This window comes from Lolium perenne, chromosome 6 (assembly GCF_019359855.2).
Source record: "Lolium perenne isolate Kyuss_39 chromosome 6, Kyuss_2.0, whole genome shotgun sequence".
In the NCBI taxonomy this organism is placed as follows: Eukaryota; Viridiplantae; Streptophyta; class Magnoliopsida; order Poales; family Poaceae; genus Lolium; species Lolium perenne.
Window position 1 is genome coordinate 96,013,886 of NC_067249.2, and position 72,089 is coordinate 96,085,974.

Sequence of the window (72,089 nt, forward strand, 5' to 3'; positions counted from 1 at the left end):
CATTCCAAGGTTTTCACCATCATCATTTCATAAACACATGTTCCCATCTAGAGTAGTCATTTTTAATTTAGCACTAGCAACTATGTATGAGGTGTGCTAAGTACTTGCTTTGCTTCTAGGCTAAGGTTGATACTCATGTACTAATCCAAATACTAATCAAGTGAATAATAAATCAAAAATACTTTGATAAACCAAAAGTAATTAAAGCTTGTAAAGTAAAACTGGGAAATAGGATCATAAGCATAAAGTAAATGGGGAAATGCCTTGCTCATGGTGAGCTTTGCACTTTGCAAGAGTATTATCTTGCCTTGGTTGGGGAATTGGTCAAAGTGGTCTTCTTCTCCTTGGAAGTAGACCTCCTCCTCCTCCTGGTACTCCTCGGTACTAGCGTCTAAATTACGAATACGGAGTACACAATCATCACACCAAACTAATTTACTAAACTAAGCACACTCATGAGCTACACACTTTAAACTAGTATCATACACTAATATTGGGTGGATGGATGTGTTCTTTTTATCATTTAAGAAAAATAATTTCCTCTCATACTAAACTTAAATGTTACTTTGAATTATTTAGAGAAATAATTTCCTCTCATTATCTTATTAAGATTTAATTTCTCTTATGCATAATATTTGACCTAGGTTGACCCAAGTCAACCTCTTCACACTTATCATTTTGAGAAAATGATTTAAATGAGGTGAGCACCTCATACTATTTAGTTTTTGCATAACAAGGATTTAATATCACCAACACTTCTTATGAGACCTAATTGACCAGAGTCTCCACTTCATTTGGAATTGGTGGTGACAAGATTTAAATGAGAGAAACTCTCTCATAAGATTTCTTAATAGTTTTGGACAATATCTTTGACTAGAAATAGCCATAAAGTCATTTAAATCAACTAAGCCATGATCATTCAAAGTAAGCATGGCATATTTTTGTAGAAACAATTACTATAAGTGAAATGTGAATTATTGGAGGTGGAATTAACTGAAAAGCATTTATGGTTGATTTTTAAGAATTATTATAAGGCAGAAAAGTCCCTGCCTTGTTTATTTTGTCACTTTAATTCCGCAATAGATCTAGGGTTCTATCCAGTGGCATTGTGTAGATAAAATCCTAAGCTTTCCAACAATATCAAGTTTGTAAAAGTTGGCCGAGTAGATTTGTCCCTATTGAATTTTAAACTTGGCATCAGATTGTATATTTCATTTATTCTGGAAATTTGAATTTGAACAGGTGGGCTCGCGCGGGAAACTAGCTGGGCTGCAGAGAGAAAAAGGATTTGGGCCGGCCCACTTCGCGTTCAGCGCGAGCAGGCCGTCTGACTGCAGGTCCCACGCGTCAGCGGGTCATAACGACCGAAGCGGTACGCGCAGGCCTGCGCCGTGGGATTAGGCGAGGATCGGACGGTTGGGGAGCGTCGTCGTCGACGGCGAGAAGGGAACTCACTGCGACGGTGGTAGGGGGTCGGCGAGCTCGTCGGAGCTCCGGCGGTCGTCGGCGATGTGCGCAGCAACGTTGGAGTGGATGAGGAAGCGCCTGGAAGCAGTTGCGTCTCCAACGGCGGCCTCCTGCTCCGGCGAACTCCGTGTACTGGCGGCGGTGATCTTGCAATTGGAGCAGTGGGGTGGCTAATTGATTCAATTGAGAGGTCGAGGAGAGCTGTGGTGTGGAGAGGAAGGTGTTGGCGTGCTCAGTTCAGTGGGAGGGGCTCCCCTTTTATAGGCGCGGGAGGTGGCCGTGGGGCGGAGCGGCAGTCGTCATCGTCGTCGCCGTTCCAAGGTCGCGAAGGGGCAAGGCGTGGGCGCGTACGGTGGCTGGTGTCCTGGCGAAGCTGACGCACGTGATCGTGGCGCGGCAGGGGCTCTGCAGCGATGGTGAGCTTGACGGGAGCGCGCAGGGCATGGCGGTCGGTCGTGGACGCGGTCGTCGTCTGCGGCGTTCCCGCGGGCTAGTGGGCGTGTCCAGGCGATCCAGGGACTTGTCCTGCGTCGACTGGCGTTGAGAGGAGAGGTCGAGGTGGCGCAGGGGCTCCGGCGTCGTCACGCTCTAGCGCGTCCAGGGCGCTCGCCGTGCGTGCCCTGGCGCGTGCGTGTGCACGTCTGGGCGCGTCTGGCCACGTCGATGCTGGCGCGTGCAGACGTCGTGGTGACCAAGGGGAAGCACGGGCTGGCTCAGGAGAGTACGGAGAACGTCCAGGACATGGTGGTTCGGTCCAGAGATGGCTAGGGGTGAGAGTGGCATGGTGGTGGCATGCCATGCCACGGCATGGCATGGTTTTGACCATGGTGAGCAAGTGGAGGGGTGGCAGGGGTTGGCACTGGTGCTGATGGGTGTGGTGAAGTTCCAGGGGTGCAGAGAGGGTCAGGGTTGGACCAAGTCCAATGTAAAATTTCAGCATGGGCTTCATTTTTCACCCTGCCTGCCAGGTGTTTGTGGTAATGCCCGCAAGAAAATAATTTTCGAATTTTGAGAAAAATTTTGGTGGAGTGTAATCATAGATTAAATGGAGCATTTTGGTGGTGGTGGTGATCAAAATAGAATTGAGATGCAAAATCACATTTTGCATATGATCTTGCATATGTGAGTTTGTTCCAACTTTGCTTGATTCTCATTTGAATTTGATAAGGAATTTGGGGTGGTGGTTTTGGGCAAAGTTGAAGTGCTTGATGTTGTCTTGGATGAGGTGCAAAGAGTTGACAAAGTGTAGAAGTGAAAAGTTAAAAACCAGGGGCTCAAAGTGGGTATCAGGTTAAAAATGGCACATATGACCATAATCATATGTGAGCTCAATTTTGATTCAAAATTGATTTGAATTGAGTTTGTTTGATTCCAAAGGTGTTAATAAGTGTTTAGTATCCATTTACAACTAATGGTGCAAACCAAAATGGCCTAGATCAAAGATTTGTAAAAATGGCATAGGCCATATGTGAGTGTGAAGTTGATTTTTAGAAGTTCTTTTCTATTTTACTTTTATTTGACTTTGGTTGATCAAGTGATCATTGCTAGGGTTTTTAGAATGAGAGTAACACACAAACAAGCATCATGGCAAAAGCACACTCAAATAAATTAATAAGGTGAGCTAATATGCATAGTCCTATATGATGAGAAAAAGTTTTTGTTGGCTCTGATTTTTGGATTCTTGAATTTCTCTCTTGTTTCTTTTATTGAAAACTTGGGATGTTACACATACATATATCATGATGACTACTATGAGATTTAATCAGGGCATTACGACAAAGTACATAGACCGCTATCCAGCATGCATCTCTACCTAAAAAGTCCACCTTCGGGTTAGCATCCGCACCCCTTCCAGTATTGTAAGTTGCAAACAACAGACAATTGCATTAAGTATGGTGCGTAATGTAATCAACACAAATATCCTTAGACAAAGCATTGATGTTTTATCCCTAGTGGCAACAGCACATCCACAACCTTAGAACTTTCTGTCACTGTCACAGATTCAATGGAGGCATGAACCCACTATCGAGCATAAATACTCCCTCTTGGAGTTACAAGTATCAACTTGGTCAGAGCCTCTACTAGCAACGGAGAGCATGCAAGAACATAAACAACACATATATGATAGATTGATAATCAACTTGACATAGTATTCAATATTCATCGGATCCCAACAAACACAACATGTAGCATTACAAATAGACGATCTTGATCATGATAGGAAGCTCACAAGATCTAAACATGATAGCACAAGAGGAGAAGACAACCATGTAGCTACTGCTATGGACCCATAGTCCAAGGATGAACTACTCACGCATCAGTCCGGAGGCGGGCATGGTGATGTAGAGCCCTCCGGTGATGATTCCCCTCTCCGGCAGGTTGCTGGAAGCGATCTCCTAAATCCCCCGAGATGGGATTGGCGGCGGCGGCGTCTCTGGAACTTTTTCCGTATCGTGGCTCTCGGTAATAGGGTTTTCGCGACGGAAGGATTTTATAGGCGAAGGGGCAGCGCAGGGTGGTGCCCGAGGGGCCCACACCATAGGGCGGCGCGGGCCCCTCCTTGGCCGCGCCGCCTTGTGGTGTCGCCACCTCGTGGCCCCATTTCGTATCCTCTTCGGTCTTCTGGAAGCTCCGTGGAAAAATAAGACCCTGGGCTTTCGTTTCGTCCAATTCCGAGAACATTTCCTGTGTAGGATTTCTGAAACCAAAAACAGCACAAAACAGGAACTGGTGCTTCGGCATCTCGTTAATAGGTTAGTGCCGGAAAATGCATATAAATGATGTAAAGTGTGTATAAAACATGTGAGTATTGTCATAAAACTAGCATGGAACATAAGAAATTATGGATACGTCTGAGACGTATCATGGTGCTGCAAAAGAATCCCGATACTACAAAGGTTTGTGATGGCGCTAGAAAGCACCCCTACATTGCTACAAGGGGTGTTCCGCGGTGCTATGAAGGAACCTAGAAGCTTCGTGAGGAATGCGATGCAATGCTGCAACAGAAACGTTGGCGGCGCCATTGATAGAGCTGGTGCAAGCTCTCTATGTGGTGACAACAAAGCTATACCAGGGCATGTGGGAGACAACTTTTCACCTTTTTGTAGAAACCGCGTGGTGTTGTGGACTCCACCTACACGCGGAGGGGAAAGGGAGGTATGCACATGATCGATGAACACATCAACTAACCAGATCCCACGATTCAATGGCGCAAGAGGCAAGGGATCGGGGTTTTTTCGATCACCCTGACTACTCTCAGGAATTGTTAGCCAGAAAACTACAACATACGATTACGCCTAACAATTCTTATCTAGGTATAAATATGGTATCTCAGTTATTTAGGATCTTACGTTCTCATGCCAACCAACTCCTTTTCCACTTCTAATTTTGTTCGACACTTTGTCAAACGGTGAATCCATTCCTCCTAGATGGCCATTTTGGTGCATGTGTTTACTGATCCAACCTTTTTATGTCTTCTCATGTTGAATGAATAAAGAGCATTCCTACGACCCACTATCTGACATTAAAAGATTATAAATTGCTCATTTTTTCAAGTGATTTTCCTCTCCTCCAACCCACAAGACCTAGAAAATGCTACTCCCTTCGATCCATAGTAAATCACTGAAAAGGCTCCTTTTTGGGTGATCATGGGCACGGTCACCACACGACGCATGTCGTTGTGGGGCCCATGACCACCCTCGATCTGTTATCCCCTCCCTTTCTTCGTTCTGTCCCATCTACCGAACCCGACATCTTTCTTCCCCACGAAGCTGTTTCCCCTACACCTCCAACACAACAACGCCACCTCACCGGAGATCGATAGAAGCAGGAGAGGGAAAGGTGGTCTAGCCGGAGCCTGCGTTGCCATGGCTGGCAACGGCAGAGGAGGCAACGACAAGCCATGGTCGAGCTAGAGATGGGGCTGACACAGATCGCCACGGCGGTGCTGACGGAGGCTCAGAAGAAAAACTTAGGGTGGTGGGGGTGCAAGGTCGCCAGACTTAGGGTCACCGGCGCCGGAGAAGGAGAAGGAGGTGGTGGGGGCTTAGAGGGATGGCCTAGGGCGGGGATGGACCGCCGGAGGAGGTGCTTTGGGCACGGTGGAGTGGCAAGGTGGCGCGAGAGCAATGCCGGCCACGGGTGGCGGTGGCCGGCGCCGGGGGAGTTGAAGGTGGTGGCCCTATTCATCGAGATGTGGTGGTGCTTTCCTTTCCCTTCCTCTCTGGCAGTGCGGCGATGGTGCTCCTTTCCCCTTCCTCTTCGGTGGCCACATACTCCTCTCATCCCTCCGTTCCAACAAGAAAACCATCCGTAGGCTGTCGGAAATTTAACTGTGCCCATGGGCCATGGGTGACGATAACCTAGCAGCCCCCGTAATTCACATCGAGTAACCAAACGGGCGCATCAGGTTGCGCATGATGACTCAGGTACTACTGGCCAAAACAATTATTATGTATTTATTTATTTAGGTATCTTGTAGCCAAATCGTGTACTCCTTGCTATTGATTGCTACTAATGCTCGTAAATGGCGCCTGTGGTGACTTCGTCAATTTCAAGATCCAATCCGCCGACTCAGTCTTCCGGAGGTGCTCATAGGGGTAGGGTGTGCGTGTGTGCGTTCATAGGGGTGAGTGTATGCGCGTGTATGTGAGCGTCTGCGCTTGTACTGTGTTTCTCAAAAAAAAAAAACTAATGCTCGTAAATGGTACTATTTGGAAGGAAATAATGCTGATTTTCTGGGGTATAATCGATTAGTAATAAATACTACATAAAATTTGCGAGAACTTGCGCAATAACTACAAAAGATCGCGCGATATCTTGACCCTTTAGGCGCCTATTAAAGGAGGAGTTACGCTCCTTCCTATCGCAAACCATCGCAAGATCGACCGAGAAGTCATTAGCTGATTCTTTGTGTTTTGTGAGCTTCAGTAGTGGTAAACAGACACCTTTCTGAGTGCAATGGCTGTGCGAAGAAGCATGAGCGGCAGCATCGGCGCCGTTGTTCTCGGGCTGATGCTGGCCCTGTGCTTTGCGACGACCCTCGTCTGCGGGGAGAGGGACTGGACCGTCGGCGAGGGCGGCGGCTGGACCTTCGGCGTGGCCGGCTGGGAGAACGGCAAGCCCTTCTCGGCCGGCGATGCGCTCGGTAAGTAGCAACGTCGATATATATGTATAACTGGTAACTATCAGGAGTACTATGGTAATTGATTGATGGTCTCATAACACGATCTTTCTGTGATCGATCGATCCTGCAGTGTTCAAGTATAATCCGAGCATGCACAACGTGGTTGAGGTGGACGAAGCTGGGTACAACTCGTGCACGGCCGGCGCCGGTGCCAGGACCTACACCTCCGGCAACGACAATATCAGGCTCTCCGGTGGCAAGACCTTTTACATCTGCAGCTTTCCTGGCCACTGCCAGGGAGGGATGAAAATCGCCGTCGCGACCCAGTAGACGGTCTATGTGCAAAAGCACTAAGAAACGTCAATAATTGTCGTGTTATAAAGAATTCATATCATTTGCTCTGCATTTCGGTTCGGTGAACTTTACGTCTGAATCAAACTGCAATTGGGATGCTTAATTTGGTCATGTGTACTGCGAATAAAGTATCTGGTTCGAACGTTCGCAGCGCGACAAAATCTGATTCAAAGTGAATTTCAGACCTAATTTCACCGGGTTTGCTGTTTTCAGCCAACTGTGAAATAAATCTTTGTTTCAAACTTGACCAAGATGCATACTGTGACACCTAAGGTTTTACAAGAAAAAACATTATAAAATTTGAGTCATAGCTCTCATTTTCTAAAAGCAAAATTTCACATGATTAGAAAATGGGTACTAATTTCTTTTTTTCAAGAACACGCAATCAAATTGGTTACCTGTCATTACATTAAGGTTGAAGAGAGTCTGTACAAGAGCTTCTTACAATCCTTTCCTGAACACCACACCCCCCACTAGGTACTGCTATTCCTCGCGTCTGCCTACTATTTGTTCGTTTGTTGGTTTTCCTTGATGAATCCCAGTCCTCCAAGTCCTGTAGAGCTCTGACTGCAAGTTGATGAGCTGAAGAGATTTTGTCCCTCAAAGGTGCGGGCATTTCTTTCTATAGCCGTTGATGAACTAGATTCTCCACATCCCTGCTATAGCCGTTGCCGCTCGCTCTTTGTTGTTTCTTTTGAAGCCCTTTGCAACTTTGTGTTGCCACCACTCCCTAAGAGTTTCCTGAGTTGTTGGCATCAGATTATAAACGTGGAGGTGTCGACTTAGCTTGAATCAAATTTCCTTGGCAAAATGGCATTGGACCATTAGGTGATCGATGCTCTCTATCTGCTGATCACAGAGTGCACACACTTCCAGGGCTTGAAGCCCATGTCGCTGCATTGTGTCAGCAGTCCAACACTTTTTTTTTTGAATAGGGCCCAGTTCTTCCAAAGAAATGCTGCGTGAGAAAATTACAAAAAAACACCACATTTCAGGCATGCGTAACAAACAACCAACCCTTTAGGTTAGGGTTTCAAAAAACCACTACTCTACAGTTAATCTACATCTACATCTATCTATGTACATGTACATCTTCTACGCTACTTAAAAATTAGGAACATGTTTTCTATTCTGCCCACCAACTACCACCACAACAAAAGATTTTGTCGTCCTGACCTTCCACCCGCGCCACATTGGCCGCAGCTTCTCCAGTTTCCACGGAGTGCGCGCTCGGCCGGTGGGAAACTTCTAAGCCGAGATCCGCGCGGCCAGCTACCTCCTAATCCTCGGGGTGTTCGAGACCGCACACGAGGCCGCACGTGGCTACGACGCGATGGCGTGGCGGCTCGGCCATCCGCGCCGCAACCTCAACTTCCACGACACCAACTCCGCTGCCAAAGCGGAGATGTTGGCGCCTCCAACGCGCCTTGTGACCAACGAGGAGAGGCAGCGCGACCGCCACCGCCGGCTCGCCATCGCCGCGGCAGACGAGCGTGCCATGGCAGCGTCGCGCGAGAACTTCCTCTAAGACGTCGTTGAAGAGAACGAGTTCTTCAAGCAGCAACGGGCGGAGCGCAAGGCGGCGAGGTAAGCCAAGCGAGCACGCAAGGCGTTCATCCTGGTGCAGATGGAAGGCCGGAGCACCATCGACGATGATGATCCTAGGTGGTTGGATCTTGTTTCATCCACCGTAGCGAATTCGTCGGACTCCGACATCGAGTTCCATGACTAGATTTTTTTTAGTTTAGATTATCATATTTTCTTGGTTTAGTTTAGTTTATCGCATTTGTATCTTCTTTATCTACGTTTGATCGAAATTTGCACCAAAAGTTGTTTGCGACACTCTATTTTAGGGCATCTTGTGAAGCGTTCCTTTCCGCGCGCGATATTTTTAAACGTTTGGTAAAACAGTTCACTGAGCGGCGCGCAGAAAAGAAGAACAGACTCGGTTTTTATCGTCTGTTAAAAGTCCTGCAGGGTGCTCTAATGGTCAAGTTGTGGAGTGCTAGAGATTCGTGAAGTGATCTTGTGCAATGACACGCATATCGATATACGTATGATTTTGATCCAGCGGGAAAATAAGGTCTGAAATATAGGACGCATTTCGTAGGCTGCATGTCTCTTGGCTCGCATCGGGCCAGTAATTTTTGGCTAATTTGATGCTCATGCCAAGCCACGTTCTTGCAGAAATCGGTTCTCAAAGCAGCATCGGGTCAGGCCCTGGAGGAACGTCTAGAATGGCAGTTTCTCCAGGAACAGACCCGTTCTTGCGCCACTTTGACTCCAGCAATGCAACGGCTGCACGAGATGTTGCTTAGGCTCACTCTCGCTTACACTACTCCACACATCCTCTCTCAAATCAACACATTGTATTGAAGTAAGATGTACACGAAAAAGATGTGTGTCGATGATACGAACCAATTCCCACAATTGGTTTCGAGTTTCGCCAGTCGTAAATCATCAATTTCGTGTATGAAGTTTTAAGCGAATTTTGTCAAATTCGTCGCACACGCTCAACCGTTTGAGTTTCTTTCAGGAGTAGGTTCACCTCACCATTCCGCATGACTTTCATGTTGACCGGGTTTTGTTTCGGTATACATACGCTGATACATAATTGACTCACAAGTATACTGCAATATGTACGTATGTGTGACTAAGGTTTGGAGTACTTTTGCTCAACTTCTCGCCTCCCCATTTTTATGGACGGCGACGTGGTGATGATAGGTGAGACGTGAGAGGTGATAATCCATGGTGGTGGCGGCATGGTGATGTTCGTCTTCGTGGTCGGTGATGTGGTGATGCTTATGACCGGCGTCACCGGCGTTGTTATGGTGGTATTCAAGTTCGTGCTCGGCGACATGGTGATGCTTGTGACGGGCAAGAACGGCGGTGCCATGGTGGTGTTCGTCTTCGTGTTCGGTAACGTGGTGATGCATGTGACCGGCAGTGTCATGGTGGTGTTCGACGACATCGTCAGCGACATTGTAATGCTTCTGACGGGCGTAACAGCGGTGTCATGACGTTGTTCGTCGATGTGGTGATGCCTGTGACGGGCGTGACCGGCGATGTCATGGTGGTGATGGTTATGGTATGTGATATGCAGTAATCCATGGCGGTAACCGTATAGGTGTAAGCAGTGGCAGTGTCATGGTGGCAACGTTCTTGTTGTGCTACACCGAAAGCTTCGCCCTATCATATTCAACCCAGTCTTATGCATGCCGCCTTGGCCATCGTCAGCGAGAGTGGCATGGTGGTCTTCCCGCGCACCGGCGTGGTGTCAGGCTTCGTGACAGCGACGTCAAGCTTTGTGATAGGTGAGGAGGTGAGAGGTAAGGTCACCATGGGAATAATTGGTGAGGCTTAAGCTAGGCTCGTATGAAACCAAACAGACTGAGCCATTCGTTTCTGCTGGGCCAAAAAATTCTGCTCAGGCTGCCAAACGAGTGACGCTTCGCGCAAGGGCTCCCATCTCGCTGATGCAGTTATGCAGAAAATTGGCCCAGGCAACCAAACACGCCCATATAACTGGAGTGTTTGTGCGGCTGACAATATCTCAGATTCTTTGCCGGTCTCCACTGGCAGGGATGTGGCGTTCGAGACCACCGAGCGTTGCTGTGACATGCTATAATTGTTGCCCATCAATTTATTTCTTTGCTAAGATTGAAGGGTTCAAATGGCCGGTAGATGTGAAGTACTGCTTAGCATGTGTTGTTTTCACTATTCTAGGCAGAAAACTTACACATGGTTGTTTTTCACTCGCGCAGGCAGTCAGCCAGGCACAAGACTTTGACCAAGAGGAAGTGAATGCAGTATGATACATCACTCTGTCCTCTTTCCGCATGTGGCGGGAGTTAACACTGCGGTATGCTCCAGCTCGTGCAGGTGCTTTGCAGAGAGTGTAGCTAATCAGTGATTGTGATGAAATATTACATCTGCATTGAGATTGAATCTATAGATGGATCAGACGGTATCCAAGTGGGGGGCATTGCCACCGGGTGGCAACAACATATTATGTTTTGTTTTATTGGTCATAGGATAGATAATAAGAATTGCTTCAGTTTTTTATGCACCTTACATGTTTGTGGTATTGCATAAATAGGCATCAATTTTCATACCAAGAGGATGGAAAGCTTTTCTTTCACAGCATGGGAGCACATGTTTTCTATCCAGTGAGGTGGCTATACTCTGCATCATCATCAAATTTTGGGTTCTCCATGTTGCAACTTATTTTACAATCTCGATTTTTTTGTCACAAATAAATGAAGAAAGAACTATAGTTCAAGGGAAAATCAGATATATGTTGTGGGATGAGGCACTGACCCAGTTTTGTTGTTTTCATATTGTTTAGCCACATTTAAGCCCAATTTTTTTATCCATACAACTAATTTTCTCTACACAATTTTTCTATTTAACAATTGTAGATATATGCGGAACAGGTTGTATCCGGACTTGCGCTCATTGAAAGCAGGAAGACTATGGAATTAAAGATTGTTTTGGAGGATAATTTGGAGTTTGTGCCACAACATATAGTGCGGCAGGTAAGGGAGGGGGACGGTCTTCTCACCGGCGGCAAGGAGGTAGCGGAAGACTGACAGTCAAAGTGAAGCTGTAGAGTGGGGACTGGGGGCGATGGTGTGCGTGCGTGTGTGTTTATGGTGTTTATTGGTAGTTTTTTTCGAGAATCTGGTAGGACATGGTGCAATCAATATGGAAAGTTCTCTATGATTTTTTGGATTTATATTAAACTGTCCAAATAAGCTCTTCACTTTTATGTGTATGTTCCATAAATGCACTTCAAACAATTAAAATTTTGTCCCAAGAATACAATTCAAAATGATATTCTTATTATCCCTTCCTAGATAATTCTTTGCGTATCAGTGTTTATATTTTCCAAAAAGTTGTGGGCTCGTAATGGAGCCTTGAGTGTCCGTGCTTCACTTGTGCGTAAGAGTTTCACCTCTTTCAAGCGTAAATTCGCCTACTACTCCATTCTGTGCCATGGCATGAGCATGTGTGGTAAAAAAACAATAACATAGGTCAACGACATAATGTTTGTATTTTAACTATTTCTAATTTGTTTATATGTATTATCGTCCCGTAGCAACGGACGGGCATTTGTACTAGTGTTACAAAAAACACTAGTTCCTCTTTGATGCCGGTTTAATAACCAAACTGACATGTGGGTCCTGATGTCAGGCTGATGTGGCATGTGCATTTTGCAAAGAAGACAATTGAACTTATAAATTCTAATTCTACAGCCTTAAGGTCTTCTTCCCCGTGTGAACGGCCCAGCAGCAATAAGTCTGCTAGGTGCTCGCCGGAGAAGGACGGGGACGGAGGTTAGGGTCAGCCCCGGTGGACTCCCGCGAGTTGATGCGCCGCGATCGCCGGACATATCTCTTTCCCTATCTCTTCTCTCCCCCACATCCCCTTCTTCTCTGTCAACAGGGAGAGCACCTCTGTCCCGATGGCGCGGGAGCAGGGATGGGTCGACGGGCGCGCGAGCGCGGACGAGGTCGACGCCAGCCTGTGGATCCCCGCCGGCATCCGCAACCGAGCTCCTAGAGGTCGGCGCAAGTGAGATCAGCCAGGGCCGGCGCGGGCGAGATCTGCTAGGGGGTGGCACAAGCAGCTCGAGGGCGGCGAGGGCGAGCTCGGCTGTGGCACGACTGAGCGATCTCCGGCCGCGAGCGGGTGTAGGTGAGCATGGGTGCAGGTTGTTCTCTCAGGCCATGGCGTGGCTGGGTGAGCTCTGGCCAGGGGCGGGTGACGTGGGCATTACCCTTCGGGTAACTGGTATTAGCCTATCCCGTGTAACCCAGCTGGAGGCCCATGAAGACAATCGAAGGCAAGGTGAGCCACTAGGTCAGTGCCGAAGAAGATTCCTTGAAAACCAAGACAAAGATTACTTAAACAAGGAAAGTTTAGAGCTAGGTCTCTTGTAAACCTAGTCGTACTCGTGCAGATCTCTTGAGACCTGACCCCTTATATAAGGGCCAGGAGAGGGGCTGTCGAGGGACACAATCAATCTTAGCAACTTTAGCCACCGCAAGTCCAGGGCTAGGTCACCGTAGCACTTAGCCTCTCGACGAGAACACAGCCGAAACCTTCGGCACCCGATTGTAACCCAATATTTGCATAATCAAGATCAGACAGGCAGGACGTAAGGGTGTTACCTCATCGAGGGCCCTGAACATGGGTAAATCGCTTTCCCCGCTTGTCTGTTAACCGATGTCTCATGTCAGCCTACAGGATTCCATCAACCCTAAGCCCCAATCGGAGGGCATTGTCGAGGAGCACCCTCGTCAGCGGGCGTAGTTGAGCGCGGGTACTCCCTCTGGCCATGGCAGCGAGCTCCGGACGGCACAATCAGGGCCCAATATTGGACGGAGCGGGATGGGGCAGCGGTGGTGAGCTCCGGCCATTCTCCACGGACGCGGCCGCCGACATGCTCCACCAACGCGACATCCCTGCACGTACTCTCCACTCCCCATCTCGGCATCCTCTCACTTGTGGTGTACGACACGATGGTGAGAGAGAAGGAAAGAAATGATATAGTCTGACAAGTGGGTCACTTCAAAATTAACTTAAAAACCCATAACAGGAACTACTCTAACGTGTGCATCCATTTTCTGTTTTTCTTGTGCCACGGCATCCTGACGGTGAGACCCACTGGTCAGTTTTGTGGTTAAACAAATATCTCATGCGAATAAGTGTTTTTTTTTGTTACGTGTTACCTTTAAAAATGGTGGTTTTAAAACCCTAACGTAAAGTGGTGGTTTTTTGTTATACATAACTGAAATGTGGTGGTTTTTTTTTTCATTTTCTAGTGCTAGCATATATAATCTATTTTAATGGACTAGTACAAATACCCGTGCGTTGCCACAATTCCTCAAATTTTATTTCCCAATGCACATATATAATTCACAGCTCACTATGAAAATTCAAAGAAGGTATAATCGAAATAATCCTTCTTTTTAGAAAAATAGTGTTTTTTCAAAGATACAAAGCTTTATTTGCTCTTCGATGGACCTTTAATGAGTCGATTCGAAGTGATTAATTCAAGAATACCAATTCGCTTGCGGGACGTGGTTTTTCTTGACCGGCAATGGAAATTTACGATTGTATCCAAGTAAAACACATAAGATGTGACCGAATAAAAATATAGTTTCAATAGAAGAAACCTGATAAGTTGATGAAGAAGGGGATGCCTTGGGCATCCCCAAGATTAGACGCTTGAGTCTTCTTGAAATATGCAGGGATGAACCACGGGGCATCCCCAAGCTTAGACTTTTCACTCTTCTTGATCATATATCATCCTCCTCTCTTGACCCTTGAAAACTTCCTTCACACCAAACTTCTCATAAATTTCATTAGAGGGGTTAGTACTCAAAAAACTTCAATCCACTTTGGTCCTGTAGTGACACATTGCAAGAACTCAATAAAACATTAGCTACAGCTCTCCACGTCTAGAAAACCTTGCTTAAAGTTCACAAGAGACAATGCAAAAAACAGAGACAGAATCTGTCAAAACAGAACAGCCAGTAAACACGAATTTTTAAGAGGTACTTCCGTTGCTCAAATAAGAAAACTCAAAACTAATGAAAGTTGCGTATATATCTGAGGATCACTCACGTAAATTGGCAGATTTTTCTGAGTTACCTACAGAGAATCATACCCAGATTGGTGACAGCAAGAAATCTGTTTCTGCGCAGAAATCCAAATCTAGCATCAACCTTCTATTAGAGACTTCACTTGGCACAACATTGCAATAAAATAAAGATAAGGAGAGGTTGCTACAGTAGTAACAACTTCCATAACACAACAAAACAGTAGCAAAATAAAGACATGGGTTATCTCCCGAGAAGTGCTTTCTTTATAGCCATTAAGATGGGCTCAGCAGTTTTTAATGATGCACTCGCAAGAAATAAGAGTTGAAGCAAAAGGGAGCATCAAGAAGCAAATTCAAAACATATTTAAGTCTAACCCACTTCCTATGCATAGGAATCTTGTACACAAATAAATTCATGAAGAACAAAGTGACAAGCATAGCAAGATAAAACAAGAGTAACTTCAAAAATTTCAGCATATAGAGAGGTGTTTTAGTACCATGCAAATTTCTACAACCATATTTTCCTCTCTCATAATAATTTTCAGTATCTTCATGGATAAACTCAACAATATAACTATCACATAAAGCATACTTTTCATGATCCATAGACATATAATTCTTATCAAGCTCAAAAATAGCGGGATTAGACTTTCAAACCCACTTTTATCAATGATATAACAAGATGATTGATCATTCTCAAAAGATATGGGACTCATAGATAAAGTCAAGAACTCTCCAATCCCATTTTCATTAGTAGTACAATTAGTATTATCAAGTAACATAGGACCATCATCTAGAGATTTATCATAAACATTTGCTAAGCAAAACTCTTTAGTACCATGCATTTCGACATCAGGCACAAACAAAGCATTATCATAAGATTTATCAAAGTAGCATGGATTATCATAGATAACAGTAGCATAATCATTTTCACAAGTTTTACTAATAGGAAATATTTCAGGAGAATCCACAGGAACATAACATTCAACCTCCTTTGGTAAGCATGGAGGACAATCAAATAGTGCAAGAGATAAAGAGTTACTCTCATTAGAAGGTTGGCATGGGTAGCTAATCCATTCTTCCTCCTTTTGTTCATCACTCTCCTCTTCTTTTTCATCCAATGAGCTTTCAGGTTCATCAATTTCCTCCTCTTTTTCATCCAATGAGCTTTCAGGTTCATCAATTTCTTCTTCCACAGGTTCCTGCAAATTGTGAGTACATTCTTGTGCGTTAATGAGTCTCTCTTTATAATCAATGATATAAGGATTATCACTGTAGCTTTCTATGCAAAAATTAAGGATAGAAGAGACATAATCTTTAAGGTCCTTACAAACAACACACGTTTCATAATTTTTAGCAATGAAGGATTCGATCTCAGAAGCTCCCATAAATAAGACAAATTGTTCTACCTCTTCGAACCCAAGATGAATATAGTTATTCCAATTATAGTTCTTAATTAAAACTTCTTCACTAAAGCCACATTGAAATTTAAGATGTTTAGTATCCTCTTTAGAACAACAGTTTATATCATGGCGTCTAAGCAAGATTTTAGCAATTGTATTCAATTTTTCTATCACAGAACTCATAACTTTTCCCGTTCTTGATTCTCTATAAATATTATATAATTTTATAAGCTCCAAGTAGGTTGTAGGTTCTTCCATAACAACAGTTTTTAATTTTTAGGTTTTTCAAATTTTTATGGATTTTTGGGTATATGAGAAAAGTAAAACAAAACAAAAACAAAACAAAACAAACAAAAGTAAACTAGGCAAAATAATACTAGACACAAATTAACTAAGCACAAACAAACTAGACAAAAGTAAACTAAGAAAAACAAAATAAAGTAAAACAGAGAGAGAGGTAGAGTGTACTCCCCAGGTGAACTTATGAGTAGAGCTATGCCTCCCCGGCAACGGCGCCAGAAAATAGTCTTGATAACCCACAAGTATAGGGGATCGCAATAGTCTTCGAGGGAAGTAAAACCCAAATTTATTGATTCGACACAAGGGGAGGTAAAGAATACTTATAAGCCTTAACAACTGAGTTGTCAATTCAGCTGCACCTGGAAAAGCACTAGTAACAGGGGTGATGTGAAAGCAGCAGTAATATGAGAGCAGTAGTAACAGTAACACAGCAGCAGTAGCAGTAATATGAGAGCAATGGCACCAGAAAATAGTTGATACTACTTCCAATGACATGTAGAACGAGTATATGATGATGAGAGATGGACCGGGGTTCCCAGCTATCTACACTAGTGGTAACTCTCCAATAACAAGTGTTGGGTGAACAAATTACAGTTGGGCAATTGATAGGATTGAAATAGCATTAAGACAGAACATCAAGATCATTAATCCTGTAGGCATGTTTCCCATATATAGTCATACGTGCTCGCAATGAGAAACTTGTACAACATCTTTTGTCCTACCAGCCGGTGGCAGCCGGGCCTCTAGGGAATCTACTGGAAATTAAGGCACTCCTTTTAATAGAGCACCGGAGCAAAGCATTAACACTCCGTGAAAACATGTGATCCTCATATCTAAGCCTTCCCCGCCAGTTGTCCCAATTTCTGTCACTTTGGGACTTTTGGTTCCGGACATAGACATATGCATACAACTTGTAGATACAATCTAAGCAATAAGTATAGAGCTTAAATCTAAGATCATGCCACTCGGGCCCTAGTGACAAGCATTAAACACAACAAGATTGCAGCAACAATAACTTCACAAACTTTATAGATAGACTAATCATAATGTAACAATCCATCGGATCCCAACAAACACAACACCGATTACATCAGATGAATCTCAATCATGTAAGGCAGCTCATGAGATCATTATATTGAAGTACATGGGGGAGAGAATACCAACTAGCTACAGCTAGAACCCGTAGTCCATGGGGGAACTACTCACGGAGCATGATGGTGGCGGTGGCGTCGATGGAGATGGCTTCCGGGGGCACTTCCCCGTCCCGGCAAGGTGCCGGAACAGAGACTTCTGTCCCCCGAATTGGAGTTTCGCGATGGTGGCGGCGCCCCTGGAGTCTTTCTGGAGTTTCGTCAATTGGTATCGATGTTTTAGGTCAGGACGGCTTAAATAGGCGAAGAGTCGGAGTCGGAGGGGCCACGGGGCCTCCTCCCCATAGGCCGGCGCGGCCAGGGTGGAGCCCGCGCGGCCCTGTTGTGTGGGGCCCCCAGGGCACCCCTCTGGTCCCCCTCTGACTTTCTGGAAGGTTCCGGGAAAAATAAGATGTTGGGTCTTCGTTTCGTCGAATTCCGAGAATATTGCCCGAACAGCCTTTCTGGAACCAAAAACAACAGAAAAGAGCAACTGGCCCTTCGGCATCTTGTTAATAGGTTAGTTCCGGAAAATGCATAAAAACATTATAAAGTGCAAGCAAAACATGTAAGTATTGTCATAAAACAAGCATGGAACATCAGAAACTATAGGTACGTTGGAGACGTATCAGTTAGTTCCGGAAAATGCATAAAAACATTATAAAGTGCAAGCAAAACATGTAAGTATTGTCATAAAACAAGCATGGAACATCAGAAATTATAGGTATGTTGGAGACGTATCAAGCTTCAACTTCTTGGATCAACCGTCTCGCCCATGAACAAGACGATTTGGAAGGCATGGGCGGCCGCCCAAGGTCAAGTTCTTTGCATGGCTTGTCAACCAAGGTAGAATTTGGACGGCCGACCGCTTAGCCAAACAAGGTTGGCCTAATTGTGGCCTTTGCCCCCTTTGCAAACAATGTACGGAATCCACCAACCACCTTTTTGTCCATTGCCGCTTCACCATACGCCTTTGGGGCCTCGTTAGAGAGTGGTTGGGGCTCACCTCCATCAATGTCACACAATGGACTAACTTTGATACACAAGGTTGGTGGAACTACATGGCGGGTGGTGGTGTGCCACAACGCAAGGCAATGGCATCCATCACTTTATTGGTCTCTTGGGAGGTTTGGAATGAAAGAAACGCTAGAGTCTTCCGCTCTAAGAGTGCGCCGGCACATGTAGTTCTTGATAGAACTAGGAGCGAGACTCGTCTTTGGGTTTTAGCGGGAGCCAAGAGCTTGGGTAACTTGATGCTGCGAGAGTAATCCTTTTGTAATAAGGTTCGGTTCGTTTGTAACCGCATGCCCAGAAATGATGCACTTCAGTAACAGCTTGGTAAGCATTCGCGTAGAGTGTAACCCAAATCAATCATACGATAGCATGAAGATTACATCCATACTATCCTGAAATAAAAATGCACCACCAACTAAGATATCTTCTCAGCTACATGTATGAATATATGATATACCACATGCTTGAATGACAACTCTTACAGAGAAACATCATGTCAAAGGATTCAAGTAAGAGGACTTAAAGGCACTTGATTGGAGAAAAATAAAAACATTAAGGATAACAATAAAATACCTCCTCTTCGTTGTGAATGATGCCCACTGTATTGGCCTGTTCAGTCCTGCTGCTTCATGCGAAAAAGAGCGGAAGAATAATTCCATGATTCCAGCCTCAGTTCTTGCGACAAGAAATTACCCTGTCAAAAACAATACCCACTATATTTCTAATGTGGTAGCAAATAATGCATTGCAGCAGAAACCATACATAAATTATCAGTACATCAAATGCTATTTTGAACATTTCAGAAAAAGTTTCAAAACTATCTAAAATCTGATGACTAACAATCAATCTTTTGTGGCCATATTTGAGGTTAGCAAATTCATAACGTCATATCAATCACAGACTCATGACTCTCAAATGACCAAAGAGTTTAGAGAACATGCATATTATCTCTGAAATGAAACTGCATACCAGATCATATGGTGTATACAGAAGTTAGGCAAACATGGGCTGATGATTTAGCACTACAAACACTGAACATATCTAATATCTGCAGTTGACATTGTGAAAATGGGACTTACAACATTAACCGATGATGGAAAAGATAAATAAAGCTCGAGCAAAAAGAGACCACATATTATGTCATGTTTTACAAAGATATATCTGTACCCATGTTTTATTGAAATACACATCAAATGTTCAAACCATGAATTAACATAGGAGAGGGGACCTGGCAGTGGCGTTGAGCTGTGCTGCGTCAACCCTTCGGCGTAGGAGAGGGGATCACGGATGGCGTCACACAGGAGGTGGAGACTCGCCTGCAGATGGCGGGGGCCGATAAAAAAATACAGAGAGAATAATACAGATTTGAGGCTACTGATAGGAAACTGAAATTCCATATCTCACACACAGATCAGTACGGCCGTACTGTGGAGGTTGGCGATGGCGTTGGAGATGCCGAGCATAGTGTAGACGCCCCTGCCGCTCACGGACGTGTCCTCACTGAGGAGGCGCTTCGCGATCTCCAGCTGCCACACAAAGAGGCGACAGCGAGGGAGAAGGCTGGGCGGCCTCCACTCCATCTCAAGGTCGTCCGGCGTCCGGAGGGATGAGGAGGAACGGGAAACTGCGGAGGAACGTGAGGATGCCGCTGCTCGTGGAGCATAGGATGTGCACGGCCTAGTCCAGGTCGATGGTGGGGTACAGGTTCGGGATCCATGGCGGCGAAGAGACATGATCCACGGCGGCGAAGAGATGGGATCCATGGTGGCAGGGGCGGGCGGCGCTGGGCTGCTAGAGGGAGGCGGCGGCGTCCGCGGACTCGAGGAATCCTGCACGATTGGGCGAGGAGAGAGACGAGAAAAATTAGGGTCGTAGGGGCGCCACATTTGATTGGGAGGTTTGACTAAGTCGATTTTTGGTGGGAGGGCAAAACAGTTCAAGAAAATATGTTGGATGAAACCTCTGACCGGAGGAAACAGAGGAAGTTCTTCCTTTTTAGATGGTAGAGATAGAGATAGAGATTAGAGATAGAGATAGAGATAGAGATAGAGATTTGCCGCGGTAATCATGCGCTGCCTGGAATGATGTTGCCGTGCTGGAATGATTATAGGGAGGTGGGAGAGCAAATTGGTTAAGTGAATATGCGGTTTCCTATTCTGTTGCATTGAAATGATGTCGCCGTGCTGAATTTGTTTGAGGTGAAGTGGGAGGGCAAATTGGTCAAGTTAAAAATATGTGTGACAAAACCTCCGACCGAAGGTTCTTCCTTTTTAGATGGTAGAGATAGAGATAGAGATAGAGAGATAGAATTAAAAACTCAACGAAGAAAGCATGATAATCTGATGATGCCGAGTAGGCGCCATTTATAGTTAGGCGCCAAATGAAGCTGTCTTCTTTTGAAGATAAGGGCTCCAGCACATGAATTTGAGTGAAGAGCTCGATGAACTCAGCTATTGCTTGTATGGATAATGGATAGTGTACATCTCAAGTCTGAAACCCAGCAAAGCTTCTTATACAGTACGTATTTTTGCTGCTCTGGATATTGCAAAAACCACTAATGCGGGTGCAATTTGTGCAGGGCTTTGACCATTCAGCCTTCTGTCCAACCAGAAGTTCATATGCTCCTTGCCTTAGCTGATAATCTCGCCTGCCCATGGAATGTATGGGAACAAACAATGTTAATGATATTAATTCCCCAATATATATGTTTCGTGGTTTCGCATGTCAATGCTCCTTTTGTGCGGCGTATCGTATTGATTTGCGAGTCATAAAGTTCGATACCTAAGAGCATCCAACGGGAGCGACTGTTTGCCCTCCGTCGGACCGAAAAACTGGTATCACCTCCAGCGGGGCGACGCAAAATAACTGGATCGTCCGCGGCGACGCAAACCTGGTCCAAATATGCGCCTCGGATACGTATCTGCGGACGTTGCGAGGACGCGCAAAGTGTCTGGCGGATGTTTTGTCGGCCCGCCTGGCAGTGACCCAGCGTCGATGCGTCTTCTCAGTGGCGCCAGTACTGGCGCCGAGGCGTCGCTTCGGCAATCTGCGGCCGCGTAAATGACGATGCCTCGCGTGGAGCGCAGCCGTCGCCTACCTCTGCGCACGAAGTAATGGCGATGCCACGCGTGCCGCGGCCGTCGCCCTGCCTTCGACCTATATAAACAGGGGCGCGAGCATCTCATCTCCTCCCACACTAAATTCTAGCCGTCGCACAACCTTCACCGTAGCGCCGCTGCCGTTCAGCCTCCACCGGAGCCACCATGAGCAGCGCTGGCCGCGGCCAGGCTGCCGCGCCTCCACCTCCACCTCCCACTCCACCTCCCTTTGCCTCGAGCTCCGACGACGACAACACCGACGACCTCCGCGTCCCGGTTAGGGACGCCAAGGCCCTAGTTGAAGCGGAGAAGGAAGCAGAGGAGGAGCGGGTGGCCCACGCGGCGTTCGATGCCGAGATGGAACGCCACAGGGTGGCGGCCGCCGCAGCCGCAGAGGACGACGACTCCGACATCTCATGGTCTTCCGATGACCCTGATGCGCCTACCCCAGAGGCGAAGACGGCGGAGCAGAGGGCGTTAGTCGAGTCCTTCGAGACGTTCAAGGACGACACCGTGAACGCGAGGCTGCGGCAGTGCCTGCTAAGGACGCGGCGGCGCACTGAGCCCTAGCGGCCGCACGCCAGGCTGCGAAGAAGCAGACGAGGGACGGACGCAACAACGGGCCGGGCAATTAGAAAGCAAGTAGTGTAGGCTTCTACAACTATTTTGTATAGTTTCTATGTAGTAGTTTCTATGTTTTTTAAATATGTTGTAAATCTGGTCGCCCCGCTGGAAGCACACCCAGACGCAAACGGACGCGCGGACAAAATATGTTCGCGGGACGACGCAAACGGACGCTCGCGACCATTTTTAGGTGTATGCGTCGTCCCGTTGGGATGCCCTAAATCCTAACGGAAGATACCATATGTCGTAGATACACGGCCTCGCATCCAGGCGCCTACAAAAGGAAGACATCTCGGTCGACGATCTTGTTCTCGTGAGTGTAATCTGCCATTCGAGCAAGCAGATCCGCCTCGATGGCACGACCAATCATCGGCAGCTTGAGCTCTATCGTTCTCGTGCTGATTCTGGCATGGTCCATCGGGACAATCGCCGTCCGTGGCTACAACACAAGGAAGTGGACCGTCGGCGGCGACAAGGGTTGGAGCTTCGGCGTCGCCGGCTGGGAGAACGACAAGCCAATCCAGGCCGGCGACATGCTAGGTGAGTGATACCGATCGTGCTTAAACAGGAACGGCAAAATGGATCGATCGTTTTATTAATATTTGATTGATTTGATTGTCATCTCTCGAAGTGTTCAAGTACAAACCGGGAGCACACAACGTGGTGGAGGTGGATGTGGCTGGGTACATGGAGTGCAAGGCCCCCGACGGCGCCAAGGTTTACTCCACCGGCAACGACAGCTTCGAGATGCCCGGCGGCAAGGCCTACTACATCTGCTCCATTCCCGGCCACTGCGAGAAAGGCATGAGGATAGGCATACCGCCTAGATAGATAGATTGATGAATAGTCTCCATATTAGATACCGACTACCCTATTCTCTCGCTGGCTGAGTTACGCAAGAAATAAATTTATATTTTCGATAAAGGGAATATATTAATATCAAAAAGATATCAATTACACTCAGCCTCTGCAACAACGCACCACCCTAATGGCACTACGGATGCACACAGCCAAAAAAGGAAAAGAAAACTAAGAAACAAAAGTCCTGCTACAGTATCTCGGGCCTAACAACAGCAATACATCCACCGCCAAAACAACACCTGAAATACAGACTCTCCAAAAACGACGCCTCCAAGAAGGGAACAGTGCTCTAACACCGTCGTCGCCCGATCAACGATCTTAGGTTTTCACCCTGAAGATAGTCCCCGCTCTCAAAACAATGCCTCCAACAAGGTCATTGCCAGACACAACCAGTTAAGGTTAGACCTTGAGTTTTCACCCTGAAAGGTAGGACTCTGAACTTCACCTGTGTTGTCGCCCCCACTTTCATACCGCTGCTGTGAAGCCCGGAACACCAAGAAAGTCCCTCAACAGCGTGGAGACTTGAACCTCCCTTAGCTAGTCCTCCCCTCCGGCCTTCATGAACTTCTCTTCTTCCGACTTTCATCATGGATCCATAGTCACTTGATGTCAACACAGAAAAAGAGTTTCGCGCCGCTCCCTCCAGAACCAATCGGTCGGAATAAAAGCATGGGTGCGCACGACCGAATACCACCGATCCAGCAAACTCCAGGCAAAAAGCACTGTTACATTCGCCGGCGGAGCCTTCCGGAACTCAACACTCTGGCTAGATCACGAGTCCAGGCCTCCGGTAGGTCTTCCTCTTCACGCAAGAGAGACCCTAGGACCACCGCCTTTATTCAGGTCGGACCCCCACGTCGGCGACCATCCTGGGCTGGCCACTCCAACCCTCCACCGGCGACTCCGCCGGCTTCCATGCATCTCCATCTCGCTGCCGGAACGCGGTGATAGATCGATAGATCCACCACCACCAACCGCAGGCCGACCCTCTCCGGCGAAGAAGAGGGCCACCTCCACCGTCGTACCCAAGGCTGCTGCCCCGGGCAACCTCGTGTCGCGGGTGAAGCCCAAGATCGCCTCCACTCACCGGCGAGAGGCGGGGGGAAAATGGCGCAGGCCATGGGCCTGGCCGCCGCCCACCACCAGCCCCTGCCGGAGTGCTGCGGAGAGCCGGCGGGAGGAGGGCGCAGGCAGGCCGCCGCCGCCCATCCCAACCGCGTCGGCCGATCCACCAGGGGAAAGCCGACGGGAGAAGGGGGCGCAGCGCAGGCCGCCGCCGCCCATCCCATCCGCGCGTCCGCCATGCTCGAGGGAGGGAGATCCGGCCGCCGTCCACCATGCGTCGACGAGGAAGGGCCCCCGCTGCCGCCATGCCCCGTGGGTCTTTGGCCCGGCGGCGCTACCGGCGGCGGCGGCTAGGGCTGGGAGGCTGGGGGTGCGGGAGGCTGGGGGCTGGAGGCTGGGGTAGTAAGTCGAAATAAATTTATATACTGTATTGTGTTACATGCTACAAACTTTGTTTTTGTACGAACTCATTTTAGAGTGAGCATCTCTAAGACTGTAACTAAAGTGAAGTCTAATCCTTTCTAGCGGTGTCTTCATTTTCACTACCATTATCATTTATCCGTGAAACTCAATACGACTATTCCTTTCTTGCGATGTCTTCATCTCCAGTAATCTAAGCATTTCTCTCTTAGATTCAATACGAGTTTTCCTTCTAGAGGTGTCTTCATCTCCACTAACTTCAATATTTCTCTGTTAAATTCACTGTAGTTTTCACTCGAATGACCTTGACACTCATTCAAGGTTCCTCATGCGTCATGTCTCCGGTCAAACTACATATTTTTTTCAATAAAGGGATATTAATATCAGTAGATACCATCATACCAAATACACCTAGCCACTGCAACAACACAATACCTTAATGACAATACGGATGCACACATCCAACAGAGAGAAAAAACTAAGAAATAAAAGTCAAATAACATCATTCTAGCCGTAGCAACAACAATACATCCATCACGAAGACAACACCTGAACTTCAGACTCTCAAAAGCGACGTTTCCAAGATGGAAACGGTGCACAAGCGCCGTTGTCGCTTGATCAAAGATCTTAGGTTTTCCCGCTCTCAAAACAATGTCTTCAATAAGATCATTGCCATGCACAACTGATACGTCTCCAACGTACCTATAATTTCTGATGTTCCATGCTTGTTTTATGACAATACTTACATGTTTTGCTTGCACTTTATAATGTTTTTAAGCATTTTATGGAACTAACCTATTAACGAGATGCCGAAGGGCCAGTTGTTGTTTTCTGCTGTTTTTGGTTCCAGAAAAGCTGTTCGGGCAATATTCTCGGAATTCGACGAAACGAAGACCCAACATCTTATTTTTCCCGGAAGCATCCAGAACACCGAAGGAGAGTCGGAGAGGGGCCAGGGGGCCACCACACAACATGGCGGCGCGGCCCCAGGCCTGGCCGCGCCGGCCTACTGTGAGGGGGGGCCAGGCACCCTCCGACTCCTTCTCTTCGCCTATATAAGCCCTTTCGACCTAAAAACGCGATACCGATTGACGAAACTCCAGAAAGACTCCAGGGGCGCCGCCACCATCGCGAAACTCCAATTCGGGGGACAGAAGTCTCTGTTCCGGCACCCTACCGGGACGGGGAAGTGCCCCCGGAAGCCATCTCCATCGACGCCACCGCCTCCATCATGCTCCGTGAGTAGTTCCCCCATGGACTACGGGTTCTAGCTGTAGCTAGTTGGTATTCTCTCCCCCATGTATTTCAATACAATGATCTCATGAGCTGCCTTACATGATTGAGATTCATCTGATGTAATCGGTGTTGTGTTTGTTGGGATCCAATGGATTGTTACATTATGATTAGTCTATCTATAAAGTTTGTGAAGTTATTGTTGCTGCAATCTTGTTGTGTTTAATGCTTGTCACTAGGGCCCGAGTGGCACGATCTTAGATTTAAGCCCTATACTTATTGCTTAGATTGTATCTACAAGTTGTATGCACATGTCTATGTCCGGAACCAAAGGCCCCAAAGTGACAGAAATTGGGACAACTGGAGGGGAAGGCTTAGATATGAGGATCACATGTTTTCACGGAGTGTTAATGCTTTGCTCCGGTGCTCTATTAAAAGGAGTGCCTTAATTTCCAAGAGATTCCCTAGAGGCCCGGCTGCCACCGGCTGGTAGGACAAAAGATGTTGTACAAGTTTCTCATTGCGAGCACGTATGACTATATATGGGAAACATGCCTACATTATTAATAATCTTGATGTTCTGTCTTAATGCTATTTCAATCCTATCAATTGCCCAACTGTAATTTGTTCACCCAACACTTGTTATTGGAGAGTTACCACTAGTGTAGATAGCTGGGAACCCCGGTCCATCTCTCATCATCATATACTCGTTCTACATGTTATTGGAAGTAGTATCAACTATTTTCTGGTGTCATTGCTCTCATATTACTATTACTGCTGCTGTGTTACTGTTACTACTGCTCTCATATTACTGCTGCTTTCACATCACCCCTGTTACTAGTGCTTTTCCAGGTGCAGCTGAATTGACAACTCAGTTGTTAAGGCTTATAAGTATTCTTTACCTCCCCTTGTGTCGAATCAATAAATTTGGGTTTTACTTCCCTCGAAGACTGTTGCGATCCCCTATACTTGTGGGTCATCAAGATTATTTTCTGGCGCCGTTGCCGGGGAGGCATAGCTCTACTCATAAGTTCACCTGGGGAGTACACTCTACCTCTCTCTCTGTTTTATTTTATTTTGCTTTGTTTAGTTTACTTTTGTCTAGTTTGTTTTTGTTTTGTTTTATTTTCCTTATATACCCGAAAATCCATAAAAATTTGAAACACTGAAAAATTAAAAACTGTTGCTATGGGAGAACCTACAACCTACTTGGAGCTTATAGAATATTATAATAATTATAGAGAATCAAGAGCGGGAAAAGTGATGAGTGCTGTGATAGAAAAATTGAATACAATTGCTAAAATCTTGCTTAAACGCCATGATATAAACTGTTGCTCTCAACAGGACACTAAACATCTTAAATTTCAATGTGGCTTTAGTGAGGAATTTTTAATTAAGAACTATAATCGGAATAGCTATATTCATTTTGGGTTTGAAGAGGTAGAACAATTTGTCATATTTATGGGAGCCTCTGAGATAGAATACTTCATGGTTAAAAATTATGAAACTTGTGTTGTTTGTAAGGACCTTAAAGATTATGTCTCTTCTATCCTTAATTTTTGCAATGAAAGTTACACTGATAATCCTTATATCATTGATTATAAAGAGAGACTCATTAATGCACAAGAATGCACTCACAATTTGCAGGGACCTGTGGAAGAAGAAATTGATGAACCTGAAAGCTCATTGGATGAAAAAGAGGAGGAAATTGATGAACCTGAAAGCTCATTGGATGAAAAAGAAGAGGAGAGTGATGAACAAAAGGAGGAAGAATGGATTAGCTACCCATGCCAACCTTCTAATGAGAGTAACTCTTTATCTCTTACACTATTTGATTGTCCTCCATGCTTACCGAAAGAGGTTGAAAGTTATGTTCCTATGGATTCCCTTGAAATATTTCCTATGAGTAAAACTTGTGAAAATGATTATGCTACTGTTATCTATGATAATCCATGCTATTTTGATAAATCTTATGATAATGCTTTGTTTGTGCCTGATGTTAAGATGCATGGTACTAAAGAGTTTTGCTTGGCAAATGTTTATGATAAATCCCTAGATGATGGTCCTATGTTACTTGATAAATTTAATTGCACTACTAATGAAAATGGGATTGGAGAGGTCTTGACATTATCTATGAGTCCCATATCTCTTGAGATTGATCAACCATCTTGTTATATTATTGATAAAAGTGTGTTTGAAAGTTTTAATCGCACTATTTTTGAGCTTGATAAAAATTATGTGTTTATGGATCATGAAAAGCATGCTATATGTGATAGTTATATTATTGAGTTTGTTCATGAAGCTACTGAAAATTATTATGAGAGAGGAAAATATAGTTGTAGAAATTTTCATGGTACTAAAACACCTCTCTATATGCTTAAAATTTTGAAGTTACTCTTGTTTTATCTTCTTATGCTTATCACTTTGTTCTTCATGAATTTATTTGTGTACAAGATTCCTATGCATAGGAAGTGGGTTAGACTTAAATGTGTTTTGAATTTGCTTCTTGATGCTCTCTTTTGCTTCAACTCTTATTTCTTGCGAGTGCATCATTAAAATTGCTGAGCCCATCTTAATGGCTATAAAGAAAGCACTTCTTGGGAGATAACCCATGTGTTTATTTTGCTACTGTTTTGTTGTGTCTTGGAAGTTGTTACTACTGTATTAACCTCTCCTTATCTTTATTTTATTGCAATGTTGTGCCAAGTGACGTCTCTAATCGAAGGTTGATGCTAGATTTGGATTTCTGCGCAGAAACAGATTTCTATCTGTCACGAATCTGGGCTGTTTTCTCTGTAGGTAACTCAGAAAAATATACCACTTTACGTGCGTGTTCCTCAGATATGTACGCAACTTTCATTAGTTTTGAGTTTTCTGATTTGAGCAATGGAAGTACCTGTTTAAAATTCGTGTTTACTGGCTGTTCTGTTTTGACAGATTCTGTCTCTGTTTTTTGCATTGTCTCTTGTGGACTTTAAGTGAGGCTTTCTAGACGTGGAGAGCTGTAGCTAATGTTTTATTGAGTTCTTGCAATGTTTCACTACAGGGCTAAAGTGGATTAAAGTTTTTTGAGTACTAACCCCTCTAATGAAGTTTATGAGAAGTTTGGTGTGAAGGAAGTTTTCAAGGGTCAAGAGAGGAGGATGATATATGATCAAGAAGAGTGAAAAGGCTAAGCTTGGGGATGCCCCCGTGGTTCATCCCTGCATATTTCAAGAAGACTCAAGCGTCTAAGCTTGGGGATGCCCAAGGCATCCCTTTCTTCATCAACTTATCAGGTTTCTTCTATTGAAACTATATTTTTATTCGGTCACATCTTATGTGCTTTACTTGGAGCGTCTGTGTGTTTTTATTTTTGTTTATGTTTGAATAAATTCGGATCCTAGCAATCCTTGTTTGGGAGAGAGACACGCTCCGCTTTTTCATATGAACACTGGTGTTCTTAGCTTTATTTTAATGTTCATGGCGGAGTTGAAAGCCGCAACACTTATTGATATTTGGTTGGAAACAGAAAATGCCTCATATTGTCTTGAATAATTTGATACTTGGCAATTGTTTTGAGCTCTCAAGTAGACCATGATTAAGCTCTTGCATCATGTAGTTTAAATCTATTAGTGGAGAACTACCGTAGAGCTTGTTGAAATTGGTTTGCATGATTGGTCTCTCTAAGGTCTAGATATTTTCTGGTAAAAGTGTTTGAGCAACAAAGAAGACAGTGTAGAGTTTTATAATGCTTGCAATATGTTTTTATGTAAGTTTTGCTGTACCGGTTCATACTTGTGTTTGCTTCAAACAACCTTTCTAGCCAAAGCCTTGTACTGAGAGGAAATGCTTCTCGTGCATCCAAAACCTTGAGCCAAAACCTATACCATTTGTGTCCACCATATCTACCTACTATGTGGTATTTCCTGCCATTCCAAGCAAATACTTCATGTGCTACCTTTAAACAATTCAAAAGCTATTATCTCTTATTTGTGTCAATGTTTTATAGCTCATGAGGAAGTGTGTGGTGTTTTATCTTCCGATCTTGTCATTTACTTTTGACAGACTTTCACAATGGACTAGTGGCTTCATCCGCTTATCCAATAATTTTGCAAAAAGAGCTGGCGCGGGGTTCCCAGCCCCCAATTAATCAACTTTCATTAATAATTCTCTTCACATGTTTTGCTACGATTCATCAGTAAGCAACTTAATTTTGCAAATAGACACTCCTTCATGGTATGTGAATGTTGGAAGGCACCCGAGGATTCGGTTAGCCATGGCTTGTGAAAGCAAAAGGTTGGGATGAGTGTCATCCATAAATAATAAAACTAAAATACATGTGTAAACAAAAGAGAAGATAGATGATCTACCTTGCTGGTAGAGATAACGTCCTTCATGGGAGCCGCTCTTGAAAGTCTGGTTGATGAGGTAGTTAGAGTACCCATTACCATTCGTTGACAACAACAAACACCTCTCAAAACTTTACTTTTACGCTCTCTATATGATTTCAAAACTTAAAAAGCTCTAGCACATGATTTAATCCCTGCTTCCCTCTGCGAAGGACCATTCTTTTACTTTATGTTGAGTCAGTTTACTTACTTCCTTCCATCTTAGAAGCAAACACTTGTGTTAACTGTGCATTGATTCTTACATACTTGCTTATTTGCATTCATCATATTACTTTGTGTTGACCATTATCCATGAGATATACATGTTGAAAGTTGAAAGCAACTGCTGAAACTTAAATCTTCCTCTGTGTTGCTTCAATGCCTTTACTTTGAATTTATTGCTTTATGAGTTAACTCTTATGCAAGACTTTTGATGCTTGTCTTGAAAGTACTATTCATGAAAAGTTTTGCTATACGTTATCTATTTGTTAGCAACTATAGATCATTGCCTTGAGTCACTGCATTCATCTCATATGCTTTATAATACTATGATCAAGGTTATGTAAGTAGCATGTCACTGCAGAAATTACTCTTTTTATCGTTTACCTACTCGAGGGCGAGCAGGAACTAAGCTTGGGGATGCTGATACGTCTCCAACGTACCTATAATTTCTGATGTTCCATGCTTGTTTTATGACAATACTTACATGTTTTGCTTGCACTTTATAATGTTTTTAAGCATTTTATGGAACTAACCTATTAACGAGATGCCGAAGGGCCAGTTGCTGTTTTCTGCTGTTTTTGGTTCCAGAAAGGCTGTTCGGGCAATATTCTCGGAATTCGACGAAATGAAGACCCAACATCTTATTTTCCCCGGAAGCATCCAGAACACCGAAGGAGAGTCGGAGAGGAGCCAGGGGGCCACCACACAACATGGCGGCGCGGCCCCAGGCCTGGCCGCGCCGGCCTACTGTGAGGGGGGCCCAGGCACCCTCCGACTCCGTCTCTTCGCCTATATAAGCCCTTTCGACCTAAAAACGCGATACCGATTGACGAAACTCCAGAAAGACTCCAGGGGCGCCGCCACCATCGCGAAACTCCAATTCGGGGGACAGAAGTCTTTGTTCCGGCACCCTGCCGGGACGGGGAAGTGCCCCCGGAAGCCATCTCCATCGACGCCACCGCCTCCATCATGCTCCGTGAGTAGTTCCCCCATGGACTACGGGTTCTAGCTGTAGCTAGTTGGTATTCTCTCCCCCATGTACTTCAATACAATGATCTCATGAGCTGCCTTACATGATTGAGATTCATCTGATGTAATCGGTGTTGTGTTTGTTGGGATCCGATGGATTGTTACATTATGATTAGTCTATCTATAAAGTTTGTGAAGTTATTGTTGCTGCAATCTTGTTGTGTTTAATGCTTGTCACTAGGGCCCGAGTGGCATGATCTTAGATTTAAGCTCTATACTTATTGCTTAGATTGTATCTACAAGTTGTATGCACATGTCTATGTCCGGAACCAAAGGCCCCAAAGTGACAGAAATTGGGACAACTGAAGGGGAAGGCTTAGATACGAGGATCACATGTTTTCACGGAGTGTTAATGCTTTGCTCCGGTGCTCTATTAAAAGGAGTGCCTTAATTTCCAGTAGATTCCCTAGAGGCCCGGCTGCCACCGGCTGGTAGGACAAAAGATGTTGTACAAGTTTCTCATTGCGAGCACGTATGACTATATATGGGAAACATGCCTACATGATTAATAATCTTGATGTTCTGTCTTAATGCTATTTCAATCCTATCAATTGCCCAACTGTAATTTGTTCACCCAACACTTGTTATTGGAGAGTTACCACTAGTGTAGATAGCTGGGAACCCCGGTCCATCTCTCATAATCATATACTCGTTCTACATGTCATTGGAAGTAGTATCAACTATTTTCTGGTGTCATTGCTCTCATATTACTATTACTGCTGCTGTGTTACTGTTACTACTGCTCTCATATTACTGCTGCTTTCACATCACCCCTGTTACTAGTGCTTTTCCAGGTGCAGCTGAATTGACAACTCAGTTGTTAAGGCTTATAAGTATTCTTTACCTCCCCTTGTGTCGAATCAATAAATTTGGGTTTTACTTCCCTCGAAGACTGTTGCGATCCCCTATACTTGTGGGTCATCAACAACTAATTAAGGTAAGACTCTGAACTTCACATGTGTTGTCACACCCACATACATACTGCTACTGCGAAGCCTGGAACACCAAGCAAGTTCCTCAACAGAGCAGAGACTTAAATCTCCATTTCCAGTTCTCCAATCCAGCCATCATGATATCCTCCGTCTCTGACTTCACTATGGATCAAAATGTCACCAGCTGGCAAGAAAGAACATAGTTTCCCACCGCTCCCTCAATACCGAACGGTCGGAATAAAAACATGGGTGCGCGTGATCGAATACCTTCTGATCCAGCAAACTCCAGACAATAGATGCATTGTTACATTCGCCGACGGAGCCTTCCGAAACTCAACACTCTAGCCAGATCAAAATAAACAGGCTTCAGGAAGGTCTTCATCTTCGAACAAGAAAAACCCTAGAACCACCACCAATTATTCAGGTTGGGCCCCAACGCCGCCAACCATCCGAGGCCAGCCGAAGCAATGCGGAGCCTAGGCAACGCCCGACAGACATCCATCCCTCCACTGGCAACAGCAACGATCGCAGAGAGGGCAAGGAGAAGACCGACCTAGGGTTTTCACGCAATCCGGCCCATCCCACCCCACACCCCCCATCGGCATGACCCGCCACCGGAGGCCACCATCACCACTAGGAGGATGCCGCCCAGAACACAGTCAACCGCTGCTCCAGGCGCGCCGTCGCTCACGCCGCCACACGTCGTATAGCCACCAGGACATGGTGCCCAGCGACCGCACCACGCCCGCACCATGGAAGATTCGTCCCGCGGCGTTCCTCCACAGAAGGGGCGAGCAGACCCCACCACCGCTGGCAGCAGCCAATCTTCGCTTGGTCGTGCCCTCTGCCGTAGGCGGGAGGAGGAAGGAGGGGAGGATGGATGGCTGGCGGCAGTAGGAATTTTTAGGGTTCCCCCATCGCCACGCGGGGGCGAGAGGGGAACGGGGGTAACGAGGGGGTCAAACTACATGTACATACATCAATATAACAATCAAACTATAAGAATTATGTTTAGTGTCTCTCTCTCTCTCGTAGGGCATCGTGTGCAGTGTAGTAGCCCCTCGACTAGGATACATGGCGTACTAAATTAACTATGTCTAGGTAAATTTTGCCACAAATGGAAATTTATATCCGATCCCGCTGGCCTCAATCAGGAAAGAGTTTACTTCGCGCGCCTCAAACTACCGACCACCACAAAAATCTCCCACCATCTCCACGTGCCCTAGGTCCACCAACGCCGACTCTTTTCTTTTGCATCGAGGATACGCCCACAAAGAATAAAAAGCCAGCTTCCATCAAAAAGCAAAAAAAAAAAAGTGGATCTGCACTACATCGTATAGGGACCCGAAGAGCTACTATGTGGTATGAAAACTGCAACTTAGTTATACAAAAGCAATGGAATAATGAAGTTCACCGGTAAAGTTAAGCTCAGTAAAATGGATTGGCAACTTGGATTAGATGGAAAACATATAAAAAATTGTTCCACAAAAATTCTATTCGATGGATGTACATTAACTTAACATGACATTAGAAATTTAGCAAGTAACTAAACTGAAGTGGATAAGCAACTTGCATCAGATGGCAAATACACCCAAGAAAGAACATAGAAATCTATGAACATAGTCCTTGGATGTACAAATAACTTAACATAATTCGATAAGTAACTTAACAAGTAGTAGTGATTAACTTAACAAAATTGGATAAGGAGCTTAAGTTTGCTGGGGGCCATGACCGGGTTGTGCTAGGAGCCATGTCAGAGCCACCAACCCAAGCTTATTGTAGGCACCGGCAACAAGATGCAGTTGATTGTGGGACTCCACCGGCTAGAGCTTGCACTTGACTCCATGTATATTTTTAGTGAGATTTATTTGGGATGGTCCATATTAATGGAGGTGGAGATCAAGACGTTACGTGCAACATAAAATGGGGGATAAGAGCATGTGTGGGCACATCACGTGGATGTGGCAACTCAGTACCACTACTTGGGATGAAGATGACAAGGTTATATGATGAAGAACCACATGAACAACATTGATCCATAGGATAGAACGGGAGAAATACGAGGGACTTGAGAAAGAAAAGGAATTGAGGCGAGGGGAAGAGAAAAGATTTAGTACTATGGGAGAGGATACGGTAGCAGCTGCACCGCGCTCTTTGTACTACCACGAATCATATGCGAGTCGGTCATTTGGGCAGCGTGTTCACACTCAAGGCAACCAACATTTGTGAACTTTTAGAAACCGGGGTTAACTGGATGGAAAATTTATCTAAGAGGGAGAGAACCTTCACACAATTCAAGGTCAGACACAACTTATCTCTCGGACTTAGACATGTTTTGGTTTTGGCCTTTTGGGCCCATGAAGTATGCTAACTAATGTCTTGTATTCATTCATTTGCTGCATATTAAGATGTTCATTGACACGATTCCTTCTTTTGTAAAAATGTCGAGCAAAACCCGATCACTCCAGAAAAGTTATATGCCAAATCAGGAATTAAAATTAGATATTAAAAAATGTATAATAGAACCCAAATTACCAAAAAAAATGGAGACCACGTATAAAATATTTCCATAAATTTTTTTTTTGTAAGAGGTGCGCTTGGGGAGAACACTACAGAGGTTTTTTTTTTTGTTTTGGTACGAAAAGAACCCAATCCACATCATCAAGAATTTGAAGATTGGTAGTTAGGTTGTACATCCTGAGGTTGGGTGGTTAGGAGGGTGGTTGTACCCCCAGCTCACTAGAGTTCAAACCCTAGGTTTGACATCTGTTGTCTCATAAAGGCGGAATATTCATTCAGTGGGACGCGACGTTCCCGTCGATAGCGAGGCGCCTGTGGTGACTTCGTCAATTTCAAGATCCAACCCGCCGACTCAGTCTTCCGGAGGTGCTCATAGGGGTAGGGTGTGCGTGTGTGCGTTCATAGGGGTGAGTGTATGGGCGTGTATGTGGGTGCCTGCGTTTGTACTGTGTTCCTCAAAAAAAAAAATTCTATGATCACTTCCTTTCATACATTAGGAAAAAAAAATCAAGGTAAAGGGACACTATTAGCTTGGAAATAGGCATAGTCCTAGTATATTGCCATCGTGTTTATCCGAGAAAACAGCCATGTCACAGTTCCTCCTTATGCTCTACCTAACTTAGCTAGCTCATGGCTCACACTAACTGATGACTAATCTTGGTCACACACACAGCTCTCTCTGTCCATGCAGATGTTCCTTGTGTTGCTCTAGATCTCGCATCGCCCTCTCCCTCTCTATTGCTAGCTACATATTCCCTCTCCCATTGGGGTAGGGGCGAACACCAATGCGGAGATGGTGAATGATGGGGAAGCCCTAAGGCAGGGTGGGACATGGGAGTGGAAAAGCATGCACATGGATAGAGAGCTCGAGCTCGTCTTGCCTACCTTAAATAAATAAGAAAGATTATAATAAGATGATTTTGTGCGGAGTTAGTTTCACGACTCGCGTGATCCTTTCATCAAATTTTGATAGTTAGTTTGTGATACTTTGTAAAATTATTATTCACTTTGTTTTCCAACTATAAATATATATCGCTTGCAAAAACGCATCATGCTAGATACCTATAGGTTTATGCAGAATAATAGTCTACGCAACACGATAACATGACGATGAAATCACCAGCTTTTAAACTGATGAACTAGAGCATCTCCAGCCGCGTCCCCAAAGCGTCCCCAAACCGCACCGGATCGAGCGTTTGGGGGATGTGTTTTGTTCGTGCCGCGTTTGGGGGACGTCGCTTCCCAGCCGCGTCCCCCAAACGCCGTCCCCAAATCAGAAATTCAAATAGTTGCATTCAAAAGAGATCGTTCCCGCTGAATCGTCGCGATCAGAGTAGCGGCAATCAAAGTACTGGGCGCGCGATCATATTACAGACCGGTGGTGCATGGTAATTACAAGAAGGGGTTGGGCAATGACGACGTATCCTGAGTCGACGCAGGCCCGTCGATCACGATGATCTCGTCGCGATCTGCCCGGTGTTGTGCATGCTCCGTCTGCTTCGTCACCGACGCAGGTGTAGCAGCAGAAGACGCGTTAGCCGGATCTTGCTCCGCTGTTGCTATTGCTGCCGCTATTGCTGCCTGGGCCGCCGCGTCGGCGGCAGCATCGGCCGCCGCCATTTTGGCTTCGATGTCGTCGAGGATCCGACCTTTGAAGAAGTTGTGCGCCGCCGGCGTCCTGGGAGACATTCCCTATGTCGACGTTCTCAGCAGTGACATGTCGTCCCTGCGTTTCTTGAGCTCCAACTTCTCCTCTTGCCTCTTGAGCAGCTCCGCCCCTTCCGTCCCATTGCCCGGCGGCTTCTTGGCCGCTTTCTTGGCCATCTTTTTGGGGGCTATCGGCGGCGCCATGGAATGGGGAGAGGGTAGCGGCGGCGGGGCGGGAGGGAGAAACAAATCGGCGGGATATGATAAATGAATCGGCGGCGGGATATGTGTTGGGAAGCCAGAAATGCGCGGCGTTATAGGCGCGATGTGGCGGGAGAGGCGGGATTTGGCGGGAGTGGGAGACGAATTTTCCATGTGCCGCTGACGGGTCGGCCCCGCCGCTCCCCGCCTCGCTTTTCGTTGTGTCCGGCGTGCCCGGTGCGTCCCCTGTGGGACGGGGACGGGCTCGGGGCGCCGGACACCGTATCAGGCCGCGCCGGACAAAAATGGGCTTTGGGGGACGCAGCTGGAACGGTTTTTTGGTCCGGCGCGCCCCAAATTGCTTTGGGAGACGCTTTGGGGGACGCGACTGAGATGCTCTAAGAAGGATATCTTATGTATCTGTAAATAGGTGACTCATTTGCAATAGTTTTACTGTATGCCTCGTATTGATGAGTCTCCAACACTTGGCCATGTGTATGTTTAAAAAATAATAATTCTAACACTACTAGGACTAGTTGAATGTCCGTGTGTTGCTACGATCTCTATTATTTTTCTAGATATGTTTTCGGCAGCTTCCAACATCATTGCATCGTGAGCTATGTTGGTAGTTTCTTCTGAAGCATTGAAAATATCTATGTTTGCTCCGCCTATTATCTATAAAAATAAAACAAGCAACGGCGAAGAATTTAAATAATGGTTACAAGAATTATGCATAGAATGAAGAAGGACAATTCCTTTGATCATGTAAAACTCAATGATTTTTTATTTCCACTGGAGCATCATCACGAAAATCGGACCTATTGTCTCCACAAACCTTATGGTCTTCAAAATGAAGCATATTTTTTAAAAATTAAAATTGAATACCAGAGAATAAACATAGAAGAACATAACAAGAACGTGCAACTATTGTCTAAATTTAACACTGGTCGATGCATTGGCTTTAGAGGTATAATTCTTGCTCCCAAATTTCTAAATCACCTGCAAATATTTATAAATAGGCACATGGACCAGGACCTTACATATGAGTTACACACTTCCCCTATCTTCGCCCCTAGCCTTGCTCTCTCTCACACCCACTTATGGGCCACGGTTGTGGCTGCCGTCTCTCCTCTTCCTGGTCACCATGGCCTCACCCAGAGCAAGTGGGTGGTACATTTCTATAACCTTAAAAGGTTGGCATTCTTCGAGAAAGCAGGATATTGTTACATGGAAAAGAAAGTAATAAAGTAGTCAAGCCATTACCTTGTGTATATAGTTATAAATTTACCAAGCGATCTAGTCCTCTCTGGCCATTTACATTGACAAAATCATTGTGCAGCCAATAATTTAATTATATTTGTTGTCACAACATGCTGTACAACTTTGAGCGATCTCTTTCTCATGGTGCGGAAATATTAGGTCTTTCCATCCACCATGCATGTCAAAAGAATTGCCCAACTATTGCTCACTCATGGCATTGCATGTGATGTGCCATCCTGGCCTACCCGACTCCCAAGGGCAATCCAACCATGGCTCCCCATCTTTTGCAGCCAACAGTGTACACAGTTTTTTTTTTTGAAACGAGGCAAAAGATTTGCCATTTTCATTAATAGAGAAGAAGTTTAGAGTTCCATAACAAATGCCTAGGACAAGCCCTAGAACTTTAACAAAAGCCTACTCTCCCGGTATTATATTGCACAAATCCTTAGCGCCGGCCAAGCACCAAGCCCGAGCCTCATCTTTCATCTTGGCAATGATGACATTTGTGGCGGAAAGGTGGTGTCGGAAGACTCTAGCGTTGCGTTCCTTCCGAACTTCCCAAGAGATTAGCATGAGCAAGGATGCTAAGGCTTTTCTATGTTGACCTCTTCGTAAGGCAATATTAGTCCACCACGCATCGACATTTGGCTCATTGATCCAAGACTCCGGGGATCTATTGTGGATACCGCACCAAGCTAGAATCTCCTTCCACACTCGCAAGGTGAAGCGACATTTATACATGAGGTGGTCCGCCGTCTCTTGGACTTGGTTACATAGAGGGCAATTTCCACAATTTTCCCACCCTCTACGTTGAAGCCTATCCACCGTCCAAACTCTATTTTGCATAACCAACCAAGCGAAGAACTTGCACTTTGGAGGCGCCCAAACTTTCCAAACCGTAGAATTTAGGGAGGTTGAGACAAGGCCTTCGAATTGCATCTTATAGGCCGAGGAGGCGGAATATTTCCCATCATTAGTGAACTTCCAAGTAATGGTGTCCGGAACATCATGAGGTAGGTGCACATCTTGAAGGAGACCCCATAGGTTGACAAATTCCTCAATGTGAGGCACCCCAAACTCGTGAGAGATCTTGATTTGGTTGACCAATAGTTGTTATGGAGAGCCTTCCGGACATTGCAATTCTTCTTCTTTAAAAGGAGCCCTTCATTATGGGTTTCCAAATTAATCACACCCATTCTAGTCTTACAAACTAGATCCCAGGCAGCCAACTATTGATGGTTCTGCAATCGTCCTTATCCCCCAAAACAAAATGCATGCGGGCTTTGTCAAAAAAATCACAGACTTATGCTTAAGGGAGCACATAAAGCAAATAGCCAGAGAGGAAAGAACATCATTAGTATAGAAGACCATCCCTCTGAATTCCCCCAATCCTAAATCGTTACAAAATTACTCACACACTCAGGTTTAATGTAATACCAATCGAGCATGTGCACATGCATGTTATACATGCATATGATAGAATACATTATCTGATATTACGAGCTGGCAAAAATTCAAACCTCAATAATATTACGATAACAAATAACTAACAGAAACGCCAGAGAAGCTGCTTCTCCAGCAGACTTACCCAAGCTTTGTAGTCAAACATAGCACATGTGAAGCTTTTTGGCGATCTGGTTCATCATCCTTGAATGTTCACACGAATACGTAAGAGAGTATTTCAGCTACGTAAACAGCTTGAAGTAGGTAGTGTAGAACTCGTTCGGTGCTTTGCAGCAGCTCCAGCAGTAAGTTCCTTGCCGCTCCCCTCACCATGAAGCTCAACGCAGCAGTGTCGTCTGCAGGAAGTTATTGCTAGGCAGAACAAACACTTGACATGAGCTTTGATGCTAGAGCCGTAGCCAGTTCACCATCATGGGCCATCAGGAAGAACCAATAGCACGAGCAGGAAAGATAACCTTCCTATCTTTTGCTCACAAAAAAGAAACCGAATCAGTGTGAATCAATCAAACACATAGAGTTCAGAGGAAGCCATTTTACAATCTGGTATAATATCTAGAAATTCTAGAACTGCAATAGCATGCATCCTTTTAAAAACCATCAAGATACCAATTACAATCTATACTTAAGAGAACAAAAACAAATCTGAGAAACATTGTGTCATGTTAAGAGCACCCTTCTGTTTCAGAGGATGCAGCAGCCATACACGGTTCAAGAGTGTGCGGTGCAAGAAAAAAGAGAGTACCTAGCTAGTGATTAAAATATATGTAGCAAAATCTACTTTAATATCTAATAATCTATCTATTATATAATTAAAACAACAAACAAACAACGGTCCAGATTTAGCACAATGCCACAAACGATTCAGATTGGAAGAGAAAAAAGTAACCCTAAGGCAGACGATAGAATATGCACGCGACTCAAACATGCCTTTTCTTTCCATCTAACTCCATCAAGATGTGCGCGCCGTCGGTCTCCTCTTCATCTCCATGCAGGAGGCATGGATCTCCCGTACGAGCACCACAACTTGCGTTTGGGTGATCGATACGGCGGGGCAGCCTCTACTGATAAGGCAGGACAACCTCCTCCAGAAACGCTGCGTCATGAACACAAACAACAAATATCTATACGATCTTCAGCACGGCCGCCGGCAGTATACGACGCAAGTTGGAATTCAAGAATCTGTATTGCAGCACTTGAATTCATCCCCGTTCGGATAATGCGTGCTCAGCAACAACAACCAAAGATGCAATGGAGTCGGCGGCCACTACCAATGGACCGGCGGCGCTCTCTTCCGGCGGCGGCGAATGGCCGAAGTCTGCATCAGAACCTGATCAGTAATACAATTCCTCCACTCTTTAGCTCATGCGTACGTCTACCAAATTGAAACTGCTCTATACAATGTGGATACCGGCAAGCTGACTCGCGCACGGTAAGAATTGCTATGATCTGTTTGCAAAAGCGAACATGCATGAGCATGCTTGCTTCTGCCTAGCATCTGACGACTAAGAAGCATATCACACTTCACATCTTAAGCTGCTAACCATGCATACATACGTAGGAACATCTTCTGAATTTTGCAGGCACCAATCAAGTCTCTACTCAAGAAAATCACCTGATGCGTGTATTGCTACTAAAACACAGAGTTAGATTCAGTAAGTTTTTATACCTAGCTGATTGTTTTCTTTTGGAACTTGCTAGCTAAGCTTTCTACTACTCCGTACTTAGTTTGGTACACGGCTATACAACTAAGCAAGTAAACACTCTTAAGAATAAGGGGCCTCTCTGTATTTTTTCTTCAGAGTTCAAACTGCAGGCTATTTCTTGCATTGGCAGTTTCTTCAGAAATCTAGCACGCTACCTCGCCACTCCCGGCACCGGCAGTCACAGCAACGGCTTGCAGCGACGAGGTCCACCATGGCGGCAGGATGGTTGATGGCTTCCCACTTGCAAGCAGTCACAAAGCAGCCGCAGCCTACATCAAGCAGGTTCAATCCTCTCTCCCATCGTCAGGGACACCAACATAGATTTATATTTTCATCAACATTGCCGGTAGCAAATAACACAAGTTGGAATCCACGAATCTGTATTACAGCAATTGAGTTCATCCCCGTTCACTCAACAACTACTACCAAAGATGCAATGGAGGAATTGGGCGTTGATCACAAAATTGATCGGAAGGACATGACGGGGACACGGCGATTCTTTCCGCCCAACCGGCGTACGTTCGTCCACTCCTAGGTTCGTAAGAAATTGAGGCAGTCAGGCACGCCGGCCCAGCGATGCTTAGGCCGATGTCTCACAAGTGCACGACAACCTGTACCGGTGTTACTACACTTCAACGATGCCTACTACTATTTGGAACAACCAGGTACGCTTGGTTAAATCGTGCTACATGATCTACCAGTTATCAACTCGCCTATACATATAATTTTCTGAAATTAGCTCGCTTATATAGACGTTTGTGTTTGTAATAAATATGTACGCAGTTTAATTCTATAGATGAGATATGAGATCTGGCTCCTATGGGTTTATGTATAAATATGTTGAAAACCTCACCTCAGGGATTTAAGTCTTCATGATCTCAAACTGTGGGTTTATCTTTATAATATTGATATTCTACTCTAAATTTAGTTATATCAATAAATATTTACATATTAGGTGGACACATAATGTAACTCATTTTAAACATAATAAAATATTGGCGGACTGCCAAATTTTAGAAGTATTGACTTAACAAACTCACCAACAAAATGGTAACTACTATATCCAGTCTCTTTTACTCTACATCTTGGAAAAAATCTGACAATTTAACAATTTATTTTTTAGTAATACTTGGTTTGAATAATTTATAAAAAAATTAATATTATATAGAGAAAATCTAGCCGCGCAATGCGCGAGCCATGCAGCTAGTTTATATTATTATACAGAAAAAACTCTCTCTTGTATATTACCTAATAGAACTGCTACTCTGGATGCAAAAAGAAATTAGAAATATGAAACACTGCCAAATATTCTTAGGCAGCAAATAGAGTTCCATAAAATAAATTCCTCAATGGTAGATACATGAAACAACATGCTACAAAACCATGATAAAATATAAAATAAATGTTCATAGCCGTTGGTTAATCGGTTCCTCTCCCAAAATTGGCATGAGAAAGTCTCAAGTGTGTGGTGAAGTTTGACTCGTCAAGATGATCAAAACCTGAAGGTAAATCCTACATAGAAATTTATGAATAGCTGTTGCAAGTTCTGCAAACAAATAACTCGAACTAATGCAAATCATAATTGAAATTCTATTACCTATGCAACTTCTCTTAACTCGGAAAAATAAAATCAAATGAAGCTGCAGTGCTGTGGAGATGGTGGCACATAAGTTGAAGGCTCTAGCCTAGATGAGAGACATCACGGGCAACGAACAGTGTTGATCCTCCTGCAGCATGATAGGGCAGGCACCGCCCCTGGCCTGTTGACTGTGGATGGTAATGTACCTGATACAAGCATAAGGAAAATCGGCGGCCACGGCGGACGTTGTCGACTTGCGGCTACCTCCCCTTGGCCTGAACACGGATGCCGATCAGCAGCGGTAGATACTCTGGTTGTGCGGCAGATCCACGTTCGGGGTGGCGAGTAAACATGACGTAGTACTGGGAGCACAACCTCCGACGGCGGTGGCTATATCAGCGGCCGGTGTACTACGGCGGTCGACTCGGGAACGAATTGTGCAGGGAGATTTGGCCGCGAGAAGAGGACTTCCACGCGATGCCGACGACGGCCCAAGAACCCTAGCGCTCGGGATAAGATGCAACAGAGAGACCACGCGAGGAGAGATGGCGACAATGAAAAAGGCACCTACTGCTCCTCTCTCGTAGCGTGGAGCAAAAAGCTTTTCATCACCGCCGCCACCGACTGCTCCTCTCCCACACCCTCGGTATATTTTTTTTGATCGAAAAGGCAGCCGGCAGCAAGGAAAGTGAATGTGGGGCACCATTTCCGCAGGCAAACCTAGTATGGACAGAGGGCGTATTCGAGAGATTAATGGGATAGAGGGCATCGCATTCTGATTTTATTAGATAGTCTTTACATTTTTTAGCGGAAACTACCGATTGCGTTCCGATTATACTAATAGGAAAGAGGGGATTCGGTCCCAATTTTCTCTTAGGAGCTGGATTGGATTACCGGCTAGAAAGGAAGGTGGAGGGGCGACCTAGCTCATTGGACGATCCTCGTGAGATGGCTGTGGGATTTTTTTAAGCAAGGAAATATATCTTTCCTGATTAATTTGACTGCGTGATTGATGATACTACCATGATCGATATCGTGAAATTAGATCGAACGAAGCAGAGACCGTGAGATTGATTGGACGGACAGGATGCTCTGAATCTCCTTCACCAAACAAGTTGTCCGACCTACGACTAACTCCAATATAATAGTAAAAAATACCTTTTCTCTGGAGCACCTATTTGGACTTCTGTGACGCATATGCCTTGCGCCACAGTTGTCACGCGACAGATATTTAAATTCCGTGGCGCATCTCGGGGGTGCGCCACAGAATTCTGTGGCGCATGTTGCCCCATGCGTCATAGAAGGACAACAAATTCCGTGGCGCGAATTGTGCACCAGATTCTGCGGCGCATATCTGTGGATGTGCACCAGATTCTGTGGCGCATCTTCTGATATGCGCCACAGAATTGTTTTTTTAGGATTTTCGAAATTTTTGCATGTCTGCAGTATATCCAGGTATTATAGAGGAAATATACATATATATACAGGAAATATACATAGCATATCCAGAAATAACATGAATACTCACAAATGATATGATACACACAAATGTTCATCATTACATCATTTAGACCCAAATTATTACACAAGTGTTCATACATTACAAATGTTCATCATTGCATGTCTTAGTCACCACCTAGACTAAACTAAAGTAGAGTACAACCGCGGTGGCGGTAAGTAAGAGAGGGACCAAAAACTTCAGCTGGTTCATCTTCTTCCCCACGTGTCTCCTCCACTGTGCTACCGCCTCCTCCCTAGTCGCGTATCCCTTGTACTTGTTCCCCCTGAACTTATGCACATGTTCGAGACAGTCTGCCACTCCTCGTAGAAACCTAGAACCCGATTCTTGTACACAACGTACATCAGCATCTCTATTGACAAGGCATATTAGTATATCATATTAGTGTAGGGTTCGTTGAATGTAAAAGAAAAACTTTCTACCACAAGAACGAATAAAACGAAGATCCAATCTATGCAAAAAACAAGATCTAATCTATGAGATCGGAGCAAAGAGATAGCTGAGAGACTAACCCTCAAAGATCCAAAGCCTTAACGAGATCAGATCTCGTGGTTGATGGAAGACGATCCTTCTGGTGCTGCAATACGGCAACACTTCCGTACTCGGTCACATGTACGGTGTCGATGAAGTCCTTCCTCTCCCCGTTCCAGCAGGCAGCGGAGGTATTAGATCCCCTCGGAATCCCAGCAGCACGACGGCATCGTGGTGGTGGTGGAGGAGAAATTCCTGGAGGGCATCACCTAAGCCGGAGCAGGATATAGCGGGAGGGAGGAGAGGTGGCGGCTAGGGTTGAGGAAAGGGGGAAGTGGCCGGACACCCCTCTCCTCTATTATAGAGGGAGGGTGCGGCCAGGGTTGCACCCTTGGCCCTCTCCCATCTAGGGCCGTCGCATGGGGAGGGGGCAGTTTTCTTCCCCCCAAGTCTTCCCCCCTTTAGGGTTTTCCCTAAACCCTAGGGAGGCTGGCCAGCCTGGGCCTTGAGGGCTGGTGGGCCTAGCCCATTAGGGCTGGGCTGCACCCCCTCAGCTCAGGTGGCCCTCCTGGGGTCGTGGGCCCACTAGTGTCCCCTCCGGAACCTTCTAGAAACCCTCCGGTCATCCACTAGAAAATTCTCTAACTTTTCTGAACTCCGGAAAATGACTTTCCTTATATGAATCTTATGCTCCGGACCGTTCTGGACCTCCTCGTGATGTCCTGGATACCATCCGAGACTCCAAACAGTATTAGGTCTCCATCTCATATTCCATATCTACTAAACAACATCGAACGTTAAGTGTGTCACCCTACGGTTCGCGAACTATGCATACATGATCGAGACACCTCTCCGATCAATAACCAATAGCGGGACCTGGAGATCCATAATGGCTCGCACATATTCAACGATGACTTCGTGATCGAAAGAACCATTAACATACGATACCGATTCCCTTTGTCGCCCGATACTTTACTTATCCGAGGTTCGATCATCGGTATCTCTATACCTAGTTCAACCTCGTTACCGATTAGTACTCTTTACTCGTACCGTGATCTGTCATCCCTTGTGACCTAGCCACATGCTTGCAAGCTAATTGGATGACATTCCACCGAGAGGACCCAGATTATATCTATCCGTCATTAGGATGGACAAATCCCACTCTTGATCCATGAGCTTCAACTTATACTTTCAGAATACTTAATGCCACCTTTATAACCACCCATGGCAAGACGAACATAAAACGTCCATCTTACGCTCATGGTCGAAGGATTAGGTTACTATGTCATCAAAGCGTCCATCTGGTGTAAGTGATTAACACGATCTCATGGTCGAAGGATTAGGTTACTATGTATCGAAAGCTTATAGCAAGACGAACTTAATGACTTGATCTTACGCTATGCTTACTATGGGTGTGTGTCCATCACATCATTCTGCTAATGATATGATCTTGTTATTAACAACATCCAATGTTCATGATCATGAAACCATGATCACCTATTAATCAACAAGCTAGTTTAACAAGATGCTTACTAGGGACTTTTTTATGCTTACAAAACACACAAGTATTAATGTTTCCATTTAATACAGTTATAGCATGGGATGCAAACATTTACCATAAAAACAAAGATATAATAATAACCACTTTATTATTGCCTCTTGGGCATATCTCCAATAGTCTCCCACTTGCACTAGAGTCAATAATCTAGATTACATGGTAATGTACCTAACGCCCATGGCGTTCTGGTGTAGGTCATGTTTTGCTCTAGGGAGAGGTTTAGCCAATGGATCTGCCACATTCAGATCTGTGTGTACTTTGCAAATCTTTATGTCACCATCTTCGACATACTCGCCAATACAATGAAAACGTAGCTTGATATGCTTCAGCTTCTTGTGTGATCTTGGCTCCTATGCATAGGCTATGGCACCAATGTTGTCGCAATAGATGGTCATCGGATCCAACGCACTAGGAACCACACCAAGCTCAGTAATGAACCTCTTCATCCATATCGCTTCTAATGAAGCTTCCGAAGCGGCTATGTATTCTGATTCAGTTGAAGATTTCGCCACCATGCTTTGCTTGGCACTCATCCAGCTCACTACTGCAGCATTCAAAATAAATAGTATCCAGATTGAGACTTAGAGTCATCTGGATCAGTGTTCCAACTAGCATCGGTGTAACTAGTTACAGCGAGCTCTTGATCGCCTCCATAACAAAGAAACATATCCTTAGTCCTTTTCAAGTACTTCAGGATATTCTTGACCGTTGTCCAATGTTCCATTCTAGGATCACTTTGATATCTGTTGGTCAAACTAACAACATGAGCGACATCCGGTCTCGTACATAGCATGGCATACATAATAGAGCCTACGGCCGAGGCATAGGGGATTTTGTTCATCCTTTCACTTTCTTCTGCCGTAGCCGGATGATGTCTACGCACACTTCTATTCTTGTAGACAGTGTTGGGCCTCCAAGTGCAGAGGTTTGTAGAACAGCAATAAGTTTCCCTTAAGTGGGTCACTCAAGGTTTATCGAACTCAGGGAGGTAGAGGTCAAAGATATTCCTCTCAAACAACCCTGGAATTACGATACAAGAAGTCTCTTGTGTCCCCAACACACCCAATACACTTGTCAGGTGTATAGGTGCACTAGTTTGGCGGAGAGATAGTGGAATACAAGTAATATAGATGATTATGAGTGGTAATTGCAATCTGAAATAAAAGTGGCAGCAAGCAAACATGTAGCAAAACTAGTTGTAAACAGTGTTTCAATGCTTAGAAACAAGGCCTAGGAATCATACTTTCACTAGTGGACACTCTCAACAATGATATCATAACTGAATACATAGATATTATATCTTCACTATGCTACTCTTAACCACTCTCCGGTTTGATAATAAACACAAATTTACTGCATAGGGCTACATAAGAATTTCTTAAAGTTCGCATTCCCAATTTATGGACGCTCTATCACCTTGAGCATACAAAGATGGTACTATCTATTTAGCCCTATGCAGTGAATTTGTGTTTATTATGACCTTGAGCATACAAAGATGATAGTCACCTTGAGCGTCCATAGATTGGGAATGCGAACTTTATTATCACCTTGAGCATACAAAGATGGTACTAACTAGACACCACTATTCATAAGTATTTATGTAAATTAAGCTTAAGAAACAAACACGGTGGGCACACTGTCACCTTCACACCGTTGGACAAGGTGTCCCCGGAGATCACATAATAAAACCACTTGAGTGGCACAATAGTTGAAGAATAACATCTACTTATTCAACTAGATTACAAACCTCATGATCACATAAAGATCATACATGGAGAGATAGATAGACCACATAGCTACCGGTAAAGCCCTCAGCCTCGAGGGAGAACTACTCACTCCTCATAATGGGAGTCAGCAACGACGATGAAGATAGCGGTGGAGTCAATGAAGATGGCTCTGAGGGCAATTCCTGTCCCGTCAGGGTGACGGAACAGAGACTTCTATCCCCTGGATCTTGTCTTCGGCGGCGGCGGAGCTACAGAACTTTTCGTGGGCGGTGGCTGATTTTTTAGGATTTTTGCGTCGGGAGGCATTTATAGGCGGAAGGGCGAGGACGGTGGAGGCCAGGGGGCCCCAGACCACCCCTAGGCGCGGCCAGGGCCTGGGCCGCGCCTAGGCCTGGTCTAGCCGCCCTGTGGAGCTTCTTCCCCCCCTCTGGACTTCCTCTTTGTTACGGGAAAATAAGATCTTCGGCTTCCGTTTCGTCCAATTCCGAGAATATTTCCTATACAACTTTCGGCGGAAGCCATTTTTTCGATAAAATGATGCTTTATTACTTAAAAGCTTTAAGTATTACACCCGGCCTCTGCATAAGAAAGGTGCAGACAGCCGTATGCCACCAAAAGTACGTAAACAAAAAATGATAAAAGAAGGCCCAATACAAGTAATCCTCGTAGAAACTTCCTAGGTGCCTAAGGCAACGGAGTACCAATCCGAAGATTACGCTGCCATCCATGTTGGATAAAAATATCCATTGAACGTCCTCCAACCATGAAAACACCTTCATAAACAAGTCGTGATGCTCCACACATCGTAGAGACGACCATGAATGGAGCATAGTTGTGTACCGGTAGATAATTTGCATGAGAAAGGAATTCTTATCATTAAAAAACATGTCATTTCTACATAGCCATAACGACCAAATAACGGCAAGCGCTCCCACCCTAATAAGTACTTTAAACCTAATATCCACACTATTTAGCTAGTTGCCGAAAATATTTGCAACACTGCATGGTGGGTATAATTAAGGTAGAACTTATCTAGATGACTGACCATATAGATCTCGCAAAATTGCATTTGAAGAATAAATGTTTGATAGTCTCATTTTGTTGACAGAAGACACATTTCTTACTTCCATGTCACTTGCGTTTCGCAAAGTTTTCTTTAGTAAGTATTACACCGCGGCGATGATACCACGCAAAAACCTTTAATTTAAGCGGAATCTTCATTTCCCATATCTTTTTATTATTATCAACCGGCACATTTGGTTGGATTAAAGCTTTGTACATAGAACCTACGGAGAATTTTCCACTTGTAGGGATTCGTAGCATAGAAAACAAAAATTTTCCTACCGCGAGAACGCAATCCAAACCAAGATGCAATCTAAAAGATGGGAGCAATGAGGGGATGAACGAGACTAACCCTTGAAGATTTCCAAAGCCTACAAGAGGAGGCTCTCGTTGCTGCGGTAGACGATCACTTGCTGCTTTCAAAAGCGCGTAGAAGATCTTGACGGTGCCACAATCGGGCAGCACCTCCGTACTCGGTCACACGTTCGGTGTTGACGACGACGTCCTTCTCCCCGTTCCAGCGGGCAGCAGAAGTAGTAGATCCTCCTCGGAATCCCGGCAGCACGACGGCGTGGTGGCGGTGGTGGTGGAGATCTCTGACAGAGCTTCGCCTAAGCTATGTGGGAGAGAGAGGGAGGAGGGAACCGCTAGGGTTTCTGGGAGAGGGGGCTCTTGGGGGGTGCGGCCATGGTGGTCTTGGTGTGGTCGGCCAGCCCCTCCCCTCCCCTCTTTATATAGGTGGAAGCCCCAAGGAAAAAGTCTCCGAATAAGACCCCAACATAAAACCTTCCATATGACCAAACCTAGGGGAAGTGGGACTCCCCCCTTTCCTTTGGTGGGGTGGCCGGCCACCATGGGGAGGAGTCCACTTGGGACTCCTCCTCCCTTAGGCTGGCTGGCCAAGGTGGGTGGAGTCCCTCTGGGACTCCACCTTCCATGCTTATTTCTTCCGGACTCTTCTAGAACCTTCTAGAACCTTCCAGAGAAAATACCGGATCATTTTCAAACCTAGAAAATGACTTCCTATATATGAATCTTATTCTCCGGACCATTCCGGACCTCCTCGTGATGTCCTGGATCCAATCCGAGACTCCGAACAAAACTTCTAACTCCATTCCATATTTCCATATCTACTTAAACGACATCAAACCTTAAGTGTGTCACCCTACGGTTCGCGAACTATGTAGACATGGTTGAGACTTCTCTCCGACCAATAACCAATAGCGGGATCTGGAGATCCATAATGGCTCCCACATATTCAACGATGACTTAGTGATCGAATGAACCATTCACATACGATACCAATTCCCTTTGTCACGCGATATTTTACTTGTCCGAGGTTTGATCATCGGTATCTCTCTATACCTTGTTCAACCTCGTCTCCTGACATGTACTCTTTACTCGTACCGTGGTATGTAGTCTCTTATGAACTTATTCATATGCTTGCAAGCTAATTAGACGACATTCCACCGAGAGGGCCCAGAGTATATCTATCCGTCATCGGGATGGACAAATACCACTGTTGATCCATATGCCTCAACTCATACTTTCTGGATACTTAATCCCACCTTTATAACGACCCATTTACGCAGTGGCGTTTGATGTAATCAAAGTACCTTTCCGGTATAAGTGATTTACATGATCTCATGGTCAAAAGGACTAGGTAACTATGTATCGAAAGCTTATAGCAAATAACTTAATGACGTGATCTTATGATACGCTTAATTGGGTGTGTCCATTACATCATTCATATACTGATATAACCTTGTTATTAATAACATCCAATGTTCATGATTATGAAACTAATCATCTATTAATCAACAAGCTAGTTAAGAGGCTTACTAGGGACTCATTGTTGTTTACATAACACACATGTATCAATGTTTCGGTTCATACAATTATAGCATGGTATGTAAACATTATCATAAACATAAAGATATATTATAATAACCATTTTATTATTGCCTCTTGGGCATATCTCCAACAGTCTCCCACTTGCACTAGAGTCAATAATCTAGTTTACATATGTAAAGATATAACACCTTGGCCTTCCGGTGCTTTATCATGTTTTGCTCACGGGAGAAGTTTTAGTCAACGGATCTGACATGCTCAGAAACGTATGTATTTTGCAATTCATTTGCGTCTCAACGCATCACTCATTTTCCAAATGAGTCGGCATTAAATATGTTTGGTCTTCTGGTGGAACCTTAATTCCGCGGTCTGAAATATGTCACTAATATTGTCATACACAATATAGCTTCAAAGTTCTGACACTATCGGAACTACACCAAGTTCTCAAAGAACCTCTTGACTTAACATCCTCAGTCATTGTCAAAACAATGACATACTCTGCCTTCGTTTGTAGAATCCGTCATAATATTTAGAACTTTTCTAAATCTAGCATAGACAATTCTAGCTCATTGTGCTACCTTTTAAACAACAGTTAGCCTAATTTGAGATTTAAAATTTATATGTGATCAAACTAATATCGGTGCAACACTTTACAGCGATTTGTTTGTCATTACCCCATATAAAACTATATATCCTTAGTTCTTCTAAAGTACTCAAGGATATTCTTACTGTTTGTCCAATGATCATCACATGAATCATTCTGGTATATGCTCCTAACCTTTTAGAGCATAGGACATCTGATTTTGTACATATTATTTGTGATCTAAAATCACTCACGTGTTTTTACTCATCGAGTGTCAATTACACTCAAGTCTTGTTTAAACCTTCGCATGAAAAGAACACCTTCTTAATATTTCTATATTAAACTAATTCAATATCCATTCTATGTACTTTGACTTAAACTTATTATGTGTTTCAATCTATCTTCATAGATCTTGACACTAAATATGTTTCAGTCCATATCCTTTCATTAAAGTTAATTCTCAATGAAACCTTTTAATCAAGTATATAATTACATCATTTATAACCAACTATATGCCATCTACATAAAGCATTATAAATATGTCTCAGTGCTCCCACTTAATTTCTTGCAAATGCAAGCCTCTTCATCGTCTCTGATGAAATCATAATTCTTTGATCATTTCATCCGGTGAAGATTCCAACTCCGTGATACTCACTTCATCCAATTGAAGTTTGTATACTTATCTAGTATTCCACGGACTAGCAAAACTCTTGGTTTGTATCTTGTATACACCTTTAAGACACACTTTTGTTAAGTAATGTATTTTGCCATCCTACTAGCATATCTCATAAAAGAAATATGTAGCGATTACTAGAATATATAATCCATATAGACTTTAAGCATTGCTACAAAAGATCTAATCTTATCGTAGTCAACTCTTTGAACTTTGTCGTAAACTATTTTTCGACAAGTCGAGCTTCTTCAATGATATTTCATCCAAGTCCATCAATTTTATAGATCCATTTATTTTCAGAAAGTATTTATATATCTTGGATTTTATGGCGTATAGCCATTTTAACGGAGTCAGGGCCCATCATAACTTCTTTGTTTGTAGTTGGTTTATCATTGTTCAAAAAACAATCCTTTGTTCACAAATCATTTATTTGATCACAAAGTAAATCATACCTACAAGGTTCAATAAGTACTTTGATCTCCATGACTATAACATTTTGTAGACATGGGAGCCATGATCGCCGTGGCTGCTTCCGGAACTAATTCCGATGCTACGCTACTCTGATCATTATGCTCAGGTTCATAAACCTTATCAAGTTCTAATGTCCTCCCACTCAAATACTTCGCTAGAAAACAATTTCTTGGAAATAAGCAAGTAACATTAACAAACACTTTTGTCTTTTACTTCATAGTGGAAAGAATTCCCAATTAATTCTTTGGGATAACCAACAAAGACATTCATCCGATTTTGGTTCACCTTATGCTATGCATACCAAAATTTAAGAAAGGACTATTAGGGTTCATACCCATGCCATAACTCGTATGGTGTCATTTCAACGGATCATGATGATGCTCTATTTAGTGTAAAAGCGGTAGTCTCTAAAGCATAATCCACAAAAATATAATGGCATCAATATTTTATCTCATCATTGATCCAACAAGGTTTGGATACATCTCTCGGATACTCCATCATCACTATGATACTCCAAGAAACGTGAGTTGTAGAACAACTTCATAACTCTCTTAGATGTTCGCTAAAACTCGTAATTCAAATATTTCCACTATGATCCAATCATAGATATTTGACTTTTCTATTACGATGATTTCCACTTCATGCTGAAATTTATTTGAATCCATTCAAATGTTTCAAACTTCTTCCTTATCGAATATATCCACATATATATACTCAATTCATTGTTGGAAGTTTTCATGAAGTAGAAGAATCTCCCGCACACAACTATGCCCAGTGAACCACATACATCATCATATATGTTTTCACTAAGTTAGTTTCCCGTTCAACTCTTGGCCTATGAACGGTATTTTAGTCATTCTCTTTTAGAAAAGATTTGCAAGCTCCAAATGATTCAAAAATCAAATGACTCCAAAAATCCATTTGCATGGAGTTCCTTCATGCGTTTCTTTCTAACATGACCTAAATGGCGGTTCCACAAATAAGTGGAATTCAAATCATTTGCCTTATGGCATTTTAGCGTCAGTGTTATGTATGTGTGTTTCACCATTAAGATTTATAATAACTTATCCATCGTACATGAAGTAATTTCATAATTTGAACAACTCATTGTTTTCATTTGACCAGAGCAACAATAACAATTATTAAGTTCTTTATTATAAATTCTAAGGGCTAGGTAAAATGCCAACGATAAACATAATAACACTTTATTATGATCCAGACGTGCATTATTACCATATTCCTTATCAGTCACTTAGGCCATCGTATTCTTGTATTGCGTTGTACTGTATGACATCTCATACCAACCAATTTGGTACAAATACCCAAGAATTTCATTGTGTGACCAAACGAGGAATACATTCATAACATGTATATCATTTATATACACCTGAGCTAGACTTTCTAGTCTTTTCTTTCTTTCTGCCAAAATATCTTTTGTAGTTTCTCTTTTAGCTTTCCTCATTCTCAGAAAACACTTCACCTTCAATAACTTCTAGGTTTGTTGGTCAAAATACCAATAACCTTGAGGTTCTTATTTTGAAGTTGATCATCATATGACAAGTTTTTCAGATTTCACTATTAGTAACCTTTTAATATGATGAACAATTTCACTCATAATTTTATCCATCATATCATGACGACTTTCCGAAACCATGTCTGTACATGCTAGGCTCGTAAAGTTTAACCTCAGTATTCGCATGTGCAAAACTGGCTTGCACCCGTTGTATACACACGTAGAATCTATAACACCCGATCATCACGAGATGCTTCGAAACGACGAGTCTTAGCAACGGTGCATACTAAGGACGATCACTTAATGGATATGCGAATATCATTAGTGCCCCAAAAGTTGAAGAATTGGGACGCCTGGCGTCTTCAACCTTCATACATTCCCATAAAACTTATGAGTTTATGTAGTCTCACCAAATTATATTCTATCATCTTGCAACAAGGTCTTAGATATCACATATATCTCATACCTTGCTTATTTCTAAAAACTAAATTTTCAGCTCATTACTTTTCAAACATATTTGAACTTCAAGTTTCACGGAGACAAGATGACTTTAGGTACTAATTGAAACCATAGCTCTTTGAATCAACAATGTGAGGTTTACTAAAAGTTTGCAATAGGACTTAATCATTTCTTGATTTTTTAACAATACGGTACCAGTCCGTAAAGTTTCATGTCAGATTTTAACAGTATTTCTATCTCAATTACAAGACTAGCGCTTGGTAGAAAACGGATGCCAATACTACAAATTAATTCAAAATACTACTCAGACTATATTTATGATAATTAGTTCATGTTTTAATCTAATTAGTAATGAACTCCCACTTAATACAACATCCCTCATAGTTGTTAAGTGGTACACGATCCAAATTCACTACACCAAAACCGATCATCACGTGAGATGATGTAGCTTCAATGGTGAACATCAACATGTTGATCATATCATCCATATGACTCGTGTTCAACCTTTCGGTTTCCGTTGTCCCGAGGCCATGTCTGTACATGCTAGGCTCGTCAAGCAAACCCAAGTATTCCGCGTGTGCAACATGGCTTACACCCGTTGTATGTGAACGTTGAGTCTATCACATCCGATCATCACGAGATGCTTCGAAACGACGAACTATATCAACGGTGCATACGAGGGGAGAACACTTTATTATCTTGATATTAATGTGAGGGATCATCTTATAATGCTACCGTTGCGTTCTAAGCAAAATCTCTACTATATTAAATGGCTAGAGGTGGTGGGATGGTTGGTAGGTACGTCCTCCGCTTCCGTACGAAGAAAAATCGCCCACATCGAGTAACCCTCTTCGTGCCAGATCAAATCAGCGGTTTTTATTTGGGAACCGCGTACCACGTTTCTCAGTTAAAACCTGCCCATGACTCCATGCCGCACCCCGCAATTCCTCTACCTGAATTCCATCAACTCCTTCCGACGATACCAAGATGCTCCACATCTCGGGCGCCGCCGCCGTCCCGCACATCAAAGGCATGGACGCCGCCGTCCCCCTACCACGCTGGACTGGACGTTGCCGCCCCCACCTCGCCGGGGCATACGCCGGGGCGCCACCCACTACGGCAGAACTGGATGTTGCCGTGCAGGCAAAAGGCACGGCAAAGGGCAAAATCTGCTCGGCAACGCCTTTGCCGTGTGGCCGTGCACGGCAAAGATTGCACGGCAACGATCCGTCCGGCAAAGATGCCTTTGCCGTGTGTCGCAGGCAAATCGCACGGCAACGCCTTTGCCGAGCGACGCAGCTTTGCCGTGCGCTGTGGAAGCTTTGCCGTGCGCGTTTCTTTGCCGTGCGCCCGTCGCCTTTGCCATGAGGATCGTTGCCGTGTGCTTTACCTGCCCGCACGGCAAAGAGGTTTAGCAAAATAAAAAAAAAATGACGCCGCTCGCCGTGCTGCGGATATCGAGCATGGTGTAGTGGCTGGCTAGCTCCCGCCACCAGGAAGTTGTCGTGCCCGCTCGCTACCACGCGTGCTCGCCCACGCCAGGTCACCGCCGCCGCGCGTGCTCGCACACGCCAGGTCGCCGCCGCGCGCCCGCCCATGCCCGCTGGCCGCCGCGTGCTTGCCCACGCCCGCTCGCCGCGGCGACACTCGAGGATGGCCGGGACAGGGAGGAGGCGGCGACGCCCGAGGATGGTCGCCACGTAGCTCCGGCGCCGCCGTACTCAACTCCCGCACCATCTCTGGGAGGAGTCGGGGATGAGAAGCTCGGAGAAGAGCTCGGCGCGCTCCGACCAGCCGACCGCCGTCACCGCCACAGGAACCGGAGTCGAGCGCCGCCGTGGGCCGGGGACGAGCGCCGCCGTGCGCCGGAGATCGAAGCTGGCCGACGAGGCCGTGCTCCAGGACGCCGGCGCGCGAAGGGCTCTCAGTACTCCCGCGTGTGTGGTAATAGCTAGGAGATAAAGGGTGTGTGGTGAGAGATAAAGGGTGTGTGGTTGGCCTGGCGTGGGTATAATGGGTGGGGAGCAATGATATGGTTGGTGTGGGTCTGGTGATACGTGGGGTAAACCACGTCAGCAATCCCCATGCATATTTTTCAATACTTTGCCGTGCGTGAGGTTGATGCTCACGGCAAAGCCCTGCACTGCCGTGTGATCCCTTTGCCGTGTGCCTTTTTGACTTTTGCCGTGGTTTTATTCTTTGCCGTGCGCCGAATTATGTCTTTGCCGTGTCAACCTTCTTTGCCGTGCGTCGTCAGTAGTTTTACCGTGCAATGTTCTTTGCCGTGCGCCCCATTTTGCTGATACACGGCAAAGAAATCTTTGCCGTGCACAGCCGCATGGCAAAGACGCGTCGCACGGCAACGGCTTTTTTTCCCGTAGTGACCCCTCAACGCGTGGACTTCTCTGGCACGATGCACCGCCCGGTCCAGCCCTGGATGGGTCGCGGGAGGGAAGGCTGCCCGAGGGCTCCAGTTTTTTGGGGTCCCATATTTCTTTTACATAGCGCATCATCGTTGATTCACGGGAGCGCCATGAATGATTCTGAAGCTGCGGTTGCATCCATTGGGGAAGAGAGAGGGCCCATGCCATGGGTCGTGGACCATTTGTTTTAGAGAAGAAGTATACTTTATCAGTCCAGGCCCAGCCGAGGTGATCTCCCTCTGGTCTATCTCACACATCTGGACTCCCAATTGAAGCACACTGATTTACACGCACCAGCAATGTGCACGCATATAGGTGTTTTCACTACTCACTGATGCTGATTTTTTTACCTACTTCCTTTCATGGTCGCATTGTATTTTGCAGCACACAAAAACTTCGATCAGCTATAGTGGAGAAGAGAACAGATGTCGAGTTGTATAGTGATAAGATGGATGGATAGAACTGGAGTGAGCACAAGGTGAAGAAGATTTCCTGCTGTGTACGGGTGCATAATAATTGCCCCCCTTGTTTCATACTGACATCACAACAATTTGAAAATATGCACCCATTTTGGCATACATGGTTTTTAAACTGACATCACTGCATGAGTCTTCTACAAACAGCAATTACAAATGGTAGATGCATCTCTATTTGGGAACTTCACTGCATGAGTCTCTTACTGCTTTATGGATTAAAGAAAATAGGTAGTTACAATATTTACATATACGCCATTTCGCGTATATGGAGATGAACACCTTTTACAAGAAAGTCACGATGCTCCGGTTGTACTTTACCGGTAGATGCATCCCTTATTAAGTATGTAAAAACATGGCTCTATTTTAATATGAACTATGAAAAGTGAAATTCGATTCAGACTTAGAGTACTTTGAGGAACTCTATCAATATTGTATGACAGACAAGGCGAGGTTTAACAAAATTTCATTCCATGATAGACCTGATAAGAACTTATGTTTATGGCTGCTAGGCTTGGAAGCTCTATGATCCTGATGTTGATCATGTATTTCAAGCTTTAAGGAAGGCTGGTGTTAAGGTGATCTCTCCAATGGGGATACCCGTCAACGACTACTGGTACATGCCTTGAAATGTGAGCAATAGTTTGATGCGGTAAATTGACTGCTATGGTCACTACTTTCTACCTGCCATTGAGATATGGGTTGGATGTTAAGGTACAGTGCACACGATTAGATTCTTATTGAATTATCATCTTTTAGCAATTTGACTTCTTTGCGTCCATCGATTAACATATGCTAAATATATGCAGATGATGACATGCACAACAGAGATAGAAATTTGTTAGTTTAAATGCTTGGACCATCATATGAAGAAATTATTGCTGCATATACTAGGCGATGTCTAGGCGATGTCCAGTTCCATCCAATTTTCGGTGTGTCATGAACTAAGAAGTTCCTTTCCTAGCTATTTCACAGTGAACAAGTGAGTAGTCAGTCTTGACCGTTCCGGGCGAAGCACAATTATTGTGTGGAGCTGTTGTATTTCCATGTTTCCGGGCACTCACTGGTTCACTTTCTTCTCCATATGTGTAGGTTCATCAATAAATTGCAGCAGGATATCCCTGGGCCCTGGCCTTTGCAAAGTCTAAATGCTCTATCTTCTCCACAGGCACCTGGGCAACTTCCATCTAACAATTATATCTGATTTTACAAAGAAGGTGCCCTTATATGGCAGTTCGTAGCTCATGCACTTGGCATATGAGTTTTACCAATAACTTTTGACAGTTCATACCCCATTCCAAGTGATGAATTTCTTCTGAGGTGTGTAGTTACCATGTATTGCTCTGTGTTTACAGGTAAGTACCATGGTTAGCCTTATCTTACAACTACAGTAAATAAAAATGTGTACTATCTCTATAATCTTATTTTGTGGGATTCTGACAATCCAAAGGGTTCTTTGTTTTGCACTGATTACTTTGGTCTGAGATCACAGCCGTTCAAAGGCTATAACAGTTTGCTCCATTCAGTTCAGTTAATCATTACAGAATCATATTCTACTGTAGGGACTAAATATTGCTTGGCTTTAGCTACTGGTCCATCTATGTAGCATGAAGAAAGGGTCATACAATCACTACCTAATGAACTTTTGTTGTAGCTAACTTCGTATTATCATGAGGTCCCTTTAGTGATCTTATTATCGTGAGCTCTTTTCAGTACACTTTACATGGTAACATTAAACATCAAGCTCTTTTTGGTACTCTTTACATGGTAACATTAAACATCAAGTTCGTTTCTTGGATGAACTGGAGCTCTCATTCATCTACTCAAAAACCACATAAGTCAATGCGACATTCTTCATTTTTCTGAAAACCATGATTGTATTCTCTGAACAAACGGGAATAGTTAGTAATCCCAAGAGAAGAATCATTTTGAAGAGATTGGCAGAGCAATATAGATAGCCCGTTTGAAGCTCTGATAATTTCTATCCATCCAGTTGATATATCTGCTTGCTGTCTGTTTGTCAACTTTTCTGGTTGGTTCTTGCATGTTATTTGCCATACAATATCTTCTCTGCGTCCATTGGAAAAGTTGCTCTTACTGAATTTGGGATGTGAAACACAAATACAAAATAGTAGTGCTTTTCAAAAGGCATTGCATGATTTTTTTACTTGACCATCTGATCTTTATCTCATGTAAATCACATGCTATTTTACTAAACATTAGATTTTTAGTAAACTGAACCTAATCAGTACAATACCTTCAGTATTATTTTTCCTTACGAAAACAATATATTTTAGTATTACAATAACATATTTATAACCCAGTGAAAATGAATAACTGAAACTCTGATGTCACTACTCACTGCATAGGTTCAATTTTAGTGAATGATAACTACCCTTTCTGGTTGCTGAAAATATATATTCAAAAGCGATAAATTTACTGAAGTTTCGTACTGTTTGAAGCACCAGCAGGAACTTGAGCTGAGCAGTACATGAGGGAGATGGATTTCAGGTACCATCAGGGTAGATTTTTTTTTGCCCAAATGCCATTCACTTTCAGGGTGCAGCCCAGCCACCCCAATCAGCGGGAAGACAAGTAAACCACTGAATCCTGTTGGGGCCTATATGAACTAATGCTCCTTTACTGCACATGCTGCACTTACTAGCTTGTATGTCCTTGTGCAACCTTAGATGTATCTTCCTTTTCATATCTTGCTTGGTGAACATACTGAGGGCGAGTTGTTTCCCGGCACACTGCTTTAGCTAGGAAAGTTCATGTCCATCTCAAGATGTGAATGGAATCCTTAGGACTGAAACATGATGAACTTGGTATCTCATGCTTTTTTAATTGCTGCCTATTCTCGTTGCAAGATCCTGAGCAATTTCTCTTAATGTTGGTGGTGATATTGAAAATTAAAATATAACAAAGTTTTATGTGAATGCCATTTCCGTCATTTAGATGCCTCACAAAATCAATATAATCAAAAGGTCACAACACACAATTCTAGATATATCTGACCAGAATAAACTAAATTTGCATCTCTGTTGGTTTACGGCAGCGAGACCATTGTTTGGCTGGACCGTAGTTATCATTCTGAGTTCTTTTTCTTTTCTATCGAGCAATTTTGTACCGGCGTCCCTAAAAAATGGTATGGACCTCGCCACCAAAACCAACAATAGATAGAAGCAGCAATCCTTGTTAATATTCTATTGACAAGAATTTCCTCGAAAAGCTCGTGACAGTTACCTCATGCTTGCTTGCTCTCTTTACTTAGCTATATCACAACTAGATAATTTATACGTAGCTACTATTTTAGGTTTACAATTACTTGAGTGTATGTTTTTGCAATTTGTGTGATAACATGTCTATGCGAATGGCCAGACAATGTTGTTTTAATGTTGGGAAATGTAGAAAACTTAGCCATGATTTATGTAGATTGGATAGTCCTTCGATTCACAATTTTAATTCCCGACTAGACATTTGACATTTTGTTTTCCTAAAGGAAAATGACTATATGTTTTCTGAACTGAGTGTTTTTTCGTGTATTTGTTATTTCCAGGATTGGTGGATTTAAAGGGAGGCTGATAAATAATTAATCCGTATTTCATAGGTGACATTCAGCCATAGAGATGTAAGTGCTTTTCAGGAGGAAATACAACCATATCACCCTGTAGTTAGTGCTACCTCCGTTCCCTAATTCTTGTCACAAGTTAGATGTTTCTGGACATATTTTGTGAATAGATATATCCAAATATTTTGTGAATAGATATATTCAAATCCGCGACAAAAAATTATAGAATGGAGGAAGTACATCTATATTTCAGTTGGCTATGAGCAAGAATTTTTGTGTATTCTATAGCCTTTGCGCAATCTGGCGAGGAGGTTATTTTAAAACTATTGTGTATTCTGGAAGATGAAAAGCATGACATGTTGTTTGAGTAACCCAAACTTCATACTCTTGTTACTCTTCTGGATACCGCTGCCACTGAAATATGTTTGATTGAACATGAGCTTTTGTTTGAATATTCTTCACATCACCAGCAATTTAGGTGCATTATGTTACATGTTTCGCATGAAAAGAAACTTGCGAACTCGTAGCAACGCACGGGAATTCAACTAGTAAGATGCATAAAGGATTAACATCACATGCAATTCATATGTGATATGATATGGCTCTTTAGTCTTTGTGCCTTCGATCTTCATCTCCAAAGCACGGACATGATCTCCATCATCAACGGGCATGATCTCCATCATCGTCGGCGTAGCGTCAAGGTCCATGGCGCCGTCTTCATGGTTGTTCACCTCATGTAGCAACTATTACAACTACTTTGAAATACTAATCAGCATGAAATTTAAAGACAACCATAAGGCTCCTGCCGGTTGCCACAATACAATAATGATCATCTCATACATATTCTTCATCACATCATGGCCATATCACATCACCAAACCCTGCAAAAACAAGTTAGACGTCTCTAATTTGGTTTGCATATTTTACGTGGTTTAGGGTTTTCGAGTAAGATCTAATCTACCTACGAACATGAACCACAACGGTGATACTAGTGTTGTTAATAGAAAGAGTAAATTGAATCTTCACTATGGTGGGAGAGACAGACACCCGCAAAGCCTCTTATGCAATACAAGTTGCATGTCGAACGTGGAGCAAGTCTCATGAACGCGGTCATGTAAAGTTAGCCCGAGCCGCTTCATCCCACCATGCCACAAAGATGCAAAGTACTCGAACTAAAGACAACAAAGCATCAACGCCCACAAAACAATTGTGTTCTACTCGTGCAACCATCTATGCATAGACACGGCTCTGATACCACTGTAGGAATTCGTAGCATAGAAAACAAAAAATTTCCTACCGCGAGAACGCAATCCATGCCAAGATGCAATCTAGAAGATGGGAGCAATGAGGGGATGAACGAGACTAACCCTTGAAGATTTCCAAAGCCTACAAGAGGAGGCTCTCGTTGCTGCGGTAGACGATCACTTGCCGCTTTTAAAAGCGCATAGAAGATCTTGACGGTGCCACAATCGGGCAGCACCTCCGTACTCGGTCACACGTTCGGTGTTGATGACGATGTCCTTCTCCCCGTTCCAGCGGGCAGCGGAAGTAGTAGATCCTCCTCGGAATCCCGGCAGCACGATGGCGTGGTGGCGGTGGTGGTGGAGATCTCCGACAGAGCTTCGCCTAAGCTATGTGGGAGAGAGAGGGAGGAGGGAACCGCTAGGGTTTCTGGGAGAGGGGATCTTGGGGGGTGCGGCCATGGTGGTCTTGGTGTGGTCGGCCAGCCCCTCCCCTCCCCTCTTTATATAGGTGGAAGCCCCAAGTAAAAAGTCTCTGAATAAGACCCCAACATAAAACCTTCCATATGACCAAACCTAGGGGAAGTGGGACTCCCCCCTTTCCTTTGGTGGGGTGGCCGGCCACCATGGGGAGGAGTCCACTTGGGACTCCTCCTCCCTTAGGCTGGCCGGCCAAGGTGGGTGGAGTCCCACCTTCCATGCTTATTTCTTCCGGACTCTTCTAGAACCTTCTAGAACCTTCCAGAGAAAATACCGGATCATTTTCAAACCTAGAAAATGACTTCCTATATATGAATCTTATTCTCTGGACCATTCCGGACCTCCTCGCGATGTCCTAGATCCCATCCGAGACTCCGAACAAAACTTCGAACTCCATTCCATATTTCCATATCTACTTAAACGACATCAAACCTTAAGTGTGTCACCCTACGGTTCACGAACTATGTAGACATGGTTGAGACTTCTCTCCGACCAATAACCAATAGCGGGATCTGGAGATCCATAATGGCTCCCACATATTCAACGATGACTTAGTGATCGAATGAACCATTCACATACGATACCAATTCCCTTTGTCACGCGATATTTTACTTGTCCGAGGTTTGATCATCGGTATCTCTCTATACCTTGTTCAACCTCGTCTCCTAACAAGTACTCTTTACTCGTACCGTGGTATGTAGTCTCTTATGAACTTATTCATATGCTTGCAAGCTAATTAGACGACATTCCACCAAGAGGGCCCAGAGTATATCTATCCGTCATCGGGATGGACAAATCCCACTGTTGATCCATATGCCTCAACTCATACTTTCCGGATACTTAATCCCACCTTTATAACCACCCATTTACGCAGTGGCGTTTGATGTAATCAAAGTACCTTTCCGGTATAAGTGATTTACATGATCTCATGGTCAAAAGGACTAGGTAACTATGTATCGAAAGCTTATAGCAAATAACTTAATGACGTGATCTTATGCTACGCTTAATTGGGTGTGTCCATTACATCATTCATATAATGATATAACCTTGTTATTAATAACATCCAATGTTCATGATTATGAAACTAATCATCTATTAATCAACAAGCTAGTTAAGAGGCTTACTAGGGACTCATTGTTGTTTACATAACACACATGTATCAATGTTTCGGTTCATAAAATTATAGCATGGTATGTAAACATTATCATAAACATAAAGATATATTATAATAACCATTTTATTATTGCCTCTTGGGCATATCTCCAACACCACTCTCATGAAGGTTCCAATGAAACTCATCGACCCCTGTGTCAGTTGGACCATAGCCAAACGTTGTAGCAAAGCATTCCATGCTGCTAACCGGGGACCCACTAGGTCTCTTCTGAATGTCACATTTGGTGGTGCAGTTTCCAACACCGCAGAGATCGTCTCGCTTTTGTGACGCACAATATTGTACAAAGCTGAATATTTTTCTCGGAGAGTAGCATTACCAACCCATTTGTCCTCCCAGAATCTTATTTCCGAGCCATCCTTAATTGAGAACGTGCCATATGGGAAGAAATACTTCTCCGTCGCCATTAGGCCAGCCCAGAAATGCGAGTTCCCATGTTTCCAATAAACCTGAGACAGTGCCCATGAGCCAACGTATTTTCTCTTTAGAAGAGTTTGCTGATGCGTGTAGTTGACACGTCCGTTGGGAACCCCAAGAGGAAGGTGTGATGCGCACAGTAGCAAGTTTCCCTCAGTAAGAAACCAAGGTTTAATCGAACCAGTAGGAGTCAAGAAGCACGTTCAAGGTTGATGGCGGAGGAGTGTAGTGCGGCGCAACACCAGGGATTCCGGCGCCAACGTGGAACCTGCACAACACAATCACAGAACTTTGCCCCAACGTAACAGCGAGGTTGTCAATCTCACCGGCTTGCTGTAAACAAAGGATTAGATGTATAGTGTGGATGATGATGTTTGTTTGCGAAGAACAGTAAAGAACAATTGCAGTAGATTGTATTTCAGATGTAAAGAATAGGACCGGGGTCCACAGTTCACTAGTGGTGTCTCTCCCATAAGATAAGCAGATGTTGGGTGAACAAATTACAGTTGGGCAATTGACAAATAAAGAAGGCATAACAATGCACATACATATATCATGATGAGTACTATGAGATTTAATCAGGGCATTACGACAAAGTACATAGACCGCCATCCAGCATGCATCTATGCCTAAAAAGTCCACCTTCAGGTTATCATCCGAACCCCCTCCAGTATTAAGTTGTAAACAACAGACAATTGCATTAAGTATGGTGCGTAATGTAATCAACACAAATATCCTTAGACAAAGCATCGATGTTTTATCCCTAGTGGCAACAGCACATCCACAACCTTAGAACTTTCTCACATCGTCCCATTTAATGGAGGCATGAACCCACTATCGAGCATAAATACTCCCTCTTGGAGTCACAAGTATCAACTTGACCAGAGCCTCTACTAGCAACGGAGAGCATGCAAGAACATAAATAACATATATGATAGATTGATAATCAACTTGACATAGTATTCAATATTCATCGGATCCCAACAAACACAACATGAAGGATTACAAATAGATGATCTTGATCATGATAGGCAGCTCACAAGATCTAACATGATAGCACAATGAGGAGAAGACGACCATCTAGCTACTGCTATGGACCCATAGTCCAGGGGTGAACTACTCACACATCGATCCGGAGGCGATCATGGCGATGAAGAGACCTTCGGGAGATGATTCCCCTCTCCGGCAGGGTGCCGGAGGCGATCTCCTGAATCCCCCGAGATGGGATTGGCGGCGGCGGCGTCTCTGGAAGGTTTTCCGTATCGTGGCTCTCGGTACTGGGGGTTTCGCGACGGAGGCTTTAAGTAGGCGGAAGGGCGGAGTCGGGAGAGTCACGGGGGCCCCACACGCTAGGGCCGCGTGGGCCCCCTCTAGGCTGCGCCGCCTTAGTGTGGCGGCGTCCCGTGGCCCCACTTCGTCTCTCCCTCGGACTTCTGGAAGCTTCGTGCAAAAATAGGCCCCTGGGCGTTGATTTCGTCCAATTCCGAGAATATTTCCTTACTAGGATTTCTGAAACCAAAAACAGCAGACAAAGAATCGGCTCTTCGGCATCTCGTCAATAGGTTAGTGCCGGAAAATGCATAAATATGACATATAATGTGTATAAAACATGGGAGTATCATCATAAAAGTAGCATGGAACATAAGAAATTATAGATACGTTTGGGACGTATCAAGCATCCCCACGCTTAGTTCCTACTCGCCCTCGAGTAGGTAAACGATAACAAAGATAATTTCTGAAGTGACATGCTATCATAATCTTGATCATACTATTGTAAAGCATATGAGATGAATGCAGCGATTCGAAGCAATGATGAAGATAATGAGTAAACAAATGAAGCATATAACAAAGACTTTTCATGAATAATACTTTCAAGACAAGCATCAATAAGTCTTGCATAACAGTTAACTCATAAGCAATAAATTCTTAGTAGAAAGCTTTGAAACAACACAAAGGAAGATATAAGTTTCAGCGGTTTCTTTCAACTTCAACATATATATCTCATGGATAATTGTCAACACAAAGTAATATAACAAGTGCAATAGGTAAACATGTAAGAATCAATGCACACTGTTTACACAAGTGTTTGCTTCTAAGATAGAAAGAATAGGTAAACTGACTCAACAATAAAGTAAAAGATAGGCCCTTCGCAGAGGGAAGCATTGATTACTATATTTGTGCTAGAGCTTTTCATTTTGAAAACAAGAAACAATTTTGTCAACGGTAGTAATAAAGCATATGTGTTATGTATAAAACATCTTATAAGTTGCAAGCCTCATACATAGTATACTAATAGTGCTCGCACCTTGTCCTAATTAGCTTGGGTTAACACGGATTATCATTGCATAACATATGTTTCATCCAAGTGTCACAAAGGGGTACCTCTATGCCGCCTGTACAAGGGTCTAAGGAGAAGGTTCGCATTGGATTTCTCGCTTTTGATCATTCTCAACTTAGACATCCATACCGGGACAACATAGACAACAGATAATGGACTCCTCTTTTAATGCTTAAGCATTCAACAACAGATAATATTCTCATAAGAGATTGAGGATTAGCTGTCCACACTGAAACTTCCACCATGAATCATGGCTTTAGTTAGCGGCCCAATGTTCTTCTCTAACAGTATGCATACTCAAACCATTTGATTGTGAGAACCGCCCATACTTCAGAGAAGACGAACATGCATAGCAACTCACATGATATTCAACAAAGGTAGAAGAGTTGATGGTGTCCCCAGAAAACATGGTTACCGCTCAACAAGCAACTTACTAAGAAATAAGACACATAAGTACATATTCTTCACCACGATAGTTTTTAAGCTATTTTGTCCCATGAGCTATATATTGTAAAGGTAAAGAATAGAAATTTTAAAGGTAGCACTCAAGTAATGTACTTTGGAATGGCGGAGAAATACCATGTGGTAGGTAGGTATGGTGGACACAAATGGCATGGTTATTGGCTCAAGGATTTGGATGCACGAGAAGAATCCCTCTCAATACAAGGCTAGGCTAGCAAGGTTGTTTGAAGCAAACTCAAGTATAAAAGGTGCAGCAAGACTCACATATAAACATATTGTAAGCATTATAAGACTTTACATCGTCTCCTTGTTGTTCAAACACCTCAACCAGAAAATATCTAGACTTAGAGAGACCAATCATGCAAACCAAATTTTAACATGCTCTATGTAGTTCTTCATTAATAGGTGCAAGGTACATGATGCAAGAGCTTAAACAAGATCTATATGAGCACAACAATTGCCAAGTATCACATTATTCAAGACATTAAACCATTTACCACATGCGGCATTTTCCGTTTCCAACCATATATCAATGAATGAAATAGTTCAAATTTCGCAATGAACATTAAAGATAAAGCTAAGAACATATTTGTTCATACGAAACAGCGGAGCGTGTCTCTCTCCCAAAATAAGAATGCTAGGATCCGATCTTATTCAAACAAAATGAAAATAAAAACAAAAACAAACAGACGCTCCAAGTAAAGCACATAAGATGTGATGGAATAAAAATATAGTTTCACTAGAGGAGCCTGATAAGTTATCGATGAAGAAGGGATGCCTTGGGCATCCCCAAGCTTAGACGCTTGAGTCTTCTTAAAATATGCAGGGATGAACCACGGGGGCATCCCCAAGCTTTGACTTTTCACTCTTCTTGATCATATTGTATCATCCTCCTCTCTTGACCCTTGAAAACTTCCTCCACACCAAACTCGAAACAAACTCATTAGAGGGTCAGTGCATAATTCATATATTCAGAGGTGACATAATCATTCTTAAAACTTCTGGACATTGCACAAAGCTACTGAAAGTTAATGGAACAAAGAAATCCATCTAACATAGCAAAATAGGCAATGCGAAATAAAAGGCAGAATCTGTCAAAACAGAACAGTCCGTAAAGACGAATTTTAAAGTGGCACCAGACTTGCTCAGATGAAAATTCCCAAATTGAATGAAAGTTGCGTACATATCTGAGGATCACGCACGTAAATTGGCAGATTTTTCTGAGTTACCTACAGAGAATTCTGCCCAGATTCGTGACAGCAAGAAATCTGTTTCTGTGCAGTAATCCAAATCTAGTATTGACTTTACTATCAAAGACTTTACTTGGCACAACAATGCAATAAAATAAAGATAAGGAGAGGTTGCTACAGTAGTAACAACTTCCAAGACTCAAATATAAAATAAAGTGCAGAACTAAAATAATGGGTTGTCTCCCATAAGCGCTTTTCTTTAATGCCTTTCAGCTAGGCGCAGAAAGTGTGAATCAAGTGTTATCAAGAGATGAAGCATTGACATCAAAAAAATTCTCACAAACAAGACTTGTTGCAGAGGGTACCTTAGATGCTCCATTATCTAAATTTCCCATAGTGGTACCAAGGGTTTTATCAGTTTTAGGCTTATAATTCTTTGGCTTAGGCACCTTAGAGACATACATGAATTTTTGCTCCTTGCCCACATAAGCTTTCTCCTTAAATTTAAGAGAAGAAAAAGTTGAACCCAATTTTCCCATAGCTTCTTCAAGTTTACCAATTCTATGGGTTTGATTTTCATGGATAGCACAAATTTCTAAAATAGCAATTCTTTCATTAATTCCTCCTAGGGATTTATCAAGTTTATCAGTATTATCAAGTAATACCCCCAGTTTAGTCTCAACACTTGGAAGATTTTTCCCTATGGCTTCCAACTTTTTCATGACGTCCTCAAGAGAGATTTCAATTTTAGTTTCATTAACAGGTGGTATTCCAACTAGACTCTCAATGATGCAACTAGCTTCTAAAGCAGCAGTACCTAGGAAATTACCCCCCGAAAGAGTATCAAGAACATACCTATTCCAACTAGATATACCAACATAAAAGTTCCTAAGTAGGATAATAGTGGAGTGTTTCTTAGTGCACCTATGATGAGCATCACTAATTCTATACCAAGCATCTTTAAAACTTTCTCCCCCTTGTTGTTTAAACGAACGAACTTCAACTTCAGGATTACTCATTTTAGCAGTAGTAAATAAAGCAAACTAGATAAAGTAAATGCAAGTAACTAATTTTTTTGTGTTTTTGATATAGAGAACAAGACAGTAAATAAAGTAAAACTAGCAACTATTTTTTTGTGTGTTTTGTTTAAGTGCAGCAAACAAAGTAGTAAATAAAATAAAGCAAGACAAAAACAAAGTAAAGAGATTGGAAGTGGAGACTCCCCTTGCAGCGTGTCTTGATCTCCCCGGCAACGGCGCCAGAAATTTGCTTGATGCGTGTAGTTGACACGTCCGTTGGGAACCCCAAGAGGAAGGTGTGATGCGCACAGTAGCAAGTTTCCCTCAGTAAGAAACCAAGGTTTAATCGAACCAGTAGGAGTCAAGAAGCACGTTGAAGGTTGATGGCGGAGAAGTGTAGTGCGGCGCAACACCAGGGATTCCGGCGCCAACGTGGAACCTGCACAACACAATCACAGAACTTTGCCCCAACGTAACAGCAAGGTTGTCAATCTCACCGGCTTGCTGTAAACAAAGGATTAGATGTATAGTGTGGATGATGATGTTTGTTTGCGAAGAACAGTAAAGAACAACTGCAGTAGATTGTATTTCAGATGTAAAGAATAGGACCGGGGTCCACAGTTCACTAGTGGTGTCTCTCCCATAAGATAAGCAGATGTTGGGTGAACAAATTACAGTTGGGCAATTAACAAATAAAGAAGGCATAACAATGCACATACATATATCATGATGAGTACTATGAGATTTAATCAGGGCATTACGACAAAGTACATAGACCGCCATCCAGCATGCATCTATGCCTAAAAAGTCCACCTTCAGGTTATCATCCGAACCCCCTCCAGTATTAAGTTGTAAATGATGCCTACGTGTGCTTCTATTCTTGTAGACAGTGTTGGGCCTCCAAGAGCATAGGTTTGTAGAACAGCATCAAGTTTCCCTTAAGTGGATCACCCAAGGTTTATCGAACTCAGGGAGGAAGAGGTCAAAGATATCCCTCTCAAGCAACCCTGCAATCACGATACAAGAAGTCTCTTGTGTCCCCAACACACCTAATACACTTGTCAGATGTATAGGTGCACTAGTTCGGCGAAGAGATAGTGAAATACAAGTAGTATGGATGTATATGAGTGGTAATAGCAATCTGAATAAAATATGGCAGCGAGTAAACATGCAACAGAACAGTAAATAAACGGAGATTCGATGTTTGGAAACAAGGCCTAGGGATCATACTTTCACTAGTGGACACTCAACATTGCAATCATAATGGGATATAAATAAGCACTTCACTATGCTATTCCGAATTACTCTCTGGCAAGATAACGAACTCTAATTCATCATGTAGGCAAACCTTAAAGATGTATTCCCAAGTACTAATGAACACCCCACGCTGTCACTTTGAGCATTCATAGGAGGTACTAACACACCACAATTTCATAGAGACATCCAACTCAAATCATAACTCAGTGAATAAGTATTCTGTGAAATATAGCCTAAGAGACCCACACGGTGCACACACTGTCACCTTTACACACGTGGGACAAGGAGTCTCCGGAAATCACATAAGTAAAATCCACTTGAATAGCATAACGACATCTAGATTACAAAGCTCATCATATGGATCTCAATCATGCAAAGCAACTCATGAGATCATTGTATTGAAGTACATGGGAGAGAGATTAACCACATAGCTACCAGTACATCCCTTAGCCTCGAGGGAGAACTACTCCCTCCTCATGGGAGACAACAGCATTGATGAAGATGGTGGTGGTGTCGATGGAGAAGCCTTCCGGGGGCACTTCCCCATCCCGGCAGGGTGCCGGAACAGAGACTTATGTCCCCCGAATTGGAGTTTCGCGATGGCGGCGGCTCTGGAAGGTTTTCTGGTGTTTCGTCAATCCGTTAGTTCCAGAAAATGCATAAATATGACATAAAGTGTGTACAAAACATGTAGGTATTGTCATAAAACTAGCATGGAACATAAGAAATTATAGATACGTTTGAGACGTATCAAGCATCCCCAAGCTTAGTTCCTACTCGCCCTCGAGTAGGTAAACGATAAAAAGGATAATTTCTTAAGTGACATGCTACCAACATAATCTTGATCAACATTATTGTAAAGCATATGAGATGAATGCAGCGATTCAAAGCAATGGTAAAGATAATGAATAAACAACTGAACCATATAACAAAGACTTTTCATGAATAGTACTTTGAAGACAAGCATCAATAAGACTTGCATAACAGTTACTCATAAAGCAATAAATTCTTAGTAGAAGGCATTGAAGCAACACAAAGGAAGATATAAGTTTCAGCGGTTGCTTTCAACTTCAACATGCGTATCTCATGGATATTTGTCAACATAAAGCAATATAACAAGTGCAATAGGTAAACATGTAAGAATCAATGCACAGTTGACACAAGTGTTTGCTTCTAAGATAGAAAGAAGTGGGTAAACTGACTCAACAATAAAGTAGAAGAAAGGCCCTTCGCAGAGGGAAGCATGGATTACTATTTTTGTGCTAGAGCTTTTATTTTGAAAACATAGAAGCAATTTTGTCAACGGTAGTAATAAATCATATGTGTTATGTATAAGATATCTTATAAGTTGCAAGCCTCATGCATAGAATACTAATAGTGCTCGCACCTTGTCCTAATTAGCTTGGATTAACACGGATTATCATTGCATAACATATGTTTCAACCAAGTGTCACAAAGGGGTACCTCTATGCCGCCTGTACAAGGGTCTAAGGAGAAGGTTCGCATTGGATTTCTCGCTTTTGATCG

At 43.8% G+C, this 72,089-nt stretch overlaps 2 protein-coding genes across 2 annotated transcripts; both read left to right on the forward strand.

Moving 5' to 3' along the window:
- Positions 1 to 6,349: 6,349 nt before the first annotated feature.
- On the forward strand, positions 6,350 to 7,006 carry LOC127338774 (basic blue protein). The gene is made up of 2 exons (XM_051364761.1): positions 6,350 to 6,613; positions 6,723 to 7,006. Exons 1-2 carry the CDS (start codon positions 6,427 to 6,429, stop codon positions 6,920 to 6,922), a joined length of 387 nt encoding a protein of 128 aa, XP_051220721.1. The 5' UTR covers positions 6,350 to 6,426; the 3' UTR covers positions 6,923 to 7,006.
- Positions 7,007 to 22,431: 15,425 nt separating this feature from the next.
- On the forward strand, positions 22,432 to 23,035 carry LOC127338775 (basic blue protein). The gene is made up of 2 exons (XM_051364762.2): positions 22,432 to 22,667; positions 22,759 to 23,035. Exons 1-2 carry the CDS (start codon positions 22,481 to 22,483, stop codon positions 22,956 to 22,958), a joined length of 387 nt encoding a protein of 128 aa, XP_051220722.1. The 5' UTR covers positions 22,432 to 22,480; the 3' UTR covers positions 22,959 to 23,035.
- Positions 23,036 to 72,089: the final 49,054 nt, after the last annotated feature.

Coding starts and splice junctions, on each gene's coding strand:
- LOC127338775 (XM_051364762.2), top strand. CDS start 22,481: ATGGCACGACCAATCATCGGCAGCTTGAGCTCTATCGTTCTCGTGCTG. Junction 22,668..22,758: donor CCAGGCCGGCGACATGCTAG/GTGAGTGATACC, acceptor CATCTCTCGAAG/TGTTCAAGTACAAACCGGGA.
- LOC127338774 (XM_051364761.1), top strand. CDS start 6,427: ATGGCTGTGCGAAGAAGCATGAGCGGCAGCATCGGCGCCGTTGTTCTC. Junction 6,614..6,722: donor CTCGGCCGGCGATGCGCTCG/GTAAGTAGCAAC, acceptor TCGATCCTGCAG/TGTTCAAGTATAATCCGAGC.